We start from the raw sequence: 72,089 nt of genomic DNA, 5'->3' as shown, positions 1-72,089 counted from the left end.
TTATCCAGTTATGTTACATGGCTCCGAATGTTGGACAATATCTAGTAACATGAGGAAACGAATTGTAGCAGCAGAGATGTGGTCTTTGAGGAGGATGCAAAGAATATCATGGACGAAAAGAATATCTAATGAGGATGTCATGAAAAGGGGAAACACAAAAAGAGAAATAGTGTATGAGATCATGAAGAGGCAACATAACCTCATTGGACATGTGATTAGGAAAGAGGGGTTAGAATGCACAGTAATTATGGGAAAGATTGAAGGGAAGAAAGCAAGACGAAGACAAAGACAAATGATGATGGAGACAGCAGCCAGAGAACTGGAAATGAATATGAATTGCAAACACGAGGAATTCTGCAGATGCTGGAAATTCAAGCAACACACATCAAAGTTGCTGGTGAACACAACAGGCTAGGCAGCATCTCTAGGAAGAGGTACAGTGGACGTTTCAGGCCGAGACCTTTCGTCAGGACTAACTGAAGGAAGAGCTAGTAAGAGGTTTGAAAGTGAGAGGGGGAGGGGGAGATCCAAAATGATAGGAGAAGACAGGAGGGGGAGGGATCGAGCCAAGAGCTGGACAGGTGATTGGCAAAAGGGATATGAGAGGATCACGGGTCAGGAGGCCTAGGGAGAAGGAAAAGGGGGAGGGGGGGGAAAACCCAGAGGATAGGCAAGGGATATAGTCAGAAGGACAGAGGGAGAAAAAGGAGAGTGAGAGAAAGAATGTGTGTTTATAAATAACGGATGGGATACGCGGGGGAGGTGGCACTTATCCTTGTAAGTGGAACAAGTGCTACACATGCCCTTACACATCCTCCCTTACCACCGTTCAGGGCCCCAGACAGTCCTTCCAGGTGAGGCGACACTTCACCTGTGAGTCGGCTGGGGTGATATACTGCGTCCGGTGCTCCGGATGTGGCCTTCTATATATTGGCGAGACCCGACACAGACTGGGAGATCGTTTTGCTGAACACCTACGCTCTGTCTGCCAGAGAAAGCAGGATCTCCCAATGGCCACACATTTTAATTCCACATCCCATTCCCATTCTGACATGTCTATCCATGGCCTCCTCTACTGTAAAGATGAAGCCACACTCAGGTTGGAGGAACAACACCTTACATTCCGTCTGGGTAGCCTCCAACCTGATGGCATGAACATTGACTTCTCAAACTTCCACTAATGCCCCACCTCCCCCTTGTACCCCATCCGTTATTTATATACACACATTCTTTCTCTCACTCTCCTTTTTCTCCCTCTGACCCTCTGACTATACCCCTTGCCCATCCTCTGGGTTTTCTGCCCCCTCTCGCTTTTCCTTCTCCCTGGGCCTCCTGTCCCATGATCCTCTCATGTCCTTTTTTCCAATCACCTGTCCAGCTCTTGGCTCCATCCCTCCTTCTCCTGTCTTCTCCTATCATTTTGGATTTCCCCCTCCCCCTCCCACTTCCAAATCTCTTACTAGCTCTTCCTTCAGTTAGTCCTGACGAAGGGTCTCGGCCTGAAACATGGACTGTACCTCTTCCTAGAGATGCTGCCTGGCCTGCTGCGTTCACCAGCAACTTTGATGAATATGAATTGATCCACTTGATCCAAAACAGGAGTGTGTGGGCCATGGCAGTCAAAGCTCAAACTGGGCATGGCACCTGATGATGATGATGACTGTCCTGCCTCCGTGCAATACAGTGCTCACCAATTATCAGCCTACCATCCTCCCCTCCGTGCAATACAGCACTCATCAATTATAAGCCTACCATCCTCCCCTCCGTGCAATACAGCGCTCACCAATTATCAACAGCCTCCCTTATCTCCCGTCAAAATCTGAGAATGGACTCAACAAAATAAACACGGTCCTCCCATGCGCTACCATACTGAGCTGAGACCTCTAACGAGATTGCTAACAGCGCTGCTTGGCCTCTGCCCACCACTGTGAGTGCTAGCATCGTACATTGCACGAAGTTCATAGAACTATGTTTTCCTTTCATCACAATCTCTCACAGAACATTAGGGTTCCGAGGAACCTGAGTTGAGAAACCCTGCTCTGCATTCACAAGCCTTCCAGGGCCTGCTGCAGTGAAGCATCCCCATAGTATGATGTAGCTACCACCATACTTCATAGTAGGGATGGTGTGTTTATGATGTAGTGCAGTGTTTAGCTCAATTTTGGTTTCATCAGACTATAGAACCTTCTTCCAGCTGACTTCAGTCTCCCACATGCCTTCTAGCAAACTCTAGCCGAGATTTCATGTGAGTCTTTTTCAGCAGAGTTTTTCCCTTTGCCACTCTCCCATAAAGCTGTCCCATAAAGGTGAAGCACCTGGGCAATAGCTGGAACGGTGCTGGGTCCATTGTCGTTTGTCATCTCAATCAACAATCTGAATGATAATGTGGTTAACTGGACCAGCAAATTTGCAGATGACACCAAGATTGGGGGTGTAGTTGACAGTGAGGTAGGCTATCATGGCTTTCAGAGGGATTTGCATCAGCTGGGAAAATGGGGTGAAAAATGGCAGATAGAATTTAACGTAGACAAGTGGCATCACAGGAAGATAGGGTTGTAAAGAAAGCTTTTGGCACATTGGCTTTCATAAATCAATGTACTGAGTACAGGAGATGGGATGTTACGTTGAATTGGTGAGGCTTAATTTGGATTACTGTGTACAATTTTGGTCACTGACCTACAGGAAAGATGTAAATGAGGCTGAAAGAGTACAGAGAAAACTTGCAAGGATGTTGCCAGGTCTGAAGGACCTGAGTTAGAAGGAAAGATTGAATAGGTTAGGATTTTATTCCTTGGGACATAAAAGATTGAGAGGAGATTTTATCACAATTTATGATTATTAAAATTGAAGGGTATAGACAGGGTAAATGTAAGCAGGCTTTTTCTGCTGAGATTGGGTGGGTCTACAACCAGAAGTCATGGGTTAAGGGTGAAAGGTGAAAGTTTAAGGAGAATGAAGGGTCTTTAGAGTGTGGAATGAGCTGCCGTACAAATGGAACTATTTCAATGTTTAAGAGAAGCTTAGGTAGGTACATAGATGGTAGTGGTATGGATGGCTATGGTTCCAGTGTACGTTAATGGGAGTAGGCAGTTTAAGTGAATCAGCACGGACTAGATCAACCACAGGATCTGGTTCTGTGCTGTACTTTTCTATGACTCTGTGACAACCTAAGAATATGCTGGGGGCTGCCTGCAAGTGCCAACATAGCATGCCCAGAACGCTGGGCGAACAACACAGGACACAGTAAAACAGAACACAACAGCCAAGAAAACAAGCCTCTTTCCACCCTCCCACCTCGTCACACATATGGACAGTCCTCCAACTCCATGACAGAGCTCCTGTCATCCAATATCCATCCTTCAGCCAACAGGCTTTGACTTCCAAACTTGCGATCACCCTCAGACTCCGATCTTTGCTATCAATGCGTGGGCTAGCCAAGAAAGGGACTCTGAACCCCAGGCATATACTGACTGGCCATTGTGCCTTCTCGTGCCTCCTGCATTATTGGATATCGATCTATGGATGTCCTTTATCACACATCTACCTCTCTGGCCTTCGAGTGCAATGCAGAGGCCTCAACTGCAGATATTCATCAGTCCACATGTGTGTATACTGCTAATCATGAGTGTGCTACACCATTAATGTGAGTGTGTGTGAGACATCGACAGTGACATTAAGGCTCGGTACTAACAGGCTAGCTGATAACTCCCACACTACGTGGTGATAGCTTTAAAGATTAAAGTTTAGCTTTATCTGTCACAGGTACATCAGAATATAGAGTGGAATAATACTGACTAATACAGTGACCAGTACTGCTGGGGGCAGCCTGCAAGTGTTGCCAGGCTTCTGGAGCCAACATAGCATGTCCACAAGTTACTAACCTTAACCTGTATGTCCTTGGAATATGTAAGAACAGGGAAGCACCTGAAGGAAATACACAGGGTCACGGGAAGAATGTACACACTCTTTACAGATGGCAGCAGGAACTGAATCCCAATTGCTGGCACTGTAAAGCATTACGTTAGCCCCGACACTGCTTTGTCACCCTTTTTCTTATGCCCTTCAACCCTACTGGGTCATTGGTGGCCAACAGCAGTTCGACAGAGTCCCATGTTCTGGGCCAAACGTTGATCAGCCCTGTCCCCTGTGCTTTCACCACAAGACTTCACATATCTTCAGGGTGAAGATCCACCTTCTCCCAAAGATGTGGTCTTTGGAGCTTCTGTTACCATTTCTGTAGCTCAAGCTTTTACAAGACGGTTTGCTAGCCCCATGCCCAACATCCTCCTTTCACAGCTGGGCTTGGGACAGTTAATGGGGAGTTCACACCCAAATTTCACATCCCGGCCTAAGACTGTCCATGGGGAGTTCATACCCAACTCTCCTTTCACAGTTGGGTTTGGGAATGTCCACGAGGAGTTCATACCTAACCCTCCTTTCACAGCCAGGTTTGGGACAGTCCATGGGGAGTTCATACCCAAGCCTCGTCCTTTCACAGCCGGGTTTGAGACTGTTCATTCCTAACCCTCCTCCTTTCACAGCTTGGTTTGGGACTGTCCATGGGGTATTCATACCCAATCCTTCTCCTTTCACAGCCAGTTTGGGACTGTTCATTCCTAACCCTCCTCCTTTCACAGCTCGGTTTGGGACTGTCCATGGGGTATTCATACCCAATCCTTCTCCTTTCACAGCCAGTTTGGGACTGTTCATTCCTAACCCTCCTCCTTTCACAGCTCGGTTTGGGACTGTCCATGGGGTATTCATACCCAATCCTTCTCCTTTCACAGCCAGTTTGGGACTGTTCATTCCTAACCCTCCTCCTTTCACAGCTCGGTTTGGGACTGTCCATGGGGTATTCATACCCAATCCTTCTCCTTTCACAGTCAGGCTTCGGTCTGTCCATGGGGATTCATGCCAAAGTTTCATGTCTGCGTTTGAGACTGTCCATGGGGAGTTCACACCCAACTCTCCTCCTTTCACAGCTGGGTTTGGGACTGTCCAGTGGGGGGTTCATACCCAGTCCTCCTCCTTTGACATTCAGGCTTGGGACTTTACCTGGGGAGTTCTTACCCAATTTTCATTGCCGGGCTTGGGACTGTCCATGGTAGTTCAGACCCACCTTCTTCGATTCACAGTTAGGCTTCAGGATGTCCATGGGGAGTTCAAACCGAATTTTCACAGCTGTTTGTGGGAATGTCTATGGGGAGATCATACCCAATCCTCCTCCTTTCACAATTGGGCTTGGGACTGTCCTTGGGGAGTTCATACCCAGTCCTCCTTTCACAGTAAGGCTTGGGATGGTTCCTAGGGAGTTCATAGCCAACTTCCTCCTTTCACAGTTGGGTTTGAATGTCCATAGGGAGTTCCCAGTTTTCACAGCAAGGCTTGGGACAGTCCATGGGGTGTTCATACCCAATCTCTCCTTCTTTCACAGCCGGGTTTGGGTCTGGTCATGGGGAGTTCATGCCCAACCTTCCTCCTTTCACAGCTGAATTTGGGACGAAAGATTGGGAGTTCATACCCAGCTTGCTCCTTACAGAGTCTGGCTTCAGAATGTCGATGGGGATTTCATATCCAATTTTCACTGCTGGGATTGGGACTGTCCATGGGAAGTTCATACCCAAACCTCCTCATTTCAGAGCCAGACTTGGGACTGAGCATGGAGAGTTCATACCCAACTTCCTCTTTCACAGTTGTGCTTCGAACTGTCCATGGGGGTTCTTAGCCAACTCTCCTCTTTTCACAGCCGGGATTGCGCCTGTCTTTGGGGAGCTCATACCAGCCTTCCTCCTTTCATACTGCGCTTGGGACTGTCCATGGGGAGTTCATACCCAACCTTCCTCCTTTCATACTGCGCTTGGGACTGTCCATGGGGAGTTCATACCCAACCTTCCTCCTTTCATACTGGGCTTGGGACTGTCCATGGGGAGTTCATACCCAACCCTCCTCCTTTCATACTGCGCTTGGGATTGTCCATGGGGAGTTCATACCCAACCCTCCTCCTTTCATGTTGGGTTTGGGACTGTCCATGGGGAGTTCATGCCCAACCCTCCTCCTTTGACATTCAGGCTTGGGACTGTCCACAGGGAGTTCATACCCAGCTTGCTCCTTTCACACTGGGTCTGGGACTGTCCATGGGGGGTTCATACCCAACCTTTCTCCTTTCACACTGGGTTTCAGATTGTCCATGGGGAGTTCATACCCAACCCTCCTCCTTTCACACTGGGTCTGGGACTGTCCATGGGGAGTTCATAGCAATCTCTCTTCCTTTCACAGTCAGGCTCGGGTCTGTCCATGGGGATTTCATACCCAAATTTCACAGCTGGGCTTGGGGCTGTCAATAGGCAGTTCATACCTAACTCTCCTCCTTTCACAGCCGGGTTGGGGTATGAATTCCCCATGGACAGTCCCAAGCCTGGCTGTGTAAGGAGGAGAGTTGGATATGAACTCCACATGTACGGTCGCAAACCCAGCTGTGAAAGGAACAGGTTGGGTATGAACTCCCCATGGACAGTCCCAAGGCCGGCTGTGTAAGAAGGAGAGTTGGGTATGAATTCCACATGTATGGTCCCAAACCCAGCTGTGAAAGGAATAGGTTGGGTATAAACTCCTCATGGACAGTCCCAAGCCCTACTGTGAAAGAGGAAGTTAGTTATGAACTCCCCTGGGCAGTCCAAATTCCGACTGTGAAAGGAGGAGAGTTGGCCATAAACTCCTCATGGACAGTCCCCAACCCAGATGTGAAAGGAGGAGGGCTGGGTTTGTACTCCCCATGGGCAGGACTGTTGATGCAGAGTTCATAACCAACTCTCCTCCTTTCACAGCCAGATTTGGGACTGTCCATGGAGAGTTCATAACCAACCCTCCTTTCACAGTCGGGTTTGGGACTGTCCATGGGGAATTCATAACCAACCCTCCTTTCACAACCAGATTTGGGACTGTCCATGGGGAGTTCATAACCAACTCTCCTTTCACAGTCGGGTTTGGGACTGTCCATGGGGAGTTCATAACCAACTCTCCTTTCACAGTCGGGTTTGGGACTGTCCCTGGGGAGCTCACACCCAACTTTCACAGACGGGTTTGGGACTGTCCATGGGGAGTTCATACCCAACTCTCCTTTTCCAGCCGGGTTTGGGACTGTCCATGTCCATGGGGATTTCATACCCCCCTCCCCCCCACCGTCCTGCTTCATAACAATTCCGGAATAGTATGACCTTGAGGGCTGACCAACTCTTGTAGTTATACTGAGCCCCAGCCAGACGGATGTGGTCTACCATAACTCAAACATTTTTCACACCTTTTGAACAAATAGCTGACTGGTACTGCAAATATAGAAGAAACTGTCATGTCAGAAGCCACCGACTTTCTACTTCAACACACTTGCAGATCCGTTGTGTTCCTCTGGACACCCGGCCCACTCCTATATCTCCTACTGACTGATACAGACACCATTCGCATGTGACTCTGCTCAAATCAACTCTTCATCATTGGGGAACCAAGTAATGATTTGGATGAGGGAACTAAATGCAGCATCTCCAAGTTTGCGGATGACACGAAGCTGGGTGGCAGTGTTAGCTGTGAGGAGGATGCAGGGTGACTTGGATAGGTTAGGTGAGTGGGCAAATTTATGGCAGATGCAATTTAATGTGGATAAATGTGAAGTTATCCACTTTGGTGGCAAAAACAGGAAAACAGATTATTATCTGAATGGTGGCCGATTAGGAAAAGGGGAGGTGCAACGAGACCTGGGTGTCATTATACACCAGTCATTGAAAGTGCAAGTACAACAGGCGGTGAAAAAGGCAAATGGTGTGCTGGCATTTATAGCGAGAGGATTTGAGTACAGGAGCAGGGAGGTACTACTGCAGCTGTACAAGGCCTTGGTGAGACCACCCCTGGAGTATTGTGTGCAGTTTTGGTCCCCTAATCTGAGGAAAGACATCCTTGCCATAGAGGGAGTACAAAGAAGGTTCACCAGATTGATTCCTGGGATGGTAGGACTTTCATATGATGAAAGACTGGATGAACTAGGCTTGTACTCGTTGGAATTTAGAAGGTTGAGGGGGGATCTGATTGAAATGTATAAAATCCTAAAGGGATTGGACAGGCTAGATGCAAGAAGATTGCTCCCGATGTTGGGGAAGTCCAGAACGCGGGGTCACAGTTTGAGGATAAAGGGGAAGCCTTTTAGGACCGAGATTAGGAAAAACTTCTTCATACAGAGAGTGGTGAATCTGTGGAATTCTCTGCCACAGGAAACAGTTGAGGCCAGTTCATTGGCTATATTTAAGAGGGAGTTAGATATGGCCCTTGTGGCTAAAGGGATCGGGGGTATGGAGGGAAGACTGGTACAGGGTTCGGAGTTGGATGATCAGCCATGATCATACTGAATGGCGGTGCAGGCTCGAAGGGCCGAATGGCCTACTCCTGCACCTATTTTCTATGTTTCTACATTACTCATCCCACAGGATTCACGAAGCAACCCTCTGGTATTTTCCAGTGAGTGAAAAAGGGCTGGTTTTATAGATAACAAAGTTCCTATTTGCATATCAGTGAGTTTTTTGTGTCTGTGTGTGTCTATTCACATCTGGATATCTGTGCCTCTGTCTATGTGTTGGAGATATTTTGCCACTTATGCACCTACCTTTGGTCCTATGGAAAAGTCAGTGAGTCCACTACATGGGTGCATGGAAAGGTGGGAGTATTTACGGTTTGTCTCCCTGAAATAGAATCAGAATCTGGTTTATTATCACTGACATGTGCTGTAAACTTTGTTGGTTTACAGCAGCCATACAGTGCAATACATAGAAACAAAACTATAGGATACAAGAAAAAATATAAAAATAAATTAGTACAAAAAGAGAGCTTATTAGTGAGGTTGTGTTCATGGGTTCCCAGATCATCCAGAAATCTGATATCAGAGGGGAAGAAGCTGCTCCTAAAACATTGTATGTGTGTCTTCAGTGTCCTTCTCCTCCTCCTGATTGGTAGTAATGAGAGGAGTTATGTCCTGAGTGGTGAAGGTTCTTGATGATGGATGCTGCCTTTTGAAGAATCCTCAATGGCAATAGCTGTGTCCATGATAGAGTTTGCTGAGTCTACAGCCTTCTGCAGCTTTTTCCTGATCCTGTGTAGTATCCCCTCTGTACCAGACCATGATGCAACCAGTTAGAATGTCCCCCACTGTATATCTGTAGAAACTTGCAACAGTTTTTGGAGCAAATCTCAAACTCCTATTGAAACATAACCACTGGCATGCCTTCCCCATAATTGCATCAATACATTGGGCCCAGGATAGACTTCCAGAAATGTGGACAACCTGGAACTTGAAGCTGCTTACCCTTCCCACTGTGGATTGTACGTCAAAATTTCATGAGTTGAGAGTGAGGGATTGAACATTGATGACTGGAGAGAGTTGATGTGGGGATAGGATTCCTTCATCGTCCCACCTTCCATATCACCAACCCCAACTGTACTTTAATGATATCAAGCTCCCTCAGTCAGAAATTTTGATATCCTCCTCCTCTGTGTGTGGGCAATTGCTTCTCTGAACAATAAGGCTTGAGATTTGGTAGAAAAAAGGAACAGCAGAATGCTTCTCAGACAAGAGAAATTGAAAGGAGTTGGTGTTCAGGGGGTCCTGGTTATGTTTGCACATAACTCACAGGGTGTTAACATTCAATTACAGAAGTAACCAGCAAGCTCACCAGAACTCTGACCCTTATTCCAAGAGCATTTGAGGGTAAAGGCAAGGTGGACAGCATGAGGAAACTCACCTGGAAGTAGTATGATCACTTGTATTGTGTATAATGTTCTCCTTTGGGTGCCTATAGAGAACGATGTGGTACACTGTAAGCCAGGGAAATTGAGTCCTTTGGTTGATCAGGCTCTCCTTTCAGCGATAGCACCTGTTCTCTGCGGCACAGCAGAGCTCGCTCTCATGTTGTGCAGCTCCCCCAACTCTATCTATTGAGTGCAATGTCTTTCCAGTTCAAGGGTAAAGACGTTTTATTGAAATTGCATGGTAAGACCATATACACCTTTCATATTGAATAACTTCTCCTCTGCCACAGTCCATGAACCCAGGAACACATCCCCATTATTTGTCCACTTGTTTATTTTTGTAACTTGTAGAAATATTTTTAAATATTGTACTGCACTGCCAACATAAAACAACATATTTCATGATAGATATCAGTAATAATAAACCCAATTCTGAAATGTTTGCTATTTAATCTTGGATTTCATAACAGGAGAGATTGAACAGGTAGGACCCATACTATCGGAAAAATTGGCATGATATTGTTGAACCGTATTAAGTTCTGGGTTTGAGAGTGGACCATAGTCAGTCTCAAATTAGAATGCAGTCATTTAGAACGGAACTGAGGAAAAAAAATCTTCACTCAGAGCAATGAACCCTTTGCTGCAAGGACGTGGCTGTGGGGGGAACCCAAGTGCTGGACACAGGCACGGAGGCAGGATCAAAAGGCATTAGCACAGTCGCAAGTGTGGAATAGGTATTCAGTAGTCTTTACACAGAGACAATGTTCACATAGAGAATCCAGGAAAACGATGCGGAACTTCAAACTGACAGTCCTAAAGAACCATGAAACAAGGTTGTCAAGAGTCAACCAATGAAACCATAGAAACTACAGCACAGAAACAGGCCCTTTGGCCCTTCTTGGCTGTGCCGAACCATTTTCTGCCTAGTCCCACTGACCTGCACACAGACCATATCCCTCCATACACCTCCCATCCATGTATCTGTCCAATTTATTCTTAAATGTTAAAAAACCCACATTTACCACCTCGTCTGGCAGCTCATTCCATACTTCCACCACTGTGTGAAGAAGCCCCCCCTAATGTTCCCTTTAAACTTTTCCCCCCTCACCCTTAACCCATGTCCTCTGGGTTTTTTTTCTCCCCTTGCCTCAGTGGTAAAAGCCTGCTTGCATTCACTCTATCTATACCCATCATAATTTTATATACCTCTATCAAATCTCCCCTCATTCTTCTACGCTCCAGGGAATAAAGTCCTAACCTATTCAACCTTTCTCTGTAACTGAGTTTCTCAAGTCCCGGCAACATCCTTCTAAACCTTCTCTGCACTCTTTCAACCTTATTTGTATCCTTCCTGTAATTTGGTGACCAAAACTGAACACAATACTCCAGATTCAGCCTCACCAATGCCTTATACAACTTCATCATAACATTCCAGCTCTTATACTCAATACTTCGATTAATAAAGGCCAATGTACCAAAAGCTCTCTTTACGACCCTATCTACCTGTGACGACACTTTTAGGGAATTTTGTATCTGTATTCCCAGATCCCTCTGTTCCACTGCACTCCTCAGTGCCTTACCATTAACCCTGTATGTTCTACCTTGGTTTGTCCTTCCAACATGCAATACCTCACTTGTCAGTATTAAACTCCATCTGCCATTTTTCAGCCCATTTTTCCAGTTGGTCCAAGTCCCTCTGCAGGCTCTGAAAACCTTCCTCACTGTCTACTACACCTCCAATCTTTGTATCATCAGCAAACTTGCTGATCCAATTTACCACATTATCACCCAGATCATTGATATAGATGACAAATAACAATGGACCCAGCACTGATCCCTGTGGCACACCACTAGTCACAGATCTCCACTCAGAGAAGCAATTCTCTGCCACCACTCTCTGGCTTCTTCCATCGAGCCAATGTCTAATCCAATTTACCACCTCTCCATCTATACCTAGCAGCTGAATTTTCTTAACTAACCTCCCATGCAGGACCTTGTCAAAGGCCTTACTGAAGTCCATGTAGACAATATCCACTGCCTTCCCTCCATCCACTTTCCTAGTAACCTCCTCGAAAAACTCCAACAGATTGGTCAAACATGACCTACCACGCACAAAGCCATGTTGACTCTCCCTAATAAGCCCATGTCTATCCAAATGCTTGTAGATTCTGTCTTAGTACTCCCTCCAATAACTTACCTACTGCTGACGTTAAACTCACCGGCCTATAATTTCCCAGATTACTTTTTGATCCTTTTTTAAACAACGGAACAACATGAGCCACTCTCCAATCCTCCAGCACTTCACCCGTAGACAGCGACATTTTAAATATTTCTGCCAGGGCCCCTGCAATTTCAACACTAGTCTCCTTCAAGGTCTGAGGGAACACTGTCAGGTCCTGGGGATTTATCCACTTTAATTTTCCTCAAGACAGCAAGCACCTCCTCCTTTTCAATCTGTACAGTTTCTATGGTCCCACTACTTGACTCCCTCAATTCCATAGATTTCATGCCAGCTTCCTTAGTAAATACAGATGCAAAAAACCTATTTAAGATCTCCCCCATTTCCTTTGGTTCCGCACAAAGCCGACCACTCTGATCTTCAAGAGGACCAATTTTATCCCTTACAATCCTTTTACTCTTAATATACTTGTAAAAGCTCTTTGGATTATCCTTCACTTTGACTGCCAAGGCAACCTCATGTCTTCTTTTAGCCCTCCTGATTTCTTTCTTAAGTATTTTCTTGCACTTCTTGTACTCCTCAAACACCTGATTTACCCCATTTCCTATACATTTCATACAACTCCCTCTTCTTCTTTATCATCAGAGTTGCAATATCCCTTGAGAACCAAGGTTCCTTATTCCTATTCAATTTGCCTTTAATCCAGACAGGAACATACAAACTCTGCACTCTCAAAATTTCCCCTTCGAAGGCTTCCCACCTACCAATCACATCTTTGCCAGAGAACCTGTCCCAATCCACGCTTTTTAGATCCTTTCTCATTTCTTCAAATTTGGCCTTCTTGCAGTTCAGAACCTTAACACTAGGACCAGATCTATCCTTGTCCATGATCAAATTGAAACTAATGGTGTTATGATCACTGGAACCAAAGTGCTCCCCTACACAGACTTCCGTCACCTGCTCTAATTTGTTTCCTAACAGGAGGTCCAACATTGCATCCCCTCTAGTTGGTCCCTATATATTGATTTAGAAAACTTTCCAGAACACATTTTACAAACGCTAAACCATCTAGACCCTTAACAGTATGGGAGTCCCAATCAATATATGGAAAATTAAAATCCCCTACCACCACAACTTCATGTTTCCTGCAGTTGCCTGCTCTCTCTCTCTCTCTCTCTCTCTCTGCAGATTTGCTCTTCCAAGTCTCATTGGCTATTGGGTGGTCTGTAATACAATCCCACTAATGTGGCCATACCTTTCCTGTTTCTCAGCTCCACCCATAAGGACTCAGTAGACAAGCCCTCTAATCTGTCCTGCCTGAGCACTGCTGTAATATTTTCCCTAACAAGCAATGCTACTCCCCCACCTTTCATTCTTCTGCCTCGATCACATCTGAAACATCGGAACCATAGAATATTAAGCTGCCAGTCCTGCCCCTCCTGTAGCCAAGTTTCACTAATTACTACAACATCATAATTCCACGTGTCAATCCACGCCCTCAACTCATCCGCCTTCCCCACAATACTCCTAGCATTGAAATATATACACCTCAAGACTTTTACCACCACTCACAACCTTTCTATCAGCAGATTTGCTTAAACTTTCAACATCATTTATTTTCACCCCAGCCACACTGTCAGCTCTGGCACTCTGGTTCCCATCCCCCTGCAAATCTAGTTTAAAGCCTCCCCAATAGCACTAACAAACCTCCTTGAAAGGATATTGGCCCCCCTGTGGTTCAAGTGTAACCCGTCTCTCTTGTACAGGTCCCACCTGCCCCAGAAGAGGTCCCAATGATCCTGAAATCTGAAACCCTGCCCCCTATACCAGTTCCTCAGCTACTTGTTCCTCCTCCAGAGCATCCTATTCCTACCCTCACTGGCACGTAGCACAGGTAGCAATCCTGAGATTACCACCCTCGAGGTCCTGCTTTTCAACTTCCTACCAAGCTCTCTATACTCACTCTCCAGGACCTCCTCACTCTTCCTCACTATGTCATTGGTACCAATGTTCACCACGACATGAACTGGCAGCTCTTTGTGATTACAGGGTTTTTATCCTGCAGTTACTGATGGAAGGCAGGTGTGTAATTAGTGGAACTGGGAATGATTGGAAGTTATAAGAGGGGATTGAGACCCAATTACTGAGGTAATAACAGGGTGGGGAATTGCCAGATGGGACCATAACAGTACCCTCCTCAACAGGAGCCTCCAGGCTTGTCTGGATGGTCCCGATGAAAACCCTGGATAAGGGAAGGGTCCAGGATGAAGGAGCGGGGAACCCAGGAATGCTCTTCTGGACCATACCCTTCCCTTCCCAGTCTACCAGGTATTAGAAACCCCTGCCCTGACGGCGCACATCCAGTAGTCGAACGGTGTATTCTGGATAGTTGTCAATGATACGGGCAGGTGGGGGAGTCTCAGTCGGAGGACACAAGGGGCTGACGGAAACTGGCTTTAATTGGGAAACATGAAAGGCAGGGTGGATGCGCATAGATCTTGGCAGTTTAAGTCGGACTGCTGTGGGATTGATGACCCTTTCGACCTTGAATGGTCCCAGGAGGCAAGGGGCAAGTTTCCTAGGCTCATTTTTGTGCGGGCTGTCCTTGGATGAAAGCCACACCATCTGCCCAGGCACCGAGTCCGGTATCGGTTGGTGGTTTTCTTATTGTGATTTGCTGATCTGAGTAGGGGCATACGTGTCTCCTCCCAAACCTTAAGGCACCAATTGATATGGTCCTGAATCAATGGCACCGCAATCTCCTCTTCTTGCGCAGGGAACAGCGGGGGTTGGTACCAAAGGGAACACTTGAAGGGAGGCCTTCCGATGGCAGAACTCACCAGAGAGTTGTGGGTGTACTCAACCCACAGGAGGTGGTCACTCCAAGTAGACGGGTTGTTTGCCATTACACAACATAGCATTGTCACCAAGTCCTGGTTGACCTGTTCCATCTACCCATTCATCTGGGGGTGGAAACCGGATGACAGGCTGACCGATGTGCCCAAGGCTTGACAGATGCGCCCAAGGCTTGACCGAAGGCTTTCCATACTTGCGAGATAAACTGGGGACCTCGATTGGAGACTATGTCCGGCAGGGATTCTGTGGAGGCAGAAGATGTGGTGGACGAGGAGGTCTGTGATTTCTTGAGCAGAAAGGAGTTTTAGGAGGGCTACAATGTGCGCCGCCTTGGAGAACCAGTCTACTACGGTGAGGACAGTGATGTTTCTGCGGGAAGGGAGTAGACTGGTGACAAAGTCTAGGGCAATGTGCAACCAGGGACAGGTAGAGGACGAAGTAACCCCGCAGGTGGCTGATGGGAGGCTTTTTCCATGGGCACAGATGGAACATGCCGAGACATAGGAATGGGTATCCACCTCCATGGAAGGCCACTAAGAGTGTCTTTTCAGGAGATTGAGTCCGATCATTCCTGGGGTGGCAGGCAAACCCAGATGTATGCCCCCATTGGAGAACCTGGGATCTGACGGAATTGGGCACATACAGGCGATCAGCGGGTCCATTGCCGGGGTCAAAGTCGTCCCATTGAGCTTCCTTTACTTTGGATTCGATCTCCCGAGGGTTGCCACCATGCAGGATGGTGGGAGGATAGTATCTGGGCTGGAAGTGTCCTCGGAGTTGTATCGACAGGAGAGCGCGTCAGGTTTCCCGTTATTGGACCCCGGACAGTACGTGAGGGAAAATTTGAACCGTCCAAAAAAATAATGCCCAACAGGCCTGGCAGGTGTTCAAACATTTTGCGGTCTGAATATAATCCAGGTTCTTATGATCCTCCACTCCTCCAATGCTAGTTTGACTGCCAGTAGTTCCCGATTCCCCACATTGTAATTCTGCTCAGCAGGGGACAGCCAGCGAGAAAAGGCAGCACAGGGATGAAGCTTCTCGTCCGGACTTGACCATTGGGACAGGACCGCTCCTACCCCGGAGTCAGAGGCGTCCACCTCAACAATGAATTGGCGGAAAGGGTCCGGATGGACCAGGATGGGAGTGGCGGTGAAACGCCTCTTCAGGCCAGTGAATGCTGAGTCAGCTTCGGAGTCCCAACAAAAAATAGTGTGGTAGGGGAGGTAATCCGGGTAAGGGGGGCCACCACTTGACTGTAGTCCCTGATAAATCGGTGGTAGAAGTTCGCAAACCCCAGGAATCACTGAAGTTGCTTGCGGGTCGTGGGCTTAGGCCATTCTTCCACTACCTGGATTTTCTCGGGGTCTGCTCTCACCTGCCCGCTCTCAATGATATAGCCCAGGAAGCTGACCAAAGGAATGTGGAACTCACATTTCTCTGCCTTCACAAATAACTGGTTTTCCCCACAGTCTCTGGAGGACTAGACGGACATAGTGAATGTGATTCTGGGGGCTGCTAGAAAATAAAGATATAATCGAGGTAAATGAATTCAAAGCAATTAATAAAGTCCCTCAGCACATCATTGATTAGGGCTTGAAAAACGGCAGGGGCAGTGGTGAGGCCAAACAGCATGACCAAGTATTCGAAGTGGCCCAGAGGTGTATTAAAGGCTGTCTTCCGCTCATTCCCCTCCATCTTGACTAGATGGTATGCATTATGAAGGTCCAACTTCAAGATGGTGGCAGCTCCATGCAGTGGTTCAAATGTCAAACTAATGAAGGGTAGTGGGCGCTTACTTTTAACTGTTAAATTGTTTAGGCCTTGGTAATCAATACAAGGATGAAGCGACCCATCCTTCTTTTCTACAAAGAAGAAACCAGCACCCACCGGGGAGAATGAAGGTCTAATAATGCCCGCCAAAGGACTCTAATGTACTTCTCCATGGCCACTCTTTCCAGTCAGGATAGGTTATAAAGACAACTGGTGGGTAGGGAGGCCCCAGGGAGAAGGTCAATAGCGCAATCATATGGGTGGTGCGGAGGCAGGGAAAGAGCTCGTTGTTTATTGAATACCTGTTCCAGGTCATGGTATTCTGTGGGGACTCTGGACAAGTCGATGGATTCAAAACAGGCAGGGTCGCGGTAGTCTCCCTGGAAAATGGGGCCAACCGCAGACAGTAGACATGGCAAAACGGGCTCCAGCTGATTATCCTCCCAGTAGCCCAGTCGATGTGGAGTTTGTGGTGGTTCAGCCATGGGTATCCTAGAACTACAGGGGCTTGAGACGAATGGATGAGATTGAACTGCACCTCCTCCCAATGGTGTCCAGACAGAATCAAGCTCAGGGGCAGCATACCATTGGTCACCCAAGCCAACAGTTTTCCATCCAGTGCCCAGGCCTCCAGGGGGTAGTTAGCAGCTCACAAGGTATTCCAGCCTGAGAGGCTATGTCTTCGTCCAGCAGATTGCCCTCAGCACTGGAATCCACCAAGGCAGACAGGGACAAGGACTGTCATTGGTAATTCACAGTAGCCAGGATCTGCATCTGGGTTTGGGGAACAGGAGGGAGTGTTGTCTGACTCACCAGAACAGCAGGAGTGGGAGCTCTGCGAGGAACAGAGGGGAGAGAGAGTTTAGTGCTGGTAGAAGATGGTAAGGTGGGACGTGGGCTGACCTGAGGAGCTGGTCCTTTCTCTCAGATACTCTCGAAGTTGATTATCTAGCCTGATGGTTAAAGAGATCAGAGTCCAGGCTGTCCGCATCATCCCTCACTGCCAGTTCATCTTTTATCTTATCTGAGACACTGTGGCAGAACACCCCTGTAGGGCCTCGTCATTCCATCCTGAGACGGCTGCTAAGGTTCAAAACTCAATGGAGTACTTTGCTACGCTCCACGAACCCTGACAAAGAGTCAGCAAGTGCCTTGCAGTGTCTTTACCGCGAATGGGCTGTTCAAAGACCTTTCTCATTTCAGAGACGAAGGAGGGGAAGGAGGAACAAACCTCTGGTCAGTTATCCGATATCGCAGTGGCCTATGCCAAGGCATCCCCTCGTAACAGCCCCATGATGTACGTGATCTTTGATCTATCTGAAGTATACGTACGTGGCTGTAGCTCAAAGACCATGGAGCATTGTAATAAGGCCCAGCACCTCCCAAGGTCCCCAGTGTAGGGTTCCGGCTTGGGTACATACGACTCTCAAGGGGATCATATTGCCAACCCTAGGGTCGTAGCCATCCCTGACTGTGTGGTTTGGTCAGGGTTCTTGGAAGGGATGGAGTAAGGGAAGTGGATATCCAGGCCACTCGTTCTCAACTATACCTCTTCCCACCCTGCCACATGCAAAAATGCCATTCCCTATTCCCAGTTCCTCTGTCTCCACATCTGCTCCCAGGATGAGGCTTTCCATTCCAGGACATCTCAAAAGTCCTCTTTCTTTAAGACCATAAGACAAAGGAGCAGAAGTCAGCCATTTGGCCCATCAAGTTTGCTTCGCCATTTTATCATGAGCTGATCCATTCTCCAATCTAGCCCCACTCCCCCACCTTCTCACCATAACGTTTGATGCCCTGGCTACTCAGATACCTATCAATCTCTGCCTTAAATACACCCAATGACTTGACCTCCACCGCTGCCTGTGGCAACAAATTCCATAGATTCACTGCCCTGACTAAAAAAATTTCTTCACATTTCTTTTCTGAATGGGTGCCCTTCAATCCTCAAGTCATGCCCTCTCGTACTAGACTCCCCCATCATGGGAAACAACTTTCCCACACCCACTCTGTCCATGCCTTTCAACATTCGAAATGTTTCTGAGGCCTGCCTCATTCTTCTAAACTCCAAGGAATACAGTCCAAGAGCAGACCAACGTTCCTCATATGTTAACCCTCTCATTCCCAGAATCATTCTAGTGAATCTTCTCTGTACCCTCTCCAATGTCAGCACATCCTTTCTTAAATAAGGAGACCAAAACTGCCCAGAGAACTCCAAGTGAGGTGTCACCAGCACCTTATAGAGCCTCAACATCACATCCCTGCTCCTATACTCTATTCCTCTAGAAATGAATGCCAACATTGCATTCACCTTCTTCACCTGGGGGTTAACCTTAAGGGTATCCTGTATGAGGACTCCCAAGTCCTGTTGCATCTCAGAACTTTGAATTTTTCCCCATTTAAATAATAATCTGCCTGTTTATTTTTTCTGCCAAAGTGCATAACCATACACTTGCCAACATTGTAATTCATTTGCCACTTTGCCCATTTTTCCCCCAATCTATCCAAGTCTCTCTGCAGACTCTGTTTCCTCAGCACTACCGGCCCTTCCACCTATCTTAGTATCATCAGCAAACTTAGTCACGAAGCCATCTATTCCATAATCCAAATCATTGATCTACAACGCAAAAAGAAGTGGCCCCAACATGGACCCCTGTGGAACACCACTGGTAACCGACAGCCAACCAGAATAGGATCCCTTTATTCCCACTCTGTTTCCTGCCAATCAGCCAACACTATCCACGTATGTAACTTTCCTGTAATTCCATGGGCTCTTATGTTGTTAAGTAGCCTCATGTGTGGAACCTTGTCAAAGGCCTTCTGAAAATCCAAATATACAACATCCACTGCATCTCCCTTATCTAGCCTACTTGCAATTTCCTCAAAAAATTATAACAGGTTTGTCAGGCAGGATTTTCCTTTAAGGAATCCATGCTGAGTTCTGCCTATCTTGTCATACACCTCCAGGTACTCTGTAACCTCATCCTTGACAATCGACTCCAACAACTTCCCAACCACTGATGTCAAGCTAACAGGTCTAAATTTCCTTTTTGCTTCCTTGCCCCCTTCTTAAATAGCAGAGTGACATTTGTAATCTTCCAGTCCTCCAGAACCATGCCAGAATCTATCGACTTTTGAAAGATCATCACTAATGCCTCCGCAATCTCCACAGCTACTTCCTTTAGAACACGAGGGTGCATTCCATCTGGTCCAGGAGATTTATCTACCCTTAGACTATTCAGCTTCCTGAGTACTTTCTCTGTCGTAATTGTGACTGCGCACACTTCTCTTCCCTGCCACCCTTGAGTGTCCAGTATACTGCTAATGTCTTCCTCAGTGAGGACTGATGCAAAATACTCTCAGTTCTCCATCTCCTTATCTCCCATTACAATTTGTCCAGCATCATTTTCTATCAGTCCTATATCTACTCACCTGTCTTTTACTCTTTATATACTTGAAAAAGCTTTTAGTATCCTCTTTGATATTAATTGCTAGCTTCTTTTCATAGTTTATCTTTCCTTCTTAATGACCTTCTTAGTTTCCTTTTGTAAGGTTTTAAAAACTTCCAATCCTCTTTCTTCCCACTAATTTTTGCTTCCTTGTATGCTCTCTCCTTTGCTTTAACTTTGGCTTTGACTTCTCTTGTCAACCACTGTTGCATCCTTTTTCCATTCAAAAATTTCTTTTTTTTTTGGGAATATACCTGTCTTGCACCTTTCTCGCTTCTCGCATAAACTCCAGCCACTGCTGCTCTGCCGTCTTTCCCGCCAGTGTCCCTTTCCAGTCAACTTTGGCCAGTTCCTCTCCCATACCACTATAATTTCCTTTACTCCACTGAAATGCCGACACATCGGATTTCACTTCTCATTTTCAAATTTCACAGTGAACTCAATCATGTTATGATCACTGCCTCCTAAGGGTTCCTTCACCTCAATCTCTCTAATCACCTCCAGTTCATTACACAATACCCAATCCAGTACAGCTGATCCCCTAGTGGGCTCAACAACAAGCTGTTCTAAAAAGCCATCTTGCAGACATTCTACAAATTCTCTCTTTAGATCCAGTGCCAACCTAATTTTCCCAATCCACTTGCATCTTAAAATCCCCCACAATTATCATAACACTGCCCTTCTGACAAGCCTTTTCTATTTCCTGTTGTAATTAGTCCACATCACTGCAGCTGTTTGGAGGCCTATAAATAACTGCCATCAGGGTCCTTTTACCCTTGCAATTTCTTAGCTCAACCCTTAAGGATTCTGCACCTTCAGACCCTCTATCACCTCTTTCTAATGATTTAATATCATTTCTTACCAATAAAGCCACGCCTCCCCCTCTGCCTACCTTCCTATCCTTCCAATACACCGTGTATCCTTGGACGTTCAGGTCCCAGAGACGTGCATCCTTTAGCCACGTCTCAGTGATGGCCACAATATCATTCCTGCCAATCTGTAGCTGTACAACAAGATCACCCACCTTATTCCTTATGCTGTGTGCATTTAAGTACAACACCTTAAGACCCGTATTTGATACTTGCTTTGATTTCACTGCAACTTTATTGCACTGCAACTCATCCCAATGGCTACAAATTTGCCCCATCACCTGCCTGTCTTTCCTGACATCTTTACTGCTCACTGTCTTAGATTTATTTCTGTTTTTCCCTTTCTCTGCTCTGAGATTCTGGTTCCCATCCTGCTGCCAAATTAGTTTAAATCCTCCCTAACAGCTCTATTAAACTTTCCCACCAGGATATTGGTCCCCTTCAGGTTCAGGTGTAACCTGTTCATTTTGAACAGGTCATACTTCCCCCAGAAGAGATCCCAATTATCCAAGAACCTGAAGCCCTGCCCCATGCACCGGTCTCTCAGCCACACATTCATCTGCCTAATCCTACTATTGCCCTCGCAAGCACATGGCACAGGTAGCAACCCCGAGATTACTACCTTGGAGGTCCTGCTTCTCAGCTTCCTTCCTAACTCCCAGAAATTTCTCTTCAGGACCTCCTCCTTTGTCCTATCTATGTCATTGGTACCAACATGTACTAAGACAACTGACTGCTCACCCTCCCCCTTCAGAATATTCTGGACCCGATCTGAGACATCCTGTACCCTGGCACCTGGGAGGCAACACACCATGCGGGTATCTCTATCAGGCTCACAGAACCTCCTGTCTGTTCCCCTGACTATGGAATCCCCTATGACTACCGCATTCCTCTTCTTCTTCCTTCCCTCCTGCACAACAGCGCCAGGCTCAGTGCCAGAGACCCGGTCACCGTGGACATCAACAGCATCTAGAACAAGATATTTGTTGCTGAGGGGGACAGCCACAGTTGTGGTCTCCACTATCTGGGCATTTTCCTTCCCTCTCTTGACAGTGACCCAGTTTTCTGACCCCTGTGACCCAGTTTTCTGATCCCTAACACGGTCTCTGAGGAGCTGCATCTCGGTGCACCTGGCGCAGATGTGGCCATCAGGGAGACTGGAGGTCTCCCAGGATTCCCACATTTGACACCCTGAATAAAGTACTAACCCTGTAGGCATACTACCTAATTCTACAGGAATGAAACAGGAAAAATAAGTCTACTCATCCACTTACCTCGTGGTTTCCCTTCTGCCATCATCAATGATGCCCTCACCCGCATCTCCTCCAATTCCCACACTTCAGCCCTCACCTCAGCCTCCCATCACAACAACAGGGACAGAGTTCTCCTTATCCTCACCTACCACCCCGCCAGCTTCTGGATCCAGCATATTATCTTCTGCAACTTCTGCAACCTTCAACAGGACCCCACCACTAAGCACATCTTTCCCTCTCTACCTTCCAAAGGGATCATTCCCTCCGCGACTCTCTGGTCCACACATCCCTCCCCACGGATCTCCCACCCGGCACTTATCCCTGTAAGCACAAGTACTACACCTGTCCCTACACCTCTCTTGCCACCATTCAGGGCCCCAAACAGTCCTTCCAGGTAAAGCAACACTTCACTTGAGTCTGTTGGGGTCATCTATTGCATCCGGTGCAGCCTCCTCTACATCGGTGAAACCCGACGCAGATTGGGGGAACCGCTTTGTCGAGCACCTCCGCTCCATCCGCCACAACAGACAGATCTCCCGGTTGCCACCCACTTCAACTCTGCTTCACATTCCCATTTGGATATGTCCAAACTACTGCCATGATAGGGCTAAACTCAGATTGGAGGAGCAATACCACATATACCCCCTGGAAAGGGTAGTCTCTAGCCCTTGGGCATGAACATTGAATTCTTGAACTTCCAGTAATTCCCTCCCTTCCCCCATCCCATTTTCACTGCCCCCCTCCCCTAGCTGCCTATCACCTCCCTCATGGTTCCACCTCCTTCTACTACCCATTGTGCTTTCCCCTATTCCTTCTTTACCTTTCCTGCCTATCACCTCCCTGCCTCCCCTCCCCCACCCCTTTATCTTTTCCCTTACTGGTTTTTCACCTAGCACCTACCAGCCTCCTCCTTCCCACCTTCTTTATAGGACCCCTGCCCCTTCCCTCTTCTGTCCTGACAAAGGGTTCCAGCCTGAACCATTGACTGATGGTTTCCACAGATGCTACCCAACCTGCTGAGTTCCTCCAGCGTGTTGCAAGTCCACTTATTCACTGACCTTCCTCACATCCATGGATAGTGTGCAAAGGTTTTCCATGACCTCCTTGAGCAGATGGCCTATTGCACAGGGTCCATATCAGCTAGGTTTCATTCTTGGTCAATTCATTCTGTTGTAACAACATGGCTGTGGGGGAAACCCAAGTGCTGGACACAGGCACGGAGGTAGGATCAAGAGGCATTAGCACAGTCAAAAGCATGGAATAGGTATTCAGTAGTCTTTACACAGAGACAAGGTTCAGATAGAGAATCCAGGAAAACAATGCAGAACTTCAAACTGACAGTCCTTAATAATAATAATAATAATAAAAACTATGAAACAAAGTTATTCATACAAGAGTCAACCAACAAACTGACACCTCCTTGTTGTGGTTACAGGGTTTTTATCCTGCAGTTACTGATGGAAGGCAGGTGTGTGTAATTAGTGGAACTGGGAATGATTGGAAATTAGATGAGGGGATTGAGGCCCAATTACTAAGGTAATAGCAAGGTGGGGAATTGCCAGACAGGACCATGACACCTTTGGAATTGGTTCCCCAGGAAGCTCAGTCAATGTGTATATCCTAGAAAGGACTTTCAGATATTAAGGGATTCAGAGGATCATGACTACATTGTTCTTGCTGCTGTTATATGTTAAAGTGGAGAATTTGACTATGAAAAACTACTAGCTAGAGTGTCAGTGAGGGAATCATGGAGAGAGAGAGAGACAGACAGACAGAGAGCAAATAAGAGAGAGAATGCATGTCAACATGTGTGGGGATTGAGTGGCGAAGCACTTGGTTCAGATGGTCTCAGTTCTGCAGTAATTTTGCCATCCAAACAAGTCTTGCTGCTGTTTCGAACAATACTGCCCTATGGCAGATCCCCACAAGCTCTCAGCTACTTTGGCCTTGAATAAGGTTAGGCAAGTCTTTCTATTTCCCTGTTTGGGTCTTACCTCTCACAGCAGAGAAGCTCCCATGCCAGCAAGCCATATTAATGCATGTACAGAGGAAAGGGGTGAATGCACCTGGTATAGACCTAGTGCTCTAGTCTCACTTCCTAGTATTTCTCAGTGGGTTCTGGTTTCTTCCTCCTGTGTTGGAGGATCCCCTACTGTGCTCCATTAGACTCCACCTGGAATCAAGAGGGAAGCACAAACTTCCATAGATTTCCCAGAACTTGGGCTGCAGGGAGAATGATATATCAACCCTCCTGTTTCTCAAATTAATTTTTTTAAGAATGTGTTTTTGTTTCATTTTTAACTGTGCTTGTTTATTTTTAATCAAGTACATGTTTTCCCTGACTCCACTGTGCCTGAAGAGTGGAAAATTATCAAACTACCACTCTCATTCAACCTGAATTGAGGGAATTATTAGTTTAACCTCAGTTCTGGAAAAGCTTCTACAATGACAGAAGAAAACCATTAACAGGAGAGGCTGAGTTAATAAAGAGCCACCAGCATATATTTGCTAAAGGAAAATTGTGCTCCACTAATCAGACTTAATTTTTGGTGAGAAGGTTGGTAAGGGGAACATTAATCTTCCTAGATTTTCAGAAGGTGATTGATGAGGACCCACACAAAAGCTGTTTCGGAAAACTGAGGGAGTGGGGTAGAAGGGTCAGGGATGTGATCACTGATTAATTGGCTGAAAGCAGAGATAGATGGTAAGCAGTAGTTTCTCTGTCTGGAGGAAAGTGAATGAGACTAGTTCAAGTTCAAATTTACTGTTAATCAACTGTATACTGCCAAATGAAACCAATTTCCTCCAGACCAAGGTGCACAATAGAGTACATATAACTCACACATACATCATATGAAGCAATATAGAAACACAGAAAACCTACAACACAATACAGTCCCTTCAGTCCACAAAGCTGAACATGTCCTTACCAGGAAATTACCTAAGGTTACCCATTGCCCTCTATTTTTCTGAGCTCCATATACCTGTCCAGGAGTCTCTTAAAAGACCCTTTCTTATCCGCCTCCACCACCGTCGCCGGCAGCCCATTCCACACACTTACCACTCTCTGCATAAAAATCTTACCCCTGACATCTCCTCTGTACCTGCTTCCAAGCACCTTAAAACTCTGCCCTCTCGTGCTAGCCATTTCAGCCCTGGGGAAAAGTCTCTGACTATCCACATGATCAATGCCTCTCATCATCTTATACACCTCTATCACCTCTCATCCTCCGTCACTCCAAGGGAAAAAGGCCAAGTTCACTCAACCTATTCTCATAAGGCATACTCCACAATCCAGGCAACGTTCTTGTAAATCTCCTCTGCACTCTTTCTGTGGTTTCCATATCCTTCCTATAGTGAGGTGACCAGCAGGAAGTACAGTACTCCAAGTGGGGTCTGACCAGGGTCCTATATAGCTGCAACATTACCTCTTGACCTGAACTCAATCCCATGATTGAAGAAGGCCAAAGCACCATATGCCTTCTTAACCACAGAGTCAACCTGTGTAGCAGCTTTGAGCGTCCTATGGACTTGGACACCAAGATCCTTCTAATCCTCCACACTGCCATGAGTCTTACCATTAATACTATATTGTCATCATATTTGACTTACCAAAATGAGCCACCTCACACTTATCTGGGTTGAACTCCATCTACCACTTCTCTGCCCATTTTTGTATCCTATCAATGTCCCACTGTTATTACCATAAATAACTTACCAAATAATAAGGTGCATTACAACACAAGTCAAAGAGTATCAGTAAACAGTATAATGCTACTTGTGCTTCGGACGTGATGAGTGGTAGGGTGTTCAGTGGTCTCTCAGCCTGGGATAAGAAGCTGTGTCCCATCCTAACAGTCCTTGTGCCTGATGGTGGGAAAGTAGATATTGCTAGATGGATGGGAGGGATCATTGACAATGCCAAGGATCTCCTGATGATTATCTCTAATGGGTGAGATATCAACCCTCTCAACAGTCTTTGCAGTCCTTTCTGGGGTCTTGTGTTCAGGTGGCCTGCAATTCCCGTACCAGGTGGTGATGTAGCTGGTCAGGACATCTCAATGGTGCTCCTGTAAAAAAAAATGGTTAAAATTAGGGGTGGGGATGGGAGGGAGCCTCACTCACTTCAATCTCTCCAAGAAGTGGAGAAACTGCTTTCTTGACTATACAGATTGTGTTAGGGGAGCAGGTGAAAGCAATCACCTGTTAAGTGCACTTGCAGAAACTTGGTGCTCCTCTCCATGGAGAAACCATTACTGTGCCGTGAGGAGTGGTCAGCCTGCACCTTCCTAAAGTCCACAATTGCTGGTGTTTATTTAGTTAATATTTTCCATAAGACCATAATTTCCAAGGCTTTTTGAATGTCTTTGATGTCAGTAGGTCTTGTCCGGGTCCTCAGCAGCTCTCAAAGCCATTCTGCGAGTGCAGGCAGTTACTGAACTCTGGGAGAGGCCCAGGATTGTCCCAGGACATTTAGCTGGGAGACAAGACTATACCTGGACTACTCTAGGACAACAAGATGCAAGTGCAGACAGCTGCAGCCTCAGGGTCAGTGGGAGATCTGTCTACCAGCAGTTTGAATCTCTTGAAAGCTGCCAGAGAGGAAGAGATGTCTCATAAACTATTCTCTCTTTCAGACCGAGACCAGAAAACATCAGATCTGGGTTTGGAAAATGATCAGGAAGTTGTACTTCCTCCTGTCAGTTCTGCGTGTAACACCAGCAGCAGGTCAAACATGTATACGGGGGACAGTCCGTGCACAGGATCCTTGTCAGCGTGCATTAGCAGCGACTCGTTCCTTATCATTCCCCTCCTCGTTGACCTGCACCAAACCCTGCTTCAACAATGTCATGCAAAAATCAAACCACAGGAGGAACTCAACATCTCAGGCCACAGCTTCCCTGTCTCTACAACACCATCCAGCCCCACACCCCTCCCTATCTCTGTAATCTCCTCCAGCCCATACAGCATTCCCCATCTCTTAACCCCCTCCATCTCCTACACCCCGGAATTAAAATGTGTGGCCACTGGGAGATCCTGCTTTCTCTGGCGGACAGAGCGTAGGTGTTCAGTGAAACGATCTCCCAATTTGCGTCGGGTCTCGCCAATATATAGAAGGCCACATCAGGAGCACCGGGCGCAGTATATCACCCCAGCCAACTCACAGGTGAAGTGTCGCCTTTCCCATTCCCATTCCACATCCCATTCCCATTCCGATATGTCTATCCACGGCCTCCTCTACTGTCAGATGAAGCCACACTCAGCTTGGAGGAACAACACCTTATATTCCGTCTGGGTAACCTCCAACCTGATGGCATGACATTGACTTCTCAAACTTCCGCTAATGCCCCACCTACCCCTCGTACCCCATCCGTTATTTATTTATATACGCACATTCTTTTTCTCTCTCTCCTTTTTCTCCCTCTGTCCCTCTCACTATACCTCTTGCCCATCCTCTGGTCTTCCCCCCTCCCCCTTTCCTTCTCCCTGGGCCTCCTGTCCCATGATCCTCTCATATCCCTTTTGCCAATCAACTGTCCAGCTCTTGGCTCCATCCCTCCCCCTCCTGTCTTCTCCTATCATTTTGGATCTTCCCCTCCCCCTCCCACTTCCAAATCTCTTACTAGCTCTTCTTTCAGTTAGTCCTGACTAAGGGTCTTGGCCTGAAACATCGACTGTACCTCTTCCTAGAGATGCTGCCTGGCCTGCTGCGTTCAACAGCAACTTTTATGTGAGGAGACGGAGGAAGGGAGGTTGGCTCACAAATAGAGAAAGCTTGAAGACTGTGCGAAAGGGAGGATAGGCAGGTAATAGAGAAGGCACACGCTCAGACTGATGGTTTGAGATGTGTCTATTTTAATGCAAGGAGTATTATGAACAAAGTGGATGAGCTTAGAGCGTGGATCAGTACCTGGAGCTATGTGCTGTGGCCATTGCATAGACTTAGATGGCTCAGGGGCAGGAATGGTTACTTCGAGTGCCAGGCTTTAGATGTTTCAGAAAGTACAGGGAGGGAGGCAAAAGAGGTGGGGGCGTGGCACTGTTGATCAGAGGTAGTATCACAGCTGCAGAAAAGGAAGAAAACATGGAGGGGTTGTCTACTGAGTCCCTGTGAGTGGAAGTTTGGAACAGGAAAGGGTCAATAACCCTACCGGGTGTTTTTCACAGACCACCCCATAGTAATAGGGACATCGAGCAGCAGATAGGGAGACAGGTTCTGGAAAGGTGTAATAATAACAGGGTTGTTGTGGTGAGAGATTTTAATTTCCCAAATATCAATTGGCATGTCCCTAGAGCAAGGGGTTAGATGGGGTGGAGTTTGTTAACTGTGTTCACGAAGGTTTCTTGACACAATATGTAGATAACCTACAAGAGGAGAGGCTATAGTTGATCTCGTATTGGGTAATGAACCTGGTCAGGTGTCAGATCTCACAGTGGGAGACCATTTTGGAGATAGCGATCACAATTCTATCTCCTTTACCATAGCATTGGAAAGGGATAGGAACAGAAAAGTTAGGAAAGCATTTAATTGGAGTAAGGGGAAATATGAGGCTATCAGGCAGGAACTTGGAAGCATAATTTTTTGAAGAGATTACTAGGAAAATTGATGAGGGTAAAGCGGTGGATGTTGTCTATATGGACTTCGGTAAGGCCCTTGACAAAGTCCCACACGGAAGGTTGATCAGGAAGGTTCAATCGTTAGGTATTAATATTGAAGTAGTAAAATGGCTGGATGAGAGACACCAGAGAGTGGTAGTGGATAACTGTTTGTCAGATTGGAGGTCGGTGACTAGTGGTGTGCTTCAGGGGTCTGTACTGGGTCCAATGTTGTTTGTCATATACATTAATGATCTGGATGATGGGGTGGTAAATTGGATGAGTAAGTATGCGGATGATACTAAGATATGTGGAGTTGTGGATAATGAAGTAGGTTTTCAAAGCTTGCAGAGATTTAGGCCAGTTAGAAGAGTGGGCTGAAAGATGGCAGATGGAGATTAATGCTGATAAATGTGAGGTGTTACATTTTGGTAGGACTAATCAAAATAGGACATACATGGTAAATGGTAGGGCATTGAAGAATGCAGTAGAACAGAGGGATCTAGGAATAATGGTGCATAGTTCCCTGAAGGTGGAATCTCATGTGGATAGGGTGGTGAAGAAAGATTTTGGTATGCTGGCCTTTATGAATCAGAGCATTGAGTATAGGAGTTGGAATGTAATGTTGAAATTGTACAAGGCATTGGTGAGGCCAAATTTGGAGTATTATGTACAGTTTTGGTCACCGAATTATAGGAAAGATGTCAACAAAATAGAGAGAGGACAGAGAAGATTTACTAGAATGTTACCTGGGTTTCATCACCTAAATTACAGAGAAAGGTTGAACAAGTTGGGTCTTTATTTTTTGGAGCGTAGAAGGTTGAGGGGGGACTTGATAGAGGTGTTTAAAATTATGAGGGGGATAGATAGAGTTGACGTGGATAGGCTTTTTCCATTGAGAGTGGGGGAGATTCAAACAAAAGGACATGAGTTGAGAGTTAAAGAGCAAAAGTTTAGGGGTAACATGAGGGGGAACTTCTTTACTCAGAGAGTGGTAGCTGTGTGGACCAAGCTTCCAGTAGAAGTGGTTGAGGCAGGTTCGATGTTGTTGTTTAAAGTTAAATTGAATAGATATATGGACAGGAAAGGAATGGAGGGTTATGGGCTGAGTGCAGGTCAGTGGGACTAGGTGAGAGTAAGAGTTCGGCACTGACTAGAAGGGCCCAGATGGCCTGTTTCCATGCTGTAATTGTTATATGGTTATAAATTGGGAACAGTTGTTCTCAGGGAAACGTACGGAAGAAGTGTGGCAAATGTTCAGGGGATATTTGCGTGGAGTTCTGCATAGGTATGTTCCAATGAAGCAGGGAAAGGATAGTAGGATATAGGAATCATGGTGTACAAAGGCTGTTGTAAATCTAGACAAGAAGAAAAGAAGAGCTTACAAAAGGTTCAAATAAACTAGGTAATGATAGAGACCTAGAAAATTATAAGGCTATCAGGAAGGAGCTTAAGAAAGAAATTAGGATAGATAGAAGGGACCATGAGAAAGCCTTGGTGGACAGGATTAAGGAAAACCCCAAGACATTCTACAAGTATGTGAAGAGCAAGAGAATAAGACATGAGAGAATAGGACCAATCAAGTGTGACAGTGGAAAAGTGTGTATGAAACCAGAGGAGATAGCAGAGGTACTTAATGAGTACTTTTCTTCAGTATTCACTACGGAAAAGAATCCTGGCGAATGTGGGGATGACTACATTCCCTGAAAAGTCACCAGGACCGGACGAGATGTACCCCAGGCTATTGTGGAAGGCAAGGGAGGAAATTGCTGAGCCTCTGGTGATGATCTTTGCATCATGGGGATGGGAGAGGTTTCGGAGGATTGGAGGGTTGAGGATATTGTTCCATTATTCAAGAAAGGGAGTAGAGAAAGCCCAGGAAATTATAGACCAGTGGGTCTTACTTCAGTAGTTGGTAAGTTGATGGAGAAGATCCTGAGAGGCAAGATTTATGAACATTTGGAGAGGCATAATATGATTAGGAATAGTCAGCATGGCTTTGTCAAAGGCAGGTCGTGCCTTACAAGTCTGATTGAATTTTTTGAGGATGGGACTAAACACATTGATGAAGGTAGGGTAGCAGATATAACATATATGGATTTCAGCAAGGCAGTTGACGAGGTACCCCATACAAGGCTTATTGAGAAAGTAAGGAGGCATGGAATCCAAGGGGACATTGCTTTATGGATCCAGAAATGGCTTGCCCACAGAAGGCAAAGAGTGGTTGCAGATGGGTCATTTTCTGCATGGGGGTCAGTAACCAGTGGTGTGCCTCAGGGATCTGTTCTGGGACCCCTTCTCTTCGTGATTTTTATAAATGACCTGGGTGAAGAAGTGGAGGGATGGGCTGGTAAATTTGCTGATGACACAAAGGTAGTTGTTGTGGATAGTGTGGAGGGCTGTCAGAGGTTATAGAGGGACATTGATAGGATGCAAAACTGAGCTGAAAAGTGGCAGGTGGAGTTCAACCCAGATAAGTGTGAGGTGGCTCATTTTGGTAGGTCAAATATGATGACAGAATTAATGGTAAGACTCTTGGCAGTGTGGAGGATCAGAAGGATCTTGGTGTCTAAGTCAATAGGACACTCAAAGCTGCTACACAGGTTGACTCTGTGGTTAAGAAGGCATATGGTGCATTGGCCTTCTTCAATCATGGGATTTGAGTTCAGGAGCCAAGAGGTAATGTTGCAGCTATATAGGACCCTGGTCAGACCCCACTTGGAGTACTGTGCTCAGTTCTGGTCACCTCACTATAGAAAGGATATAGAAAACATAGAAAGGGTGCAGAAGAGATCTACAAGGATGTTGCCTGGATTGGGGAGCATGCCTTATGAGAATAAGTTGAGTGAACTTGGCCTTTTTTCCTTGGAGCGACGGAGGATGAGAAGTGACCTGATAGAGGTGTATAAGATGATGGGAGGCATTGATCATGTGGATAGTCAGAGGCTTTTTCCCAGGGCTGAATGGCTAGAACGAGAGGGCAGAGTTTTAAAGTGCTTGGAAGGAGGTACAGAGGAGATGTCAGGGGTAAGTTTTTTACGAGAGTGGTGAGTGCATGGAATGGGCTGCCACCGATGGTGGTGGAGGCAGATACAATCGGGTCTTTTAACAAGCTCCTGAATAGGCACATGGAGCTCAGAAAAATAGAGGGCTATGGGTAACCCTAGGTAATTTCTAAGGTAAGGACACGTTTGGCACAACTTTGTGGGCCAAAGGGCCTGTATTGTGCTGTAGGTTTTCTTTGTTTCTAAATGTCACAATCCAGCACTTGCACTGACAGCTCACTCCACACTTACACCAGCATCTGACTGAAGATGTTTCCCTCAGGTTCCCCATAAATATTTCACCTTTCACCCTAATGGTTTGATGTTGTATTCCATTCCAGTGTCAACTCCCTGTTCTTCTCCTCTGTCTAACATTGTTAAAGACAAGTAAACAGCAGTAATGTTGTTGCAAACCAACGTCATTAACATTTGTTTTGTTACTTGACAGAAGTGCTGTACTCAGAACCCACAGCACACCAGCAATGAACAGGATACATAAGCAAACTCTGTTCCTTGTCTTCTCAGCCACAAAGCCAGAAGAGTGGAAAGCCAGCACTTTCAAACATGTGAGCGCCCCATGAAGTACGTGTGCACGGATTCCATGCAACTACACGTACCCAATGCATCTGGCCAATAAATCACGGACTGCAATTTGGATTAATGGTAGTACCAGAAACCTACACCCTGTAGTTTTCCACTCTGAGAACAACAGCCGAGTGTCGTTGAGGTTCCAACATCGGGCGAATCTGTCTGGAGACCTGAAAGACAATGACTGCTCCCTGGTTATAAACAACGTGGAGAAGGCAGATGGAGGTTATTACTATTTCAGAATTGAATTTGGAAACAAGGATAACTATTCCTTCTTTCCTGCAACACTCCTCTCTGTTTGTAGTAAGTGTTCTCTTTAACTCCCTAGCCATTGACTTTGTAGCGGATGTGTGGGACACGACCTGTGCTATTAACACAAGCCACAGCAATGTGAAACCCTGTCCGTTCTAATTATAACATATGATACTATTTTCATCCAGTGACAGTGGACCATACTAGCTCCTGTTTGTCTCGCTGATCACATTAAAACACCTTACATAGCAAGCTAAGTAGGACTCATATTTGTGAAATTTTATAAAGTTGGGATTATAAAGTCTCCTCACCCCTCCCACAGTGTTCCCTCCTCACCCCCTCCCACAGCGTTCCCTCCTCACCCCCTCCCACAGTGTTCCCTCCTCACTCCCTCCCACAGTGTTCCCTCCTCACACCCTCCCACAGTATTGTCTCCTCACCCCCTCCAACAACGTTCCCTCCTCACACCCTCCCACACAGTAGAGTTAAAAGGTCGGGGGAGGGCATGGAGAAACAGAAGGTGACAGGTGAAACCGGGAGGGGGAGGGGAGAAGTAAAGAGGTTGGTTGGTTTAAGAGATACGGGGATGGAGAAGAGGAAATCTCACAGGAGAGGACAGAAGGCCATGGAAGAAAGAAAAGGGTGAAGAGCACCAGAGAGAAGTGATGGACAGGCAAAGAGATAAGGTAAAAGAGGGAAAAGTGGATGGGGACTGGTGAAGGGAGATGGGACCCATTACCTGAAGTTTGAGAAATCAATGTTCATGCCATCAGATTGGAAGATACCCAGACGGAATATAAGGTGTTGCTCCTCCAACCTGAGTGTGGCCTCATCGTAACAGTAGAGGAGGCCATGGATAAACATATTGGAATAGGAATGGGAAGTGGAATTAGAATGGGTGGCCATTGGCAGATCTCACTTTATCTGCTGGATGGAATGTAGGTGCTTGGCAAAGTGATCTACATCAGGTCTCCCCGATATACAGAAGGCCATACCGGAAGCACCGGACTCAGTATATGACCCCAACAGACTCACAGGTGAATTATCAGCTCACCTGGAAGGACTGTTTGGGGCCCTGGATTATTGTGAGGGTGGTGGTGTAGGGGCAAGCGTAGCACTTGTTCTTCTTGCAAGGATAAGTGCCAGGAGAGAAATCAATGGGGAGGGATGAATGGATAAAGAAGTCGTGTAGGGAGCGATCCCAGTGGAAAGCCAGAATTCGGGGGGGAGGAAAGGTGGTTGGTGGGGGGATCCTGTTGGAGATGGCAGATGTTACAGAGAATTATGTGCTGGATGCAGAGGCTGGTGAGGTGGTAGGCAAGGACAAGAGGAACCCTATCCTTGGTAGGATGCTGGGAGGATGAGGTGAGAGCAGGCATGTGTGAACTAGAAGAGTTGTGGTTGAGGGCAGTGTTGATGGTGGAGGAAGGGAAGCTCCTTTCTTTGAAGAAGGAGGACAGCTCCTTTGTTCTGGAATGAAAAGCCTCATCCTCAGAGCAGATGCAGCAGAGATGGAGGAATTGAGAGAAGAGGATGGCATTTTTACAAATACTAGGTGGGAAGAGGTATAGTCCAGGTAGTTGTGAGAGTCTGTGGATTTATAATAGACATCAATAGATAAGCTGTCTCCAGAGACAGAGGCAGAGAGATTGAGAAAGGGGAGGGAGGTGTTAGAAATGGACCAGGTGAATTTGAGGGCAGGGTGGAAGTTGGAGGTAAAGTGGATGAAGTCGATGAGTTCAGCATGGGTGCCGGAAGCAGCACCAATGCAGTTGTCAACGTAGCGTAGGAACATTTGGGGAGTGATACCAGTGTAGGCTTGGAACATAGACTGATCTACTTAGCCGACAAAAAAGGTAGGCATAGCTGGGACCCGCGCTAGTGCCCATGGCTACACCGTTTGTTTGAAGGAAGTGGAAGGAGCCAAAGGAGAAATTATTTAGAGTGAGGACAAGTTCTGCTAGGTGGAGGAGAGTGGTGGTGGAGGGGAACTGGTTAGGTCTGGAACCCAGAAAGGAACGGAGAGCTTTGAGGCCTTCCTGGTGGGGATGGAAGTGTATAGGGAGTGGACGTTCATAGTGAAAATAAGATGATGGAGGCTAGGGAACTTGAAATAATTGAAAAGATCCAGAGCATGTGAAGTGTCACAGATGTACATAGGAAGGGACTGAACCGGGGGATAAAACAGAATCGAGGCATGCAGATATGAGTTGAGTGGGGCAGGAACAAGCTGAAACAATGGGTCTACCTGGACAAGTGGGTTTGTGGATCTTGGGTAGGAGGTACAAACAGGAGATGCAGGGTGTGGGAACAGTGAGGTTGGTGGCAGTGGGTGGGAGATCCCCAGAGCTAATAAGGTCAGTGATGGTGTGGGAAACAATGTCCTGGTGCTCCTTAGTGGAGTCTTGTTCGAGGGGTAAGTAAGAGGAGGTGTCTGAGAGTTATCGCTGGGCCTCAGCAAGGTAGAGGTCAGTACGCCAGACTACCACAGCCCCTCCCCTTTATCTGCAGATTTGATGGTGAGGTTAGAATTAGTGCAGAGGGAGTGAAGAGCAAAGCGTTCGGAAGGAGTGAGGTTGGAATCAACTTCCCAGCTCTTTACTTCATCTCCCCCCCTCAACTATCACCTTGTGTTTCTCTTTCCCCTCACCCTACCTCTTAACTCTACTCCTCATCTTTTTTTCTTCAGTCCTGCTGAAGGGTCTTGGCCCTAAATGTCGACTGTCCTCTTTTCCATAGATGCTGCCTGGCCTGCTAAGTTCCTCCAGCATTTTGTGTGTGTTGCTTGGACAAAATGGTACTCCTCCATGAACAGGATACACAATGAGACTGTAAACATCTTTGTAGGGAAATTAGCTATTGTGTCTGTTGCTTGCTTGTGAAAGTAAATATTCTATTTAAATCACACTCTGATTTCTTTGCTGTCTTGTGACATTCTGGATAGACATTTGGTCAATCAGGAGATAAGAACATGTCTTCCAGACAGCCACTGCCAAAGGGGATGGGTGGTTTTCAGTGCAGTCCTGAGCTTTCGCGGATTGTGATTAATAAGCGTCTCTTTGATCTCAGCTCCTACCTCAGTGCAAAGCTCAGTAATCATTCCACTAACTACTGCTGCAGCTGTCGTCTTCCTGATCATTTCATTGGCTGTGATTGGCCTCATCATCAAGGCCCGATGGAGAACAGACAGGTGGGTGCTTGAACAAAGTCCCTGTCCCTGTCCCTGTCCCTGACCCAGCTCTCCTTCAAGTCCTGCCTCGGCATTGTCAACAGCCTTACAATCCCCGTTCTTCAGTGGTGAAGACATCAATGTTGGTAAATTGGAATAGTAAGTATGCAGATGATACTAAGATTGGTGGCGTTGTGGATAATGAAGTAGGTTTTCTAAGCTTGCAGAGAGATTTAGGCCAGATAGAAGAGTGGGCTGAAAGATGGCAGATGGAGTTTAACACTGAAAAATGTGAGGTGTTACATTTTGGTAGGACTAATCAAAATAGGACATGCATGGTAAATGGTAGGGCATTGAAGAATGCTGTAGAACAGAGGGATCTAGGAATAATGGTCCTTAGTTTCCTGAAGGTGGAATCTCATGTGAATAGGGTGATGAAGAAAGCTTTTGGTATGCTGGCCTTTATAAATCAGAGCATTGAGTATAGGAGTTGGGATGTAATGTTGAAATTGTATAAGGCATTGGTGAGGCCAAATTTGGAGTATTGTGTACAGTTTTGGTCACTGAATTATAGGAAAGATGTCAATAAAATTGAGAGAGTACAGAGGAGGTTTACTAAAATGTTGCCGGGATTCATCTCCTAAGTTACAGAGAAAGGTTGAACAAGTTAGGTCTTTATTCTTTGGAGTGTGGAAGGTAGAGAGGAGACTTGATAGAGGTGTTTAAAATTATGAGGGGGATTGATAGAGTTGACATCCATTGAGAGTAGGAGAGATTCAAACAAGAGACATGAGTTGAGAGTAAAAGGGCAAAAGTTTAGGGGTAACATGAGGGGGAACCTCTTTACTCAGTGTGTGGTAGCTGTGTGGAATGAGCTTCCAGCAGAAGTGGTTGAGGCAGATTCGATGTTGTCATTTAAAGTTAAATTGGATAGATATATGGACAGGAAAGGAATGGAGGGTTATGGACTGAGTGCAGGTCGGTGGGACTAGGTGAGAGTAGGAGTTCGGCACGGACTAGAAGGGCCGAGATGGCCTGTTTCCATGCTGTAACTGTTATATGGTTATGTTAACCAGCCTATCCTCTGAGCTCTTCACAGAAAACTTTCCCTGTCCTTGCTCAGTCTGTCACTGTATATAACTCTTAATCCACAGTGAGTCCCAACTGCCTCATCAGTCCAGGGATCATTAACAATGAACAATAAACATGGTGCAGACAATAACGTCTACTTGCCCTCAGCAAACTCTGCTCCCAATGATTCCCTGTGGAACTCAGAGATAAACTTGCTTCGTTTACAGAGTAACACACACAAAATACAGGAGGAACTCAGCGGGTCGGGCAGCATCTGTGGAAAAGAATAAACAGTCGACTTCAGGCTGAGACCCTACATCAGGACTGGAGAGGAACGGGGAAGATGCCAGAATAGGAAGGTGGTGGGTGGGGAAGGTCTGCAAGCTGACAGGTGATAGTTGAGATCAGGTGAGGGGTGAGGTATGTGGGTGGGGCAGGTGGGATGAAGAGAGAAGCTGGGAGGTGATAGGTGGAAGAGGTAGAGGGCTGAAGAAGAAGGAATCTGATAGGAGAGCATGGGAGAAGAGGAACCAAAGGGCAGGAGAAGGGTGAGAGAGGAGCCAGCATGGGGAATGGAAAAAGAGAAGGTGGAGGGGGAGAAAAATTACCAGAAATCGATTTTCATGCCATCAGGCTAGAGGTAACCCAGGTGGGATATGAGGTGTTGCTCCTCCAACCTGAGTTTGGCCTTATTTTGGTAGTAGTGGAAGCCCTGGACAGACATGGAAACGGGAAGTTGAACTCTGTGATAATTTTGCCTCTATCTCTGCTCTTAGACCAGCAGAATGTGCATCAAGGCCGGCCTCAAAGGAGGCATTTAGACCAGTGACATGGAGAAAAAGACAGATGCAAGTGAGTATTGCATCACACACACCTGAAACAGTCTAGGTTACACCTGAAGCAGCACACACACCTGAAACAGTCTAGGTCACATCCGCCCCTTAAACATTGGTCAAACAAATGCCGGGATTAAAATGTAAGCAAGTCAGGCAATGGACTCTCATCTGGATAGAGCTGAGAGATCACATAATGAGGCATCACCATCACACCCAGCACAGACTGGGATCAACAGGCCAGACAGCGGTATGACACTCCCTCAGCAAAACCTTGCCACAGAGCAGGAACCACTTTGTACTGCCCTGAGAGTGGTACTTGTTTTTCCAGTGCTTGTTCTGTGGTGGGTCTTGAATGCAGACCCCTCTCTGAAAGCCGGGAGTGTGGTCCCCAGTGAGTTCAGCTGTCATCCGCATTCCAGTATCCCATAATCAAACCCAACCTGATTAATAATGAGTGCCATCAATTTTTGAGGATTAAAGATTGAAGATTAGCTTTACTTGTCACAGGTACATCAAAACACATGGTGTCATTATTTTTGCCAACAGCCAACACAGTCCGAGAATGTATAAGTGTCGCTATGCTTCTGACACCACACAATTTACTAATCTGAACCCTGACTCAGATATCTCTGAAATGTGGGCAGAAAAGGAAGCCCATGCAGGCACTGGGAGAACACATAAATCTTTACAGACAGTGACAGGAATAAACTCGGGTCATTGGTTCTGTAAAACATTATACGAACCATTAAGGAATGTTTTCTTAACCCAGACAAACCAAATCCCAATCCTGCTAATTGTCACTCTGTTCATTTCCATCCCCGTCACAGGAGGATGTTCCGAAGTGTCCGGAAACCACACCAAAAGTGAATGAATATCAAGATATTGACATTTATGCAAACTGCCAGCCCGCTGAAAGTTCCATATATGGAAATATATAATCCAATCGGGAATGGGTAATAGACGCACTGGGAAGAACGCAAGGAAGGAGTTCTTGGAATTCCAATTTACCTTCCAAAGAGCAACAGGAATTCACACTCCCCCAATCAATTCGAAAGTACTTGATGTAGACTCAGGCCAATCCCAAAATATCATCTAATGCAGTGCCTTACTTTTGGAAGAAATCTCCTCACCTCCCCAGTCATTAGAGCATAGAACAGCACTCATAGACCTCCACTTTTCTTACATCCATCATCCATTATTGTCCACAGGTATCACTAGGTGTCCATAGGTTAAACACCAACATCCATTCCCTTGTTTGTGAGGGATTTCAACTTTCAATTTGTAACCCATGTTGCAGTCTATGAACATTGAGAGATTGATCATTACCGAGTACAGACATTGGGAGAAAGAGGCAAGTTTGTCTAGGGGAGATAAAGATAATTTGCTAGCTGGAATAATTTTCTATATAAAACGCTTTGTTTATTCAGCCTGATTACAGTGGATTCAACCCGTATCTCAAGTTCAGCACTCCTGGGGAGCCCAATGTTGTATTTTCTGCAGCAATGCGGCTCCCAATGTCCTGCTGCATGAGGAAGGTCCCTGAGTGGGATGAGGCAATGGTTGGGAAGTAAGAAACCCACCCACACGCTGCATGGATGACCTTCTGACAGTTGAAAGGTTTTTTCATTGTCTTCAGTGTTTCTGATCAACCGAACTCCAGAAAATCATTGCAATAAAGAAAAGATATAAACATGTCTACAATAAACCCTCTTTAGACCGGATTCAACCTAAATAAATAAATAAAGTACAACAATATTGTTTATTTGTTACATGGACAGTGCATTGAGACATTAAATACATTGTTTGCATCAATGACCAACACAGCCCAAGGGCAGCCTGCAAGTATCACCACACTTCCAGTGCCAACATAGCATGCCCACAACACGCCAACGCTAACCCATATGTCTCTGGAATGTGGGTGGAAACTGGAGGAAGCCCATGGGGTCACAGGGAAACTCACAGACTCCTTATAGACAGCAGTGGGAGTTGACCCCCGACCTTCCAGCTGGTGCCGTAAAGCATTACACTAACCACTCTGATATTTGCCTTTTCGGCTCAGACTATGGAGTCTCTGAAAGAGAAAGCTTTGGGTCATTGTGATTGCGTACATCTTGAGAGAATGGAAAAGATTTGGGTCCATCGGGATTTGTGAAGATGTTAATGGGAGTTGCCAAGTCAGGGGCAGAGCAGAATGTCAGCTGTAACTAATCTGACCTCTGTAGGGTTTTACAGCAGCACTTCCTGATGGTGCCAACATACACATTTCCCCTTGATCAGAAATTCACTTTGGAACAGCCAGAAGTTTCATTAACAGGGGGCTGGGAAGCTGAGAGACACATAGGCCAGGTCTTGTAGCAGCCCTTCAGGGATAGTTGAGAGTCAACTGATTCGTGGAGCAGGAAATATTGAGCACAAAATGCTGGAGGGATCCAGAAGGTCAGTATCTATGGAGGGGAATAAACAGTTCACCTTTGAGTCAAGACCCTTCATCAGGACAGGAGAGGAAGAGAACAGAAACCAGAATAAGAAGGTGGGGGAGGGGAAGAAGTTCAAGCTGGCAGGTGATAAGTGAGATCAAATGAGAGAGGAGGTCCCCTCCTCCTTCCCTCTTTCCATGGGATACTGGCCTCTCCTATTAGAGTTCTTCTTCTTCAGCCCTCTATGTCTTCCCTCCAACCTCTCTCTTCATCCACCCATCTCTGGAATTGGAGTCACAAGGATCCAGTTAGAGATGCCAAGAAGACTACAAACCCTTAACATTTGTCCTTTATCGCATCATCTTTCTGTCTGAATATACAGAGGCACATTGTCATGGTAGCAATTGCAGCCAAAGGGAGCTGTGAAAGTTGGGGGAAGGGGGTGAGTGGGGACTTTCTGGTGTGCTATTTTCTTCATCCTTATTTGGAACAGTAACTGTCCATTTGTTGAAAAGCTGTGAAAGTTTTTTTTTGTCACAGGCCTGTTCTGTCTGACCAGAAACAGATCACAGATGGTTAAAGATGATTATATACTGGGAGATTCAATCATTCTTGTCGGTCAAACTGTTGCCTGCATCTTTGACTGTCAAAGACCTCCCATGGCATCACGCATTCGAAGAGATAAGAGATTAGCGATTAGATTGATTTGTCACGTGTACATCGAAACATCAAAACCAGCAGTGAAATGCATCTGAAGATTATGCTGGGGAGGATGGCTGCCCACAAATGTCACCACACATCTGGCACCAACATAGCATGCCTGCAACTTACTCGTTCCAACCCGTATGTCTTTGGAATGTAGGAGGAAACGAGAGCACACAGGAAACCCACGCAGTCACGGGGAGTAAGTACACACAGTCAGGTTTATAATGGAGTTACATTCTGTGCTGCCTTACAATGCAGTGGACAAAGACCCTTCTAAACTCAGAAGAGTTTCTCCTAGGACAGACTTTCTGCTTTGTTCTCAACCCACCTGCTGTTTACCTAACTGAGTCATTTAGAAAACTTCAATGTTTGTGGACGAACTTTGCATCATCATTTACTAAGGAATTGTCATCAGGATGTACATTTCAAATGAAGGTTTGTGGTCTCAGCAAAGATTTAAGCCGTTGAATGGAATTGGAGGGATAGGCACTGGCACAGGAGGCAAAGGAAATGGTTTAGGGGCCAGAGAAGGGTTTACAGAGATAGGGAGGGGTGTATGAAGCAGCAGGGGGTTACAGAGAGAGGGTAGGGTGTAGAGGCCAGTGGGTGTTACAGAGAAGGGAATGGTGTAGGAGGCAGAGACAGGTACAGAGAGGGAGAGGTGTAGGAGGCAGAGGGGGTAACAGGGATAGGAAGTGGTGTAGATACCAGAGGGGGTTGCAGAGAGGGAGGGTGTTGGAGACAGAGATAGGGATGGGTGTAGAGACCAGAGGGATTTACAGAGAAGGAAATGGTGTAGGGCTGGGAAGGTTACATAGGTAGGGAAGGGTGTAGGAGGCAGAGGAGCTTACAGAGATAGATAGGAGTGAGATACTAGAGATGGTTAGAGAGATAGGGAAGGGTGTAGGAGGCAGAGCGGTATTACAGAGTTAAGGAGAGATTTAGGACACAGTGGGGATTACAGAGACAGGAAGATGTGTAGGGGACAGAGAGGGTTACATAGATAGGGAGAGGTGTAGGGGAGTCAGAGGGGGTTATAGAGATAGGGAGAGGTTTGTGAGACAGAAGGAGTTACAGAGACAGAGAGGGGTGTAGATACCAGAGGGGATTACAGAAGTATTGGGGTGTGCAGGCCAGCGGGGCTTACAGAGAAGGGAATGGTGTAGGGGCTGAGGAGGTTACAGAGATAGGGAGGGGTGTAGATTCTAGAGAGAGTTACAGAATTAGAGAGAGGTTTGGGAGGCACAGAGGGTTAGAGTGTTGTTGTGGAAAGTACATGTGAGAGTGTGCATGTACACAGTACGTTTGACAGTGTGCCAGTGGACACTACATGTGACAGTGTGCCTGTGGACAGTACATGTGAAAGTGTGCATGCAAACAGTACGTGTGACAGTGTGCTTGCGGACAGTACATGTCAGAGTGTGCAAGTGGACTCTACGTGTGACAGGGTGCATGCGGACAGTATGTCTGAAAGTGTGCTTGTGGACAGTACATGTGACAGTGTGCCTATGGACAGTACGTGTGACAGTGTGCATGTGGACGGTATGTGTGACAGTGTGCCTGTGGACAGTATGTATGACAGTGTACTTGTGGAAAGTCCATGTGAGAGTGTGCATGTACACAGTACGTTTGACAGTGTGCCAGTGGACACTACATGTGACAGTGTGCCTGTGGACAGTACGTGTGTCACTGCACGTGAACAGTATGTCTGAGAGTGTGCATGTCGACAGTACGTAAAATACTGTGCATGTGGACAATACGTGTGACAGTGTGCATGTGGACAGTACATTTGACAGTGTGCCTGTGGACAGTAAGTGTGAGAGCGTGCAAATGGACACTGTGCCTGACAGTGTGCATGTGAACCGTACGCGTGACACTGCACGTGTACAGTATGTCTGAGAGTGTGCATGTGGACAGTACGTATAACAGTGTGCATGTGGACAATACGTGTGACAGAATGCATGTGGACAGTATGTATAACAGTGTGCATGTGGACTACATGTAACAGAATGCATGTGGACAGTACGTGTGACCGTGTGCATGCAGACAGTATGTGTGACAGTGTGCCTGTGGACAGTATGTATGACAGTGTACTTGTGGAAAGTACATGTGAGAGTGTGCATGTACACAGTACGTTTGACAGTGTGCCAGTGGACACTACATGTGACAGTGTGCCTGTGGACAGTACGTGTGTCACTGCACGTGGACAGTATGTCTGAGAGTGTGCATGTCGACAGTACGTAAAATACTGTGCATGTGGACAATACGTGTGACAGTGTGCATGTGGACAGTACATTTGACAGTGTGCCTGTGGACAGTAAGTGTGAGAGCGTGCAAATGGACACTGCGTCTGACAGTGTGCATGTGGACCGTACGTGTGACACTGCACGTGTACAGTATGTCTGAGAGTGTGCATGTGGACAGTACGTATAACAGTGTGCATGTGGACAATACGTGTGACAGAATGCATGTGGACAGTACGTGTGACAGTGTGCATGTGGACAGTGGTGTGAGAGTGTGCAAGTGGTCACTGCGTATAACAGTGTACATGTGGACAGTACGTGTGACACTGAACGTGGACAGTATGTCTGACAGTGTGCATGTGGACAGTACGAAAATCAGTGTGTATGTGGACAGTACGTCTTAGAGTGTGCATGTGGTCAGTACATGTGACAGTGTGCCAGTGGACAGTACATGTGAAAGTGTGCATGCAAACAGTACGTGTGACAGTGTGCATGTGGACAGTACATTTCAGAGTGTGCAAGTGGACACTACGTGTGACAGTGTGCATGTGGACAGTAGGTCTGAAAGTGTGCTTGAAGACAGTACGTGTGACAGTGTGCCTGTGGACAGTAGGTTTGACAGTGTGCTTGTGGACAGTACGTGTGACAGTGTGCCTGTGGACCGTACGTGTGACACTGCACGTGTACAGTATGTCTGAGAGTGCGCATGTGGACAGTACATATAACAGTGTGCATGTGGACAATACGTGTGACAGTGTGCATGTGGACAGTACGTGTAACAGTGTGCATGTGGACAGTACGTGTGACAGTGTGCATGTGGACAGTGCATGTAACAGTGTGCATGTGGACAGTATGAGTGACAGTGTGCATGTCGACAGTGCGTGTGAGAGTGTGCAAGTGGTCACTGCGTATGACAGTGTACGTGTGGACAGTACATTTGACACTGCACGTGGACAGTATGTCTGAGAGTGTCCATGTGGACAGTACGGGTGAGAGTGTGCAAGTGGTCACTGCGTATGACAGTGTCCATGTGGACAGTACGTGTGACAGTGTGCATGTGGGCAGTACGTGTGACAGTGTGCATGTGGACAGTAGGTTTGACAGTGTGCATCTGGACTGTATGTGTGAGAGTGTACAAGTGGACAGGACGTGTGAGAGTGTGCCTGTCGACAGTATGTGTGACAGTGTGCATGTGGACAGTATGTGTGACAGTGTGCATGTGGACAGTAGTTTCGACAGTGTGCTTGTGGACAGTACGTCTGAGAGTGTACAAGTGGGAAGTACACGTAACAGTGTGCATGTGGACAGTATGTGTGAGAGTGTACAAGTGGACATTACGTGTGAGACCGTGCATGTGGACAGTATGTGTGATAGTGTGCCTGTGGACAGTATGTTTGACAGTGAACATGTGGAAAACACATGTCAGAGTGTGCATGTGCACAGTACGTTTGACAGTGTGCATGTGGACAGTACGTGTGACAGTGTGCATTTGGACAGTAGGTTTGACAGTGTGCATGTGGACAGTACGTGTACAGTGTGCATGTGGACAATACATATAACAGTGTGCATACGGACAGTACATGTAACAATGTGCGTGTGGACAGTACGTGTGAGAGTGTGCAAGTGGTCACTGCATATGACAGTGTACATGTGGACCGTACGTGTGAGAATGTGCATGTGGACTGTACGTGTGACAGTGTGCATGTGGACAGTATGAGTGACAGTGTGCATGTCGACAGTGCGTGTGAGAGTGTGCAAGCGGTCACTGCGTATAACAGTGTACATGTGGACAGTACGTGTGACACTGCACGTGGACAGTATGTCTGACAGTGTGCATGTGGACAGTATGAAAATCAGTGTGCAAGTGGACAGTACGTCTGAGAGTGTGCGTGTGGACAGTACGTGTGACAGTGTGCATGTGGACAGTACGTGTGACAGTGTACATGTGGACATTATGTCTGAGAGTGTGCATGTGGACAGTACATCTGAGAGTGTGCATGTGGACAGTACGTGTGACAGTGTACATGCAGACAGTACGTGTGACAGTGTGCATGTTGACAGTACGTATGAAAGTGTGCCTGTGGACAGTATGTGTGAGAGTGTACATGTGGACAGTAGGTTAGACACTGTGCATGTGGACAGTATGTGTGACAGGGGACATATGAACAGTATGTGTGATAGTGTACAGGTGGTCAGAACGTTTGAAAGTGTGCCTGTGGACAGTATGTGTGACAGTGTACAGGTGGTCTGTATGTATGTGAGTGTGCCTGTGGACATTACGTGTGAAACTGTGCATGTGGACAGTATGTGTGACTGTGTGCATGTGGACAGTACATGTGACGGTGTGCATGTGGACTGTACGTTTGACACTGCACGTGGACAGCATGCCTGAGAGTGTCCATGTGTGCAGTATGTGTGACAGTGTGCATATGGACAGTAGGTTTGACAGTGTGCTTATGGACAGTACGTGTGAGAGTGTTCAAGTGGACAGTATGTGTGACAGTGTGCATGTGGACAGTACGTGTGAGAGTGTGCCTGTGGACAGTTTCGGTGACAGTGTGCATGTCGACAGTACGTGTGACACTGCACATGGACAGTAGTCTGAGAGTGTGCATGTGGACAGTATGATAACTGTGTGCATGTGGATAATACGTATGACAGTGTGCATGTGGACAGTACGTATAACAGTGTACATGTGAACAGTACATGTAACAGTGTGCGTGTGGACAGTACGTGTGAGAGTGTGCAAGTGGTCACTGCATATGACAGTGTACATGTGGACAGTACGTGTGACACTGCATGTGGACATTACGTGTGAGAGTGTGCATGAGGACAGTACGTGTGACAGTGTGCATGTGGACAGTATGTGTGACAGTGTGCATGTGGACAATATGTCTGAGAGTGTTCATGTGGACAGTATGTGTGACAGTGTGCATGTGGACAGTAGGTTTGACAGTGTGCTTATGGACAGTACGTGTGAAAGTGTTCAAGTGGACAGTAGATGTGACAGTGTGCATGTGGACCGTACGTGTGAGAGTGTGCCTGTGGACGGTTTCGGTGACAATGTGCATGTCGACAGTACGTGTGACACTGCACATGGACAGTAGTCTGAGAGTGTGCATGTGGACAGTATGATAACTGTGTGCATGTGGATAATACATATGACAGTGTGCATGTGGACAGTACGTATAACAGTGTACATGTGAACAGTACATGTAACAGTGTGCGTGTGGACAGTACGTGTGAGAGTGTGCAAGTGGTCACTGCATATGACAGTGTACATGTGGACAGTACGTGTGACACTGCACATGGACAGTAGTCTGAGAGTGTGCATGTGGACAGTATGATAACTGTGTGCATGTGGATAATACGTGTGGCAGTGTGCATGTGGACAGTATGTGTGAGTGGGTGCAAGTGGTCACTGCGTATGACAGTGTATATGTGGACAGTACGTGTGACACTGCACGTGGACAGTATGTCTGAGAGTGTACATGTGGACAATACGTGTGAGAGTGTGCATGTGGACTGTACGTGTGACGGTGTGCAGCTGGACAGTATGTGTGAGAGTGTACAAGTGGACAGTACATGAAACACTGCGCATGTGGACTGTAAGTGTGACACTGCACGTGGACAGCATGTCTGAGAGTGTCCATGTGTGCAGTATGTGTGACAGTGTGCATATGGACAGTACGTGTGACAGTGTGCATGTGGACATTATGTCTGAGAGTGTTCATGTGGACAGTATGTGTGACAGTGTGCATGTGGACAGTAGGTTTGACAGTGTGCTTATGGACAATACGTGTGAGAGTGTTCAAGTGGACAGTAGATGTGACACTGTGCATGTGGACAGTACGTGTGAGAGTGTGCATGTGGATAGTAAGTGTGACAGTGTGCATGTACACAGTATATGTGAGAGTGTACCTGTGGACAGTATGTGTGAGAGTGTACAAGTGGACATTACGTGTGAGAGTGTGCATGTGGACATTACGTGTGAGAGTGTGCATGTGGACAGTATGTATGTCAGTGTACATGTGGAAAGCACGAGTGAGAGTGTGCATGTGCACAGTATGTTTGACAGTGTGCCTGTGGACAGTACGTGTGACAGTGTTCATGTGGACAGTACGTGTGACACTGCACGTGGACAGTATGTCTGAGAGTTTGCACGTGGACAGTACATATAATAGTGTGCATGTGGACAATACATGTGAGAGTGTGCATGTGAATAGTACATTTGACAGTGTGCCTGTGGACAGTACGTTTGAGAGTGTGCAAATGGACACTGCGTATGACAGGGTACATGTGAACAGTACATGTGACACGGCACGTGGACAGTATGTCTGAGAGTGTGCATGTGGACAGTACATGTGACAGTGTGCATGGGGACAGTATGTCTGAAAGTGTGCATGTGGACAGTATGAGTGACAGTGTGCCTGTGGACAGTATGTGTGACAGTGTGCATGTGGACAGTAGGTTTGACAGTGTGCTTGTGGACAGTACAGGTGAGAGTGTACAAGTGGAAAGTACATGTAACACTCTGCATGTGGACAGTACGTGTAACCGTGTGCATGTGGACAGTACGTGTAAGAGTGTGCAAGTGGTCACTGCGTATGACAGTGTACATGTGGACAGTACATGTGACACTGCACTTGGACAGTATGTCTGAGAGTGTCCATGTGGACAGTACGTGTGACACTCTGCATGTGGACAGTACGTGTGAGAGTGTGCCTGTGGACGGTTTCGGTGACAGTGTGCATGTCGACAGTACGTGTGACACTGCACATGGACAGTAGTCTGAGAGTGTGCATGTGGACAGTAGTCTGAGAGTGTGCATGTGGACAGTATGATAACTGTGTGCATGTGGATAATACGTGTGACAGTGTGCATGTGAACAGTACATGTAACAGTGTGAGTGTGGACAGTACGTGTGAGAGTGTGCATGTGGACAGTACGCGTGAGAGTGTGCAAGTGGTCACTGCGTATGACAGTGTATATGTGGACAGTATGTCTGACACTGCACGTGGACAGTATGTCTGAGAGTGTACGTGTGGACAATACGTGTGAGAGTGTGCATGTGGACTGTACGTATGACAGTGTGCATGTGGACAGTAGGTTTGACAGTGTGCATGTGGACAGTACGTGTGAGAGTGTACAAGTGGAAAGTACATGTAACACTGAGCATGTGGACAGTACATATGACAGTGTGCATGTGGACAGTACGTGTGACAGTGTGCATGTACACAGTATATGTGAGAGTGTACCTGTGGACAGTATGTGTGAGAGTGTACAAGTGGACATTACGTGTGAGAGTGTGCATGTGGACAGTAGGTTTGACAGTGTGCATGTGGACAGTACCTGTGAGAGTGTACAAGTGGAAAGTACATGTAACACTGTGCATGTGGACAGTACATGTGACGGTGTGCATGTGGAAAGCACGTGTGAGAGTGTGCATGTGCACAGTATGTTTGACAGTGTACCTGTGGACAGTATGTGTGAGAGTGTACAAGTGGACATTACGTGTGAGAGTGTACCTGTGGACAGTATGTGTGAGAGTGTGCAAGTGGACATTACGTGTGAGAGTGTGCATGTGGACAGTATGTGTGATAGTGTGCCTGTGGACAGTATGTATGACAGTGTAGATGTGGAAAGCACGTGTGAGAGTGTGCATGTGCACAGTATGTTTGACAGTGTGCCTGTGGACAGTATGTGTGACAGTGTTCATGTGGACAGTACGTGTGACACTGCACGTGGACAGTATGTCTGAGAGTTTGCACGTGGACAGTGCATATAATAGTGTGCATGTGGACAATACATGTGACAGTGTGCATGTGAATAGTACATTTGACAGTGTGCCTGTGGACAGTACATGTGACACGGCACGTGGACAGTATGTCTGAGAGTGTGCATGTGGACAGTATGTGTGACAGTGCGCATGTAGATAGTAGGTTTGACAGTGTGCTTGTGGACAGTACAGGTGAGAGTGTACAAGTGGAAAGTACATGTAACACTCTGCATGTGGACAGTACATGTGACAGTGTGCATGTGGAGAGTACGTGTAACAGTGTGCATGTGGACAGTACGTGTGAGAGTGTGCAAGTGGTCACTGCGTATGACAGTGTCCATGTGGACAGTACGTGTGACAGTGTGCATGTGGGCAGTACGTGTGACAGTGTGCATGTGGACAGTAGGTTTGACAGTGTGCATCTGGACTGTATGTGTGAGAGTGTACAAGTGGACAGGACGTGTGAGAGTGTGCCTGTCGACAGTATGTGTGACAGTGTGCATGTGGACAGTATGTGTGACAGTGTGCATGTGGACAGTAGTTTCGACAGTGTGCTTGTGGACAGTACGTCTGAGAGTGTACAAGTGGGAAGTACACGTAACAGTGTGCATGTGGACAGTATGTGTGAGAGTGTACAAGTGGACATTACGTGTGAGACCGTGCATGTGGACAGTATGTGTGATAGTGTGCCTGTGGACAGTATGTTTGACAGTGAACATGTGGAAAACACATGTCAGAGTGTGCATGTGCACAGTACGTTTGACAGTGTGCCTATGGACAGTATGTGTGACAGTGTGCATGTGGACAGTACGTGTGACAGTGTGCATTTGGACAGTAGGTTTGACAGTGTGCATGTGGACAGTACGTGTACAGTGTGCATGTGGACAATACATATAACAGTGTGCATACGGACAGTACATGTAACAGTGTGCGTGTGGACAGTACGTGTGAGAGTGTGCAAGTGGTCACTGCATATGACAGTGTACATGTGGACCGTACGTGTGAGAATGTGCATGTGGACTGTACGTGTGACAGTGTGCATGTAGACAGTACGTGTGAGAGTGTACAAGTGGAAAGTATATGTAACACTGTGCATGTGGACCGTACGTGTGAGAATGTGCATGTGGACTGTACGTGTGACAGTGTGCATGTAGACAGTACGTGTGAGAGTGTACAAGTGGAAAGTATATGTAACACTGTGCATGTGGACAGTACGTGTGACAGTGTGCATGAGTACAGTACGTGTGAGAGTGTGCATGTGGACAGTATGTGTGATAGTGTGCCTGTGGACAGTATGTATGACAGTGTACTTGTGGAAAGCACGTGTGAGAGTGTGCATGAGTACAGTACGTGTGACAGTGTGCAAGTGGACAGTACGTTTGACAGTGTGCAAGTGGACAGTACATGTAACAGTGTGCGTGTGGACAGTACGTGTGAGAGTGTGCAAGTGGTCACTGCATATGTCAGTGTACATGTGGACCGTACATGTGACACTGCACGTGGACAGTATGTCTGAGAGTGTACATGTGGACACTATGTGTGACAGTGTGCATGTGGACAGTAGGTTTGACAGTGTGCCTGTGGACAGTATGTGTGACACTGTGCATGTGGACAGTACCTGTGAGACTGTGCCTGTGGACGGTTTCGGTGACAATCTGCATGTCGACAGTAGGTTTGACAGTGTGTTTATGGACAGTACGTGTGAGAGTGTTCAAGTGGACAGTAGATGTGACACTCTGCATGTGGACAGTATGTGTGAGAGTGTGGCTGTGGACGGTTTCGGTGACAGTGTGCATGTCGACAGTACGTATCACACTGTACATGGACTGTATGTCTGAGAGTGTGCATGTGGATAGTGTGTATAACTGTGTGCATGTGGATAACACGTGTGGCAGTGTGCATATGGACAGTACGTATCACAGCATACATGTGGACAGTACATGTAACAGTGTGTATGTGGACAGTACTTTTGAGAGTGTGCAAGTGGTCACTGCATATGACAATGTACATGTGGACAGTACGTATGAGAGTGTACATGTGGACAGTGCATGTGACAGTGTGTATGTGGACATTATGTCTGAGAGTGTGCATGTGGACAGTATGTGTGACAGTGTGCCTGTGGGCAGTATGTGTGACAGTGTGCATGTGGACAGTATGTGTGAGAGTGTGCAAGTGGTCACTGCGTATGACAGTGTGCATGTCGACAGTACGTGTGACACTGCACATGGACAGTATGTCTGAGAGTGTGCATGTGGACAGTATGATAACTGTGTGCATGTGGATAATACGTGTGACAGTGTGCATGTGGACAGTACGTGTGACAGTGTGCAAGTGGTCACTGCGTATGACAGTGTACATGTGGACAGTACGTGTGACACTGCACGTGGACAGTATGTCTGAGAGTGTCCATGTGGATGGTACGTGTGACAGTGTACATGCGGACAGTATGTGTGACAGTGTGCATCTGGACAGTATGTGTGAGAGTGTACAAGTGGACTGGACTTGTAACACTGTGCATGTGGACTGTAGGTGTGACACTGCACGTGGACAGCATGTCTGAGAGTGTCCATGTGGACAATATGTGTGACAGTGTGCATATGGACTGTAGGTTTGACAGTGTGCTTATGGACAGTACGTGTGAGAGTGTTCAAGTGGACAGTAGATGTGACACTGTGCATGTGGACAGTCTGTGTGAGAGTGTGCCTGTGGACGGTTTCGGTGACAGTGTGCATGTCGACAGTACGTGTGACACTGCACATGGACTGTATGTCTGAGAGTGTGCATGTGGACAGTATGTATAACTGTGTGCATGTGGATAATACGTGTGGCAGTGTGCATGTGGACAGTACGTATCACAGTATACATGTGGACAGTACATGTAACAGTGTGTATGTGGACAGTACTTTTGAGAGTGTGCAAGTGGTCACTGCATATGACAGTGTACATGTGGACAGTACGTATGAGAGTGTACATGTGGACAGTACGTGTGACAGTGTGCATGTGGACATTATGTCTGAGTGTGTGCATGTGGACAGTACGTGTGACAGTGTGCATGTGGACAATAGGTTTGACAGTGTGCTTGTGGACAGTACGTGTGAGAGTGTTCAAGTGGACAGTAGATATGACACTCTGCATGTGGACAGTACGTGTGAGAGTGTGCCTGTGGACGGTTTCGGTGACAGTGTGCATGTGGACAGTACGTGTGACACTGCACATGGACAGTATGTCTGAGAGTGTGCATGTGGACATATGATAACTGTGTGCATGTGGATAATACGTGTGACAGTGTGCATGTGGACAGTACGGGTGAGAGTGTGCAAGTGGTCACTGCGTATGACAGTGTACATGTGGACAGTGCATGTGACACTGCACATGGACAGTATGTCTGAGAGTGTCCATGTGGACAGTACGTGTGACAGTGTGCATGTGGGCAGTACGTGTGACAGTGTGCATGTGGACAGTAGGTTTGACAGTGTGCATCTGGACAGTATGTGTGAGAGTGTACAAGTGGACATTACGTGTGAGAGCGTGCATGTGGACAGTACGTGTGATAGTGTGCCTGTGGACAGTATATTTGACAGTGAACATGTGGAAAACACGTGTGAGAGTGTGCATGTGGACAGTACGTGTGACAGTGTGCATTTGGACAGTAGGTTTGACAGTGTGCATCTGGAAAGTATGTGTGAGAGTGTACATGTGGAAAGTACATGTAACACTGTGCATGTGGACAGTATGTGTGACAGTGTGCATGTGGACAGTACATGTAACACTGTGCATGTGGACAGTATGTATGACAGTGTGCATGTGGACTGTACATGTGACACTGCACGTGGACAGCATGTCTGAGAGTGTCCATGTGGACAGTATGTCTGACAGTGTGCATATGGACAGTAGGTTTGACAGTGTGCTTATGGACAGTACGTGTGAGAGTGTTCAAGTGGACAGTAGATGTGACACTGTGCATGTGGACAGTCTGTGTGAGAGTGTGCCTGTGGACGGTTTCGGTGACAGTGTGCATGTCAACAGTACGTGTGACACTGCACATGGACTGTATGTCTGAGAGTGTGCATGTGGACAGTATGTATAACTGTGTGCATGTGGATAATACGGGTGGCAGTGTGCATGTGGACAGTACGTATCACAGTATACATGTGGACAGTACATGTAACAGTGTGTATGTGGACAGTACTTTTGAGAGTGTGCAAGTGGTCACTGCATATGACAGTGTACATGTGGACAGTACGTATGAGAGTGTACATGTGGACAGTACGTGTGACAGTGTGCATGTGGACATTATGTCTGAGTGTGTGCATGTGGACAGTACGTGTGACAGTGTGCATGTGGACAGTAGGTTTGACAGTGTGCTTGTGGACAGTACGTGTGAGAGTGTTCAAGTGGACAGTAGATATGACACTCTGCATGTGGACAGTACGTGTGAGAGTGTGCCTGTGGACGGTTTCGGTGACAGTGTGCATGTGGACAGTACGTGTGACACTGCACATGGACAGTATGTCTGAGAGTGTGCATGTGGACATATGATAACTGTGTGCATGTGGATAATACGTGTGACAGTGTGCATGTGGACAGTACGGGTGAGAGTGTGCAAGTGGTCACTGCGTATGACAGTGTACATGTGGACAGTGCATGTGACACTGCACATGGACAGTATGTCTGAGAGTGTCCATGTGGACAGTACGTGTGACAGTGTGCATGTGGGCAGTACGTGTGACAGTGTGCATGTGGACAGTAGGTTTGACAGTGTGCATCTGGACAGTATGTGTGAGAGTGTACAAGTGGACAGGACGTGTGAGAGTGTGCCTGTGGACAGTATGTGTGACAGTGTGCATGTGGGCAGTAGTTTCGACAGTGTGCTTGTGGACAATACGTCTGAGAGTGTACAAGTGGAAAGTACACTTAACAGTGTGCATGTGGACAGTATGTGTGAGAGTGTACAAGTGGACATTACGTGTGAGAGCGTGCATGTGGACAGTACGTGTGATAGTGTGCCTGTGGACAGTATATTTGACAGTGAACATGTGGAAAACACGTGTGAGAGTGTGCATGTGGACAGTACGTGTGACAGTGTGCATTTGGACAGTAGGTTTGACAGTGTGCATCTGGAAAGTATGTGTGAGAGTGTACAAGTGGAAAGTACATGTAACACTGTGCATGTGGACAGTATGTATGACAGTGTGCATGTGGACTGTACATGTGACACTGCACGTGGACAGCATGTCTGAGAGTGTCCATGTGGACAGTATGTCTGACAGTGTGCATATGGACAGTAGGTTTGACAGTGTGCTTATGGACAGTACGTGTGAGAGTGTTCAAGTGGACAGTAGATGTGACACTGTGCATGTGGACAGTCCGTGTGAGAGTGTGCCTGTGGACGGTTTCGGTGACAGTGTGCATGTCGACAGTACGTGTGACACTGCACATGGACTGTATGTCTGAGAGTGTGCATGTGGACAGTATGTATAACTGTGTGCATGAGGATAATACGTGTGACAGTGTGCATGTGGACAGTACGTATAACAGTGTACATGTGGACAGTACGTGTAACAGTGTGCATGTGGACAGTACGTGTGAGAGTGTGCAAGTGGTCACTGCATATGACAGTGTACATGTGGACAGTACATGTGACACTGCACGTGGTCAGTATGTCTGAGAGTGTCCATGTGTGCAGTATGTGTGACAGTGTGCATGCGGACAGTACGTGTGACAGTGTGCATGTGGACATTATGTCTGAGAGTGTTCATGTGGGCAGTATGTGTGACAGTGTGCCTGTGGACAGTATGTGTGACAGTGTGCCTGTGGACAGTACGTGTGACAGTGTGCATGTGGACAGTACTTTTGAGAGTGTGCAAGTGGTCACTGCATATGACAGTGTACATGTGGACAGTACGTATGAGAGTGTACATGTGGACAGTACGTGTGACAGTGTGCATGTGGACATTATGTCTGAGTGTGTGCATGTGGACAGTACGTGTGACAGTGTGCATGTGGACAGTAGGTTTGACAGTGTGCTTGTGGACAGTACGTGTGAGAGTGTTCAAGTGGACAGTAGATATGACACTCTGCATGTGGACAGTACGTGTGAGAGTGTGCCTGTGGACGGTTTCGGTGACAGTGTGCATGTGGACAGTACGTGTGACACTGCACATGGACAGTATGTCTGAGAGTGTGCATGTGGACATATGATAACTGTGTGCATGTGGATAATACGTGTGACAGTGTGCATGTGGACAGTACGGGTGAGAGTGTGCAAGTGGTCACTGCGTATGACAGTGTACATGTGGACAGTGCATGTGACACTGCACATGGACAGTATGTCTGAGAGTGTCCATGTGGACAGTACGTGTGACAGTGTGCATGTGGGCAGTACGTGTGACAGTGTGCATGTGGACAATAGGTTTGACAGTGTGCATCTGGACAGTATGTGTGAGAGTGTACAAGTGGACAGGACGTGTGAGAGTGTGCCTGTGGACAGTATGTGTGACAGTGTGCATGTGGGCAGTAGTTTCGACAGTGTGCTTGTGGACAGTACGTCTGAGAGTGTACAAGTGGAAAGTACACTTAACAGTGTGCATGTGGACAGTATGTGTGAGAGTGTACAAGTGGACATTACGTGTGAGAGCGTGCATGTGGACAGTACGTGTGATAGTGTGCCTGTGGACAGTATATTTGACAGTGAACATGTAGAAAACACGTGTGAGAGTGTGCATGTGGACAGTACGTGTGACAGTGTGCATTTGGACAGTAGGTTTGACAGTGTGCATCTGGAAAGTATGTGTGAGAGTGTACATGTGGAAAGTACATGTAACACTGTGCATGTGGACAGTATGTGTGACAGTGTGCATGTGGACAGTACATGTAACACTGTGCATGTGGACAGTATGTATGACAGTGTGCATGTGGACTGTACATGTGACACTGCACGTGGACAGCATGTCTGAGAGTGTCCATGTGGACAGTATGTCTGACAGTGTGCATATGGACAGTAGGTTTGACAGTGTGCTTATGGACAGTACGTGTGAGAGTGTTCAAGTGGACAGTAGATGTGACACTGTGCATGTGGACAGTCTGTGTGAGAGTGTGCCTGTGGACGGTTTCGGTGACAGTGTGCATGTCAACAGTACGTGTGACACTGCACATGGACTGTATGTCTGAGAGTGTGCATGTGGACAGTATGTATAACTGTGTGCATGTGGATAATACGGGTGGCAGTGTGCATGTGGACAGTACGTATCACAGTATACATGTGGACAGTACATGTAACAGTGTGTATGTGGACAGTACTTTTGAGAGTGTGCAAGTGGTCACTGCATATGACAGTGTACATGTGGACAGTACGTATGAGAGTGTACATGTGGACAGTACGTGTGACAGTGTGCATGTGGACATTATGTCTGAGTGTGTGCATGTGGACAGTACGTGTGACAGTGTGCATGTGGACAGTAGGTTTGACAGTGTGCTTGTGGACAGTACGTGTGAGAGTGTTCAAGTGGACAGTAGATATGACACTCTGCATGTGGACAGTACGTGTGAGAGTGTGCCTGTGGACGGTTTCGGTGACAGTGTGCATGTGGACAGTACGTGTGACACTGCACATGGACAGTATGTCTGAGAGTGTGCATGTGGACATATGATAACTGTGTGCATGTGGATAATACGTGTGACAGTGTGCATGTGGACAGTACGGGTGAGAGTGTGCAAGTGGTCACTGCGTATGACAGTGTACATGTGGACAGTGCATGTGACACTGCACATGGACAGTATGTCTGAGAGTGTCCATGTGGACAGTACGTGTGACAGTGTGCATGTGGGCAGTACGTGTGACAGTGTGCATGTGGACAGTAGGTTTGACAGTGTGCATCTGGACAGTATGTGTGAGAGTGTACAAGTGGACAGGACGTGTGAGAGTGTGCCTGTGGACAGTATGTGTGACAGTGTGCATGTGGGCAGTAGTTTCGACAGTGTGCTTGTGGACAGTACGTCTGAGAGTGTACAAGTGGAAAGTACACTTAACAGTGTGCATGTGGACAGTATGTGTGAGAGTGTACAAGTGGACATTACGTGTGAGAGCGTGCATGTGGACAGTACGTGTGATAGTGTGCCTGTGGACAGTATATTTGACAGTGAACATGTGGAAAACACGTGTGAGAGTGTGCATGTGGACAGTACGTGTGACAGTGTGCATTTGGACAGTAGGTTTGACAGTGTGCATCTGGAAAGTATGTGTGAGAGTGTACAAGTGGAAAGTACATGTAACACTGTGCATGTGGACAGTATGTGTGACAGTGTGCATGTGGACAGTACATGTAACACTGTGCATGTGGACAGTATGTATGACAGTGTGCATGTGGACTGTACATGTGACACTGCACGTGGACAGCATGTCTGAGAGTGTCCATGTGGACAGTATGTCTGACAGTGTGCTTATGGACAGTACGTGTGAGAGTGTTCAAGTGGACAGTAGATGTGACACTGTGCATGTGGACAGTCCGTGTGAGAGTGTGCCTGTGGACGGTTTCGGTGACAGTGTGCATGTCGACAGTACGTGTGACACTGCACATGGACTGTATGTCTGAGAGTGTGCATGTGGACAGTATGTATAACTGTGTGCATGAGGATAATACGTGTGACAGTGTGCATGTGGACAGTACGTATAACAGTGTGCATGTGGACAGTACGTGTGAGAGTGTGCAAGTGGTCACTGCATATGACAGTGTACATGTGGACAGTACATGTGACAATGTGGCTGTGGACAGCAGGTTTGCCAGTGTGCCTGTCGACAGTATGTGTGACAGTGTGCCTGTGGACAGTATGTGTGACAGTGTGCATGTGGACAGTACGTGTGACAGTGTGCATGTGGACAGTACGTGCGACACTACGTGGACGGCATGTCTGAGCATGTGCATGTGGACAGTACGTGTAACAGTGTGCATGTGGACAATACTTGTGACAGTGTGCATGTGGACAGTACGTGTAACAGTGTGCATATGGACAGAGTGTGTGACAGTGCGCCTGTGGACAGTATGTGTGACAATGTGGCTGTGGACAGCAGGTTTGCCAGTGTGCCTGTCGACAGTATGTGTGACAGTGTGCCTGTGGACAGTAGGTTTGACAGTATGCATGTGGACAGTACGTGTGACAGTGTGCAAGTGGACATTACGTGTGAGTGGACAGTACACATGACATTGTGCCTGTGGGCAGTATGTATGACAGTGTACATGTGGAAAGTACGTGTGAGACTGTGCATGTGGACAATACATGTGACAGTGTGCATGTCGACAGTACATTTGACAGTGTGCCTGTGGACAGTACGTGTGAGAGTGTGCAAATGGACACTGCGTATGACAGTGTGCATGTGGACAGTATGCGTGACACTGCACGTGGACAGTATGTCAGAGAGTGTGCATGTGTGCAGTATGTGTGACAGTGTGCATGCGGACAGTACGTGTGACAGTGTGCATGTGGACATTATGTCTGAGAGTGTTCATGTGGACAGTATGTGTGACAGTGTGCCTGTGGACAGTATGTGTGACAGTGTGCATGTGGACAGTACGTGTGACAGTGTGCTTGTGGACAGTACGTGTGAGAGTGTTCAAGTAGACAGTAGATGTGACACTGTGGGTGGACAGTATGTCTGAGAGTGGACATGTGGACAATACGTGTGAGAATGTGCATGTGGACTGTACGTGTGACAGTGTGCAGGTGGACAGTACGTGTGAAAGTGTACAAGTGGAAAGTACATGTAACACTGTGCATGTGGACAGTACATGTGACGGTGTGCATGTGGACAGTACATGTGACAGTGTGCATGTACACAGTATATGTGAGAGTGTACCTGTGGACAGTATGTGTGACACTGTGCATGTGGACAGTACGTGTGATAGTGTGCCTGTGGACAGTATGTATGACAGTGTACTTGTGGAAAGCACGTGTGAGAGTGTGCATGTGGACAGTACGTGTGACAGTGTGCATGTGGACAGTACGTTTGACAGTGTGCATGTGGACAGTACGTGTAACAGTGTGCAAGTGGACAGTACATGTAACAGTGTGCATATGGACAGTACATGTAACAGTGTGCGTGTGGACAGTACGTGTGAGAGTGTGCAAGTGGTCACTGCATATGTCAGTGTACATGTGGACCGTACGTGTGACACTGCACGTGGACAGTATGTCTGAGAGTGTGCATGTGGACAGTATGTGTGACAGTGTGCATGTGGACAGTAGGTTTGACAGTGTGCCTGTGGACAGTATGTGTGAGAGTGTGCATGTGGACAGTACGTGTGACACTGTGCATGTGGACAGTACCTGTGAGAGTGTGCCTGTGGACGGTTTCGGTGACAGTGTGCATGTCGACAGTACGTGTCACACTGTACATGGACTGTATGTCTGAGAGTGTGCATGTGGACAGTATGTATAACTGTGTGCATGTGGATAATACGTGAGGTAGTGTGCATATGGACAGTACGTATCACAGCATACATGTGAACAGTACATGTAAAAGTGTGTATGTGGACAGTACTTTTGAGGGTGTGCAAGTGGTCACTGCATATGACAGTGTACATGTGGACAGTGCATGTGACAGTGTGTATGTGGTCAGTACGTGTGAGAGTGTGCAAGTGGTCCTGCATATGACAGTGTACATGTGGACAGTACGTATGAGAGTGTACATGTGGACAGTACTTGTGACAGTGTGCATGTGGACATTATGTCTGAGAGTGTGCATGTAGACAGTATGTGTGACAGTGTGCATGTGGACAGTAGGTTTGACAGTGTGCTTGTGGACAGTACATGTGAGAGTGTTCAAGTGGACAGTAGATATGACACTGTGCATGTGGACAGTACGTGTGACACTGCACATGGACAGTATGTCTGAGAGTGTGCATGTGGACATATGATAACTGTGTGCATGTGGATAATACGTGTGACAGTGTGCATGTGGACAGTACGGGTGAGAGTGTGCAAGTGGTCACTGCGTATGACAGTGTACATGTGGACAGTGCATGTGACACTGCACATGGACAGTATGTCTGAGAGTGTCCATGTGGACAGTATGTGTGACAGTGTGCCTGTGGACAGTATGTGTGACAGTGTGCATGTGGACAGTAGGTTTGACAGTGTGCTTGTGGACAGTACGTGTGAGAGTGTTCAAGTAGACAGTAGATGTGACACTGTGCATATGGACAGTACGTGTGAGAGTGTGCCTGTGGACGGTTTTGGTGACAGTGTGCATGTGCGACAGTACATGTGACACTGCAGGTGGACAGTATGTCTGAGAGTGGACATGTGGACAATACGTGTGAGAATGTGCATGTGGACTGTACGTGTGACAGTGTGCATGTGGACAGTACGTGTGACAGTGTGCATGTGGACAGTACGTGTGAGAGTGTACAAGTGGAAAGTACATGTAACACTGTGCATGTGGACATTACATGTGACGGTGTGCATGTGGACAGTACGAGTGACAGTGTGCATGTACACAGTATATGTGAGAGTGTACCTGTGGACAGTATGTGTGACACTGTGCATGAGTACAGTACGTGTGAGAGTGTGCATGTACTCAGTATATGTGATAGTGTACCTGTGGACAGCATGTGTGAGAGTGTACAAGTGGACATTACGTGTGAGAGTGTTCAAGTAGACAGTAGTGTGACACTGTGCATATGGGCAGTACGTGTGAGAGTGTGTCTGTGGACGGTTTCGGTGACAGTGTGCATGTGGACAGTAGGTTTGACAGTGTGCATCTGGACAGTATGTGTGAGAGTGTACAAGTAGACAGGACGTGTGAAAGTGTGCCTGTGGACAGTATGTGTGACAGTGTGCATGTGGACAGTAGTTTCGACAGTGTGCTTGTGGACAGTACGTCTGAGAGTGTACAAGTGGAACGTACACGTAACAGTGTGCATGTGGACAGTATTTGTGAGAGTGTACAAGTGGATATTACGTGTGAGAGCGTGCATGTGGACAGTATGTGTGATAGTGAACATGTGGAAAACACGTGTGAGAGTGTGCATGTGCACAGTACGTTTGACAGTGTACCTGTGGACAGTACGTGTGACAGTGTGCATGTGGACAGTATGTGTGACAGTGTGCATGTGGACAGTACATGTAACACTGTGCATGTGGACAGTATGTATGACAGTGTGCATGTGGACTGTACATGTGACACTGCACGTGGACAGCATGTCTGAGAGTGTCCATGTGGACAGTATGTCTGACAGTGTGCATATGGACAGTAGGTTTGACAGTGTGCTTATGGACAGTACGTGTGAGAGTGTTCAAGTGGACAGTAGGTGTGACACTGTGCATGTGGACAGTCTGTGTGAGAGTGTGCCTGTGGACGGTTTCGGTGACAGTGTGCATGTCAATAGTACGTGTGACACTGCACATGGACTGTATGTCTGAGAGTGTGCATGTGGACAGTATGTATAACTGTGTGCATGAGGATAATACGTGTGACAGTGTGCATGTGGACAGTACGTATAACAGTGTACATGTGGACAGTACGTGTAACAGTGTGCATGTGGACAGTACGTGTGACACTGCACGTGGTCAGTATGTCTGAGAGTGTGCATGTGGACAGTACGTGTGACAGCATGCATGTGGACAGTACGTGTGACAGTGTGCATGTGGACATTATGTCTGAGAGTGTTCATGTGGACAATATGTGTGACAGTGTGCCTGTGGACAGTATGTGTGACAGTGTGCATAGGGACTGTAGGTTTGACAGTGTGCTTATGGACAGTACGTGTGAGAGTGTTCAAGTGGACAGTAGATGTGACACTGTGCATGTGGACAGTACCTGTGAGAGTGTGCCTGTGGACGGTTTCGGTGACAGTGTGCATGTCGACAGTACGTGTGACACTGCACATGGACTGTATGTCTGAGAGTGTGCATGTGGACAGTATGTATAACTGTGTGCATGTGGATAATACGTGTGGCAGTGTGCATGTGGACAGTACGTATCACAGTATACATGTGGACAGTACATGTAACAGTGTGTATGTGGACAGTACTTTTGAGAGTGTGCACGTGGTCACTGCATATGACAGTGTACATGTGGACTGTACGTGTGAGAGTGTACATGTGGACAGTACTTGTGACAGTGTGCATGTGGACAGTATGTGTGAGAGTGTGCATGTGGACTGTACATCTGACAGTGTGCCTGTGGACAGCATGTGTGACAGTCTGTATGTGGACAGTACATGTAACACTGTGCATGTGGACAGTACGTGTGAGAGTGTACCCGTGGACAGTACGTGTGACAGAGCACATGTGAACAGTACGTGTGAGAGTGTGCCTTTGGACAGTATGTCTGACGCTGTGCATGTGGGCAGTATGTGTGAGAGTGCATGTGGACAGTATGTGTGAGAGTGTGCAAGTGGACATTATGTGTGAGAGTGTGCAGTTGGACAGTATGTGTGTTAGTGTGCCTGTGGGCAGTATGTATGGCAGTGTACATGTGGAAAGTACGTGTGAGAGTGTGCATGTTCGCAGTACATTTGACAGTGTGCCTGTGGACAGTACTTGTGACTGTGTGCCTGTGGAAGGTACGTGTGACACTTTGCATGTGGACAGTACATGTGACAGTGTGCAAGTGGACTGTACATGTGACAGTGTGCCTGTGGACGGTATGTGTGACACTTTGCATGTGGACAGTACGTGTGAGAGTGTGCCTGTGGACAGTATTTGTGACACTGTGCATGTGGACAGTACGTGTGACAGAGTGCATGTGGACAGTATGTGTGAGAGTGTACAAGTGGACATTACGTGTGAGAGTTTGCCTGTGGACAGTATGTTTGACAGTGTACATGTGGAAAGTACGTGTGAGAGTGTGCATGTGCACAGTACGTGTGACACTGTACGTGGACGGCATGTCTGAGAGTGTGCATGTGGACAGTACGTGTAACAGTTTGCATGTGGACAGTATGTGTGACAGTGTGCCTGTGGACAGTATGTGTGACAGTGTGCATGTGGACAGTACGTGTGACAGTGTGCATGTGGACAGTATGTGTGACAGTGTGCCTGTGGACAGTATGTGTGACAGTGTGCATGTGGACAGTACGTGTGACAGTGTGCATGTGGACAGTACGTGCGACACTACGTGGACGGCATGTCTGAGCATGTGCATGTGGACAGTACGTGTAACAGTGTGCATGTGGACAATACTTGTGACAGTGTGCATGTGGACAGTACGTGTAACAGTGTGCATATGGACAGAGTGTGTGACAGTGCGCCTGTGGACAGTATGTGTGACAATGTGGCTGTGGACAGCAGGTTTGCCAGTGTGCCTGTCGACAGTATGTGTGACAGTGTGCCTGTGGACAGTAGGTTTGACAGTATGCATGTGGACAGTACGTGTGACAGTGTGCAAGTGGACATTACGTGTGAGTGGACAGTACACATGACATTGTGCCTGTGGGCAGTATGTATGACAGTGTACATGTGGAAAGTACGTGTGAGACTGTGCATGTGGACAATACATGTGACAGTGTGCATGTCGACAGTACATTTGACAGTGTGCCTGTGGACAGTACGTGTGAGAGTGTGCAAATGGACACTGCGTATGACAGTGTGCATGTGGACAGTATGCGTGACACTGCACGTGGACAGTATGTCAGAGAGTGTGCATGTGGACAGTACGTGTGACAGTGTGCATGGGGACAGTACGTGTGACAGTGTGCATGTGTACCGGATGTGTGACAGTGTGCATGTGGACAGTACGTGGTAGAGTGTGCAAGTGGACACTACGTGTGACAGTGTGCCTGTGGACAGTATGTATGTCAGTGTACATGTGGAAAGTACGTGTGACAGTGTACATGTGGACAGTACGTGTGACAGTGTGCATGTGGACAGTAGGTTTGACAGTGTGCATGTTGACAGTACGTGTGAGAGTGTACAAGCGGAAAGTACATGTAACACTGTGCATGTGGACAGTACATATGACAGTGTGGATGTGGACAGTATGTGTGACAGTGCGAATGTGGACAGTACGTGTGACAGTCTGCCTGTAGACAGTATGTGTGACAGTGCGAATGTGGACAGTATGTATAACTGTGTGCATGTGGACAGTACATGTGAGTGTGTGCATGTGGACAGTATGTGTGACTGTGTGCCTGTGGAAAGTATGTATGACAGTGTACATGTGGAAAGTACGTGTTAGAGTGTGCATGTGCACAGTATGTTTGACAGTGTGCCTGTGGACAGTACATGTGACACTGCACGAGGACAGTATGTCTGAGAGTGTGCATGCGGGCAGTACATGTGAACAGTACGTGTGACAGTGTGAATGTGGACAGTATGTGTGACAGTGTGCTTGTGGACAGTATGTGTGACAGTGTGAATGTGGACAGTATGTGTGACAGTGTGCATGTGGACCGGATGTGTGACAGTGTGCCTGTGGACAGTACATGTGTCAGTGTGAATGTGGACAGTATGTGTGAGAGTGTGCATGTGGACAGGACGTTTATCAGTGTGCATGTGAACGGTACGTTTGAGTGTGTGCATGTGGACAGTACGTGTGACAGTGTGCATGTGGACCGTACGTGTGACAGCGTGCTTGTGGACCGTACGTGTTACAGTGTGCAAGTGGACAGTATATCTGACAGTGTGCAAGTGAACAGTACGTGTGACACTGTGCATGTGGACAGTACGTGTGACAGTGTGCAAGTGAACAGTACGTGTGACACTGTGCATGTGGACAGTACGTGTGACAGTGTGCTCGTGGAGAGTACGTGGTGACAGTGTGCATGTGGACAGTACGTGTGACAGTGTGCAAGTGGAGAGTACGTGTGACACTGTGTGTGTGGACAATACGTGTGACACTCTATATGTGGACAGTACGTGTGACAGTGTGCATCTGCTCTGTATCTGCTCTTTCCGCTCATCAATATCTCCTTTAAGGGTCTCTCATTCCTACAATTCTCTACACCTCCAAGATCTGTGTTAATTGCAGTGTTGGATATTGTTCTCTGTGCACCCTAAGCAGCAGTATGTATGAGAAGGAAAGCCATGCTTCTGGTTGCAGTCCCTTGACAACTCCACTCTTCGCTTCACTATGGTCTAAGCTTACAACCTCACTGAGACATTGTTGTAATCAGGAATTTTGTTGTCTGTTTTATATTCCATAAATTCTTCCATAAAACATTCACCTCTGAAATTAGTATTACAACCCTTTGTAAATATTGAGTAGTGTTTGAACTGAGTGTCACTCTGAGACCACTGAATCTTCTGCTTCTTATTGACAAATTTGAAACCACTGGGCACCTTTGATCCCAGTCCAAAGTTGATTGGTAGGTGAGGTCCTCCTGATGCCATTATCATGGTCTTTTCCAACCCCTACTGCCACAGGGTGCCACGGAGAGACCCTCTAGAGCTCTGGATTTGCCCATCAGGGAAATGTGTTGGATGGGTCATGATGTTATTGCCAGAGAACAAGTCATGGAACATACATATAAAGAGCAAGGTCAGCGTATTTCCACAATTGTCTTTTGCTGTGATATCCAATCTTTGTATGCAACACAAACGATGCCCGGATTCCCATCCCTGCATGATTGAATCAAGAGATTCCAGAACCTACAAAGTCTTGTCTTTCCAATGTCAAATATTCTTCCATCTCTCCTCTGTGCAGTGTCGGAAGAGTGGAGAGCTGACACTCCACGAGATGTGACGGCGCAGAGGGATTTGTGTGCCCGGATTCCATGCCACTACAGTTATCCATTGCACGTGGACAATAAACCCTGGGATGGAGTCTGGATGAAAGATGAAAAGTACAATGTTAAGTCAATCGCCTTTCACTCTGAGGATCACAGAAGTCAGGCAGGGAGGTTTCACCATCGGACCTGGCTGTCTGGTAACTTGAAAGACGGTGATTGTTTACTGGTTATAAACGATATCATGTTTGGAGATGAAGGTCCTTATCATTTCAGAATTGAATTTCCCAACCAGTATCATTACAGTTTCTACCCTGTAACACAGCTCCACGTTTCTGGTAGGTGAATTGTTCAATAATTGAAGCACTGGAGGGAAATAAGAAAACCGGTGTGGGTTATGTCAACAAAGATTATAGCTTGGTATTATACAGGGTCTGGCTATCAAAGCTTAGCTTTTGAAATCCTGGCAAAGCCTTCCATTACAGTCTCATTTAAATCTCTGATATTCCTTTCATTAACATTGATAGCTCTTGACAACATTCATCAATGTTTCAATTATCAGCCCTGTATATCTGCTAATCACACTTCAACCACACATAAGAAAGTCGCTCAGACAGGCACTCAACAATGCAAGGCACAGGATCGAGACCTAATGGAGGCAAAGGAGACGTATGAATCTGGTGGGTGCAAGCCCCAACATAAGGATCCATTTCTCTATCTATTAGATTTCACAGATAAACCCTCGATATTTGATGATGAAGTGGTTGAAGGAAAGCCTAAGGACATAATCTGCGCCTTCAACACCACATGTGATAAAGCAATACCCACGTTAACATGGGACCTTCCCACCAACGTATCAGCATTAAAGTCAGACAGTGTAACTCAGCAGGGTGACACTCTGATATACACTTCTGTTCTGACCCTGACCCCAACACTTAAACACCACGGACAGAATCTCACCTGCAGAGTCAGATATCCAGCCATTTCATTGGAGCAGACCATCAAACTAAACGTACAGAGTAAGTACAGAGATAGTTTATTATCTTTGAAAGCAACAAAGCACAGTTTACACAGCAAGATCTCACAGACTGACTTGGTTGATCAGACCACTTGTGGAGCATTTTGAGCAGCCCAAACCTAAGGAAGAATGTGCTGAATGTGGAGATGGTCCACAAAACATTTCCAGTGATGAAAGGCTTAATGTATGAGGAGTATCTGGGCCTGTACTTGCTGGAGTTTAGAAGAATAAGAGTGGATCTCATTGAAACCTATGAAATACTGAAAGACCTGGATAGAGTGGACATGGTGAGGATGTTTCCAGTAGTGGAAGAGTCTGGCACAGCCTCAGAATAGAAGGATGTCCCTTTCGAACAGAGATGAGGAGGAATTTCTTTAGCCAGGGTGTGGTGAATCTGTTGGATGCATTGCCATAGATAATGGAGGCCAAGTCATGGGGGGGGCGGAGAAGGAATACAAGCTAGTAGGTGAAAGGTGATGGAAGTGAAGAAGAAGGATAGAAGAGGAGGGAGGACCATGGAAAAAAAGGAGGGAGCAGGGGCACCAGAGGGAGGTGATGGGCACGTGAGGAGAAGAGAAGGGGTGAGAGATGAACCAGAATGAGTAATGGGGAAAGGGAGAAAGGGGGAAGAAGAAAGTAATGGAAGTTAGAGAAATTGATTGGAGACTACGCAGACCGGATGTGAAATGTTGCTCCTTCAACCTGAGAGAGGCCTCTATGGTAGAGGAGGCCATGGACCAGCATGTGGGAATTGAATTGAAGTGGATGGCCACTGGGAAATCCCAGCTTTTGGGGCTGATAGAGTGAAGGTGCTCCAATCTATATCAACTCTCACCAACATAGAGGAGGCCACACCAGGAGCAGCGGATACCTCAGCAGACTAGCATATCGTGTCGCCTCAGCTGGAATGACTGCAGGGGGGGAGGTATAGAGGCAGCTGTAGGACTAGTCCTGCTTGCAGGGGAAGAGAACAGGATGAAAGGGCAAGCAGAATGAGGAATGGAAATCAGTGGGAGTGAGGAATGGACAATGGAGTCACATAGAGAGCAATTCCCTACTGATAGCAGAGAGTGGGGGGCAGGGGGTGAGGGTGGAGGGATAATGTGCTTTGTGGTCGGATCCTGATGAACTGTAGATACACTTATGCCACCTTGGTCTCACAAAGAGGAGACAATGAAGATGGAATAGTGAAGGCCATAAATATCTGACTGGAACAAGACTGAACGCACCTCCACATCTCTCCCAACACAGGTGCGGATACTGGAACTTACAAACTGCCCTTGACCTTAACTGCAGCTGTGGCAGTCACTGGGCAGAATAGTTGAAAGCTCAAAGTAAATCTATCATTAATCTATGTATATCTTACCATAAACTACCTTAAGATTCATTTTCTTGCAGGCATTAACAATAAAAATTTACAAAAATCTGTACCTGAACAGCCAAAGGCTGACAAACAACAAATATATCAAAGAAGACAAACTGTGGAAAAAAATAATTATGAGAACGTGAATTGTAAAGAGCCATTAAAATTGAGTCTGTAGGTTGTAGTGGTGAATGAGATTATCCAAACTAGTTCAGGAGCATGATTCCTGAATTGGTCGTGTGGGACGAAGTCTCTGTACTTCCTGCCCAATGGTAGTAGCAATAGGAGGTTGCAGAAGGCACTCACACTGACTTCCAGCCAGAAACATTGGCTGAAGTGAAATTACCCATGTACTAGGGAGGTTGCAACTGCACACCGCAGAATGTCACTAATGTCTGCACCAAGACAATAGTTCCGCATTTGCAATGTGCTCAAATAAATATTGAGATTAAGTATAATTACCGGTTTCCTGTGCACTTGTATTCATCTCCCCTCAATATCCCTTGTGAGTTTTACAACCATCAGAGTGCGTTTGAGAGTATTGGGAGTTTGAGAGTGTTCTCTACTGATCCAAGGGGGGAGCCTTAGCAGAGAACATTGTCACCAATAATTGTCTCTTCACTCTCACTTTCTACAATGGTAGGACAAAGGTCACAGGCAACACTAGTCATCCTATTGGCTGCTGCAGCAGGGGCTGTATTCCTGATCATCTCATTGGTTGTGATTTGCTTCGTTCTCAGGACACAATGCAGAACTAGCAGGTGGGTGTTACCATCTCCAAGACCTCCTCCTGCCCCTGCTCCTGGTGGCCTCACGGTCATCCCCAAAGCTTGCAGCGTTCAGCTATTGGCCTTCAGATGCCTTGGCCTTCCCTAAGCCCTGCAATTTCTTCTCTAATTTTCTTATTTTCTTTTTCTTTTCTTTCTCTCTCTCATTCTCTCTCTCTCTCTCTCTCACACACATATACACACACACACACACTCTCTCTTACTCTCTATCTCTCTCTCTCATTTTTCCCTCGCTCTCTTTCTCTCACTTTTAAAATGTTCTACAAGCACTAAGCTTCTATTGCATTGTAGCACAATGGCTGCAGAACTGGACTTGCATGCTTCTGCGCTGTGGGCCCATAGACATAACTGTGAATCCCCATTAGCAGTTAGGGAATTAGTTACATGTAAATAAGTAAAGTAGTCATTTACAAAATCTTATTTCTTTAACATCAAACAAGGGGTTGTTGTCAATATTTCTGGGTTCATTCTGGTTACAGAGCCACTCTGTGCTTGACTCTGAACTACATTGTCAGTTCAAGGGCAAATAGAGATTGACAATAAATACTGGTGCTGCCTGCCAAAGGCACATTCTGTAAATATCTCTTCATGTATTTACACTTCTGTGAAGCTCGTGAAAACATTTTACTGCATGAATGGTGTTGTATAAGTTCAATTTGTTGTTGAAATAAGCTAAGGCCACAAAAGAACATTGAGACTTTGGAACACTCTCTCTGTCCTTGATACTTCAAATTGGACACAGGAATTTCCCTGCCACCATGAATATTTTTGTAACTTTGCCTCATTCTCTGCTCTTAGACCACCGGCAGATGCATTAGGACCTGTATCAGAGAAGAAATCGAGAGTGATTCCAATTAGAAAGAAACAGAAGAAGGTGAGTGTTATAAATGCACCACATGTAGTTCGAAACAGTCCAGATAACATCTGTCCTGTGTGGTGACACTGGATGAACCATCACAAGACATTATCTGTACAGCACTTTGGTCAACGTGGGTTGTTTTTAAATGTGCTATATATATATAAATAAATTTGACTTGACTTGACTTTATTAAGCCTAAAGCAAGGCCAACAGTGATACAGCAGCACTCCACTCTTCTAGGTGCAGCTGCAGTAGCCACACATTAAGCAACCATAATCAATCCAGCACATTCTGGGATTAACAGCCCCTCTAGCAGTGTGATGCTTTCTCAGCAGTGCCCTTCCACACAACAACAGCCCCTCAGCATTGCCCTTGGATTACATGGATTCCTTTTCATGCTTACGACATGGTTGGTCTTGAACATAGGCTCTGCACTCCAAGAGGCAGGCTGGTGCTTCTCATTGAGTCCAGATATAACCAGACACTGAAATCATATAATCAAACTCAACCTAGACTGCCAACATCATCTGTGGGCAGAATAATTCCACTGGGGCTCAAACAAACCATATCGTGATCCTGCTAATTGTCACTCTGTTCATTTCCATAGCTGTCACAGGAGAATGTGAAAAATGATTCGAAGGTCACACCAAACCATGACTATCAAGTTTATTGCATCTATGAAAACTGCCGGGTTGATGAGAACGCTATATATGCAAATATATAATTGAATCTGGAACAGGAAGCTCAAATCCTGGAAGAGCACAGAAGAGCACTTGAAATAATGTCAGAAATCCACAGGAATTCACCTCCGAAAACCAGTTTCGAATTCTTTGATAGTATCTGAAGCTCTTCCACAGAGCTGATAGAATTGTAATTTAGCAGATTATTCTCACTGTGTGCAATGACATGTGTCCTGCTTCAGGATTGTCCCTCGTTTGTTGGAGGTAGCCTCCTCTCCTCTCAATCATTAATGTCTGCAGGTATTATTAAATTGTTCCACGGGACAGACCCTCTCTGTTCATTCAATTGTGGGAAGTCCATTTTTATATTGCAATTCACATACCACTCTCTGAATGTTTACAGATTGGTTGTTTCTGGGTCCAGCTGTCAGAGGAAGGTTGGTTGGAAGGCAGCAAGACCAGGGCAGATCTGGGTAATTTGTTCCCTGTGTAACAATCCTGCTAACGCTGTTTATTTCTCTGTATGCTGTTTTGATTTTAATTGGACTGCATGTCACTGGGCCTGTCACATGCCTTGTTTTCACCTCTCACAAAATGGGCACTGTTGCAAAAGCTACCTGAGCCCGTGCAGCTCCTATTGGCCTGCCAGCGTTGCTGCTGTTGCTGTTCCATGAGGTGGAGAGAAAACTCGGCGAACAGGCCACCCTAGTTCGTTCTATCAAAGGCCTTTTTTACCATCACTGATCATCTTTGATATAAAAAGATAAACAATAAATCCATTTGAAATCATACTCGACCTGCTGTTGCTGATATTTACACCGTAAGCCAATGATACCATCTGTGTCACAACCACGGATTCAGCAGTGCATCAAGTTAGGTAACTGCGCTCATGAATATGCACGTGCCAGCTAATTATTATTTCATTGTGATAGTATTTAACTCCACTCATACCGCTGTAGTATTTGTTGAGACGTGGACATAGCTAAGCTTCGCTGTCTGCATTGCCTGAGAAAGTGGACTCTGACTGACTCTGGAGACTAGCAGTATTTGTTTTATTCTTAGTTGTTCTTTCCAGCCGCAGTGCAGGCTTCGTTTCCTAATTGAGAGTTTTAGTTAACGGCCTTGTTTGGTCTAGCATTTATTGTTTTCTTTTTCCTTTAACATTGTTCGCATTAAGGTCTGTGAAATATCGACCAGCTTCAGTGTCTCTCACTCCGCACTTGGGCCATGTCTGATCCTGGTGACAATCAGCGAAAGGAGCCAGGGCAGATGAATCACCTGTGGCAGATGTGGAGCTGTGAGTCCAGATATGAGACACATCTGGTTCCTCAGCTCAGGATTCAAGGAATACTCACAGTCCATTGGGAATATATGGATGGAGTGGATGAGAAAGGATAGATTCGAGGGGTGAGCATGAGGCTTATGACAAGCAGAGGTATTTGTAACTGTTATATTGTATGTTAAAGTTTGCAACAATCACACGCTAAACATGCACATGTCTCAGAGAAGAATTGATTTAAATTGTGGAACATTTCAAAAGGATGAAACATACTCATAGGGAAGACCAGAAATTAGAGACATGGATTTCATTCATCAGATGGCCATTTTGATTGCAGGTAGTCATTATCGGGTCTAGTGTAGATTTCAGGCATAACTACTTCATCCAGGACTTGAGTCTCTCTCCCATGGGCAGTAGCTGAAAGTGCAGCCATAGTGCTAGGAAATCCGATTAAACAAATGGCAAGTCATAGATTTAAAGAATATGCTGACAGGCTGAGCTGAAGTCAGATATAAAATTGCCTATGTGGTGTATAAATGCCTCAGGGTGTGGGCCAAACAGCTGGTCCCATTCTG

The 72,089-nt window shown here is 46.6% G+C and overlaps 1 protein-coding gene across 4 annotated transcripts; it reads left to right on the top strand.

Moving 5' to 3' along the window:
* Nucleotides 1-40,886: 40,886 nt before the first annotated feature.
* LOC140191990 (sialic acid-binding Ig-like lectin 15) lies at nt 40,887-70,974 on the top strand. Of its 4 annotated transcripts, none has more exons than XM_072249903.1 (6): nt 41,103-41,276; nt 65,226-65,340; nt 65,506-65,727; nt 68,552-68,669; nt 69,495-69,570; nt 70,163-70,974. In XM_072249903.1, the coding sequence occupies exons 1-6, from the start codon at nt 41,271-41,273 to the stop codon at nt 70,277-70,279; spliced, it is 654 nt and encodes a 217-aa protein (XP_072106004.1). In that variant the 5' UTR covers nt 41,103-41,270; the 3' UTR covers nt 70,280-70,974. The 4 variants fall into 4 exon arrangements, with proteins under 4 accessions (XP_072106002.1, XP_072106004.1, XP_072106001.1 ...); XM_072249900.1 differs by having other exon boundaries at nt 65,506-65,865; XM_072249901.1 differs by lacking the exons at nt 41,103-41,276; nt 65,226-65,340 and adding an exon at nt 40,887-41,040 and having other exon boundaries at nt 65,506-65,865.
* Nucleotides 70,975-72,089: the final 1,115 nt, after the last annotated feature.

Source organism: Mobula birostris (assembly GCF_030028105.1).
Source record: "Mobula birostris isolate sMobBir1 chromosome 8 unlocalized genomic scaffold, sMobBir1.hap1 SUPER_8_unloc_1, whole genome shotgun sequence".
Classification (NCBI taxonomy): Eukaryota; Metazoa; Chordata; class Chondrichthyes; order Myliobatiformes; family Myliobatidae; genus Mobula; species Mobula birostris.
The sequence above is the reverse complement of the archived record's forward strand: the minus strand, read 5'-3'. Positions and strand labels throughout refer to the sequence as shown.

What these genes read in the sequence shown, in the direction of transcription:
- LOC140191990 (XM_072249900.1), top strand. An exon ending in AACACAGCTCCACGTTTCTG is followed by an intron (nt 65,866 to 68,551) that starts GTAGGTGAATTG and finishes CTACAATGGTAG; the next exon opens with GACAAAGGTCACAGGCAACA. An exon ending in TTAGAAAGAAACAGAAGAAG is followed by an intron (nt 69,571 to 70,162) that starts GTGAGTGTTATA and finishes TCATTTCCATAG; the next exon opens with CTGTCACAGGAGAATGTGAA.